General features: G+C 42.9%; 1 long non-coding RNA gene across 1 annotated transcript; it reads right to left on the bottom strand.

Moving 5' to 3' along the window:
* Nucleotides 1-33,474: 33,474 nt before the first annotated feature.
* Nucleotides 33,475-43,588, bottom strand: LOC123394730. The gene is made up of 2 exons (XR_006609476.1): nt 43,514-43,588; nt 33,475-33,971 (listed from the first exon to the last, which is right to left on the bottom strand). It is a non-coding gene; the product is annotated as an uncharacterized LOC123394730 (long non-coding RNA).
* Between the last annotated feature and the right edge of the window lie 28,501 nt (nt 43,589-72,089).

Below are 72,089 nucleotides of genomic sequence, written 5' to 3'. Positions count from 1 at the left end.
GACAAATCTTAGAACAAGTAAACTGTGGTACTAGAATAATTAAGAAAGGTCGAACACTTGGATCAACAAAATAAGTGATTATTGCTTACCATGTGCACCCAACTATATTAAGTCTTAGAACAAGAGACATTATCATCTTGATGCCTCGCAGCTGTTAGACCCAAGGTACAGAGGGCAGTAGCCAACGACCAGCAGGCCCCAAGTGCCATGTGCAGACTCTAAGAGCAACTGCCTTTGAGAGAGGAAACGGTTGAGAGTGGGCTTTCTGAGGTAGAGAATTATTAGCTGGGAACATAGGAAAATTGAGACAGAATCGGAATCGATTGCCCCTACATGACAGAGAGTTGGTGAAACTTCCCTTCTCAGAGATCTTGAGGCTCCTCAGAAATGTATTTTTCATTTTGGATGGAACATTCAGGATAAATATGATCTGTTTGAGTTCCCGGTTCTCTCATCAGGACAGTTTCTTCGGCTTCACTGGCACAAGAAAAGGGTTTGATAGTCCAGGGTAAATCCTGACAAAAGCAAAGCACGGTATCTATGAAAAACTAACCACTCAGTAAGAGAACAAGAGATAAAAGGCCAGGCCGACCTGACCCTGCAGGAGAGGTAAGGTTGGTCTGGCAACAGGGGTAGAGGGGAAGTGCCCATCTCCTGCTAGAAGAGCTAGAGAAGACCCCTTCCCGAGAGACCACCAGGAGAGGAGAGCAGTAGGTGCTGATGATGAAGAATATTTTAATCAGCAGACAAGGTCAAAATGACAAAGTTCCAGGATCAGAGTAAACCTATGGGATTAAAAAATAAAAAATAAATAAAAGATTTTTTTGAAAGGACTTTTTTTTAAAAGGAATTTAAACAAAAGTCCTTTTTAAGAGACAGTTGGCTGTTTAAACCAAAAGGACAACTCACTGAGAGAATCGCCGCATTATTTATTGTGGTAGAAAGACCTGGAATGTAGAAACACCCATTCTATAGAGGACAAAATAGAATCACTAACAGGCCTCATGCCTTGCACAGCCAGTGGCTAGAATCCCTGCCTCATGAGACCCCGTGCTAGCACGCCGCTAGAACCATCTCAACTATGTTAGTCTATCTTGGAAGCCAACAAGTTTTGCCCAGTTAAGAGCACGGTAACAATCAGTCACGTTATGTTATAATGACTGTCGATATCTTTAAAAGTCTTGTCAAGTTCCTTTTTGAGTAACCCTCACCGCACCCTTAGAGAAATTTATCTGTGGTTCACCTCTTTGAAATACCTCACTGTTGTTCCACATTTACCATAGACAAAAAAAAAAAAAAAAAAAAAAAAAGAAAAGAAAAAAAGAAAAACCTTTTTATTAACAAAATGTTCAGAAGGGGGCGCCACTGTAAACAATGAGAGTTTTCGCTGCTGGGACAACTTTGTTGCGGAAACAGCTGAAAGCAATCAGGTCAGACTGAGCCAAGGGCTGGAGGGGTTTTTAAAATTACAGAAACTGAACCAAATTAAACCAAAACAAAAATCATAACCAATGGCCAAGATTTCAAGTTTGCTACCAAAGGTATGACATTCTCCTAAGACTTGCGTGTGACTTAACCAATATATTTATATATTTATATTTGAAGAAGGAACTATTTGATGCAGCAAATCCACGTTGATTAAAAATTACCAGATATGGGGCTCCTGGGTGGCTCAGTGGTTTAGGCCTGTGCCTTCGGCTCAGGTCATGATTTCACGGTCCTGGGATGGAGCCCCACATCAGGCTCTCTGCTCAGCGGGGAGCCTGCTTCCCCCTCTCTCTCTGACTGCCTCTCTACCTCCTTGTGATCTGTCTGTCAAATGGGTAAATAAGATCTTTAACAAAAGAATTACTAGGTGTGAACTACATCGAGGGTATGGGAAGGAAAATGATTTCACCTGATCTGACTAGGAAGTGGTTGAAGCCTGAATTAAAGTGCTATAAAAAGAGTAAAGACCTGGGAAATATATGGGGAAAAAATGCCTAGAAAAACAGCAATAATAACTGGCTGCTCTTTAATGATGCAGATCCTGCGGTAGGCAAAGAAGAGCTGGTTTTAGCCAGAGGATGATCTCCGTTTGTCTTCATGATCTGGCATTTCCTGCAAGCCAGGCATGGGGCTCTGCACTAGAGCTGCAAATGCTGGGGGGCCCTCACTGTCCCTTTTCTCTTCTCAGGGGGACAACCGGCATGTCCGTGGTGCAGTGTGACAGGCTTTACCACACGAGAGAAAAGACTGCCAAGGGTCGGTTGGAGCTGGGAAAAGCCACTTAGGAACAGATTTTCAGGGGAGGTGATAGACAAGGGCAAAGAATGAAGAATGAGGATGAGTGTGTCAAGATTCAAAGTGACCGGAGGCAGCACAGTGCATTCAGGAAACTACAGCAAGTTCATGATAACCGACAGCTGATCTGGCAGCATCACCTGGGGATGGAGGCTGAGCCCCAGGGTTAACACTGGGGTGAGATGGTTTGTATACTATGCCGAGGAGGTGAGGTACTACACTGTGGGGGCACAGGGAGCTACCGGAGGATTTCACATATCAGAATCGTAACCATAATAGAGTATTTAATTGCATCCTAGCTTTCATCAAGGGTAAGGTGCACTATAGTTTATGTTCAACTAAGAAAGAGAAATGCTGTCAGTTAAACTAGGATATGTCCTCAAGTGCAAGGTGAGTGCCACCTTAAGAGATATTAAAATGGGGGCGGGGAGGACAAATCTTAGAACAAGTAAACTGTGGTACTAGAATAATTAAGAAAGGTCGAACACTTGGATCAACAAAATAAGTGATTATTGCTTACCATGTGCACCCAACTATATTAAGTCTTAGAACAAGAGACATTATCATCTTGATGCCTCGCAGCTGTTAGACCCAAGGTACAGAGGGCAGTAGCCAACGACCAGCAGGCCCCAAGTGCCATGTGCAGACTCTAAGAGCAACTGCCTTTGAGAGAGGAAACGGTTGAGAGTGGGCTTTCTGAGGTAGAGAATTATTAGCTGGGAACATAGGAAAATTGAGACAGAATCGGAATCGATGCCCCTACATGACAGAGTTGGTGAAACTTCCCTTCTCAGAGATCTTGAGGCTCCTCAGAAATGTATTTTTCATTTTGGATGGAACATTCAGGATAAATATGATCTGTTTGAGTTCCCGGTTCTCTCATCAGGACAGTTTCTTCGGCTTCACTGGCACAAGAAAAGGGTTTTGATAGTCCAGGGTAAATCCTGACAAAAGCAAAGCACGGTATCTATGAAAAACTAACCACTCAGTAGAGAACAAGAGATAAAAGGCCAGGCCGACCTGACCCTGCAGGAGAGGTAAGGTTGGTCTGGCAACAGGGGTAGAGGGGAAGTGCCCATCTCCTGCTAGAAGAGCTAGAGAAGACCCCTTCCCGAGAGACCACCAGGAGAGGAGAGCAGTAGGTGCTGATGATGAAGAATATTTTAATCAGCAGACAAGGTCAAAATGACAAAGTTCCAGGATCAGAGTAAACCTATGGGATTAAAAAATAAAAAATAAATAAAAGATTTTTTTGAAAGGACTTTTTTTTTAAAGGAATTTAAACAAAAGTCCTTTTTAAGAGACAGTTGGCTGTTTAAACCAAAAGTACAACTCACTGAGAGAATCGCCGCATTATTTATTGGGGTAGAAAGGACCTGGAATGTAGAAAGACCCATTCTGTAGAGGACAAAATAGAATCACTAACAGGCCTCATGCCTTGCACAGCCAGTGGCTAGAATCCCTGCCTCATGAGACCCTGTGCTAGCATGCCGCTAGAACCATCTCAACTATGTTAGTCTATCTTGGAAGCCAACAAGTGTTTGCCCAGTTAAGAGCACGGTAACAATCAGTCACGTTATGTTATAATGACTGTCTATATCTTTAAAAGTCTTGTCAAGTTCCTTTTTGAGTAACCCTCACCGCATCCTTAGAGAAATTTATCTGTGGTTCACCTCTTTGAAATACCTCACTGTTGTTCCACATTTACCATAGACAAAAAAAAAAAAAAAAAAAAAAAAAAAAGAAAGAAAGAAAAGAAAAACCTTTTTATTAACAAAATGTTCAGAAGGGGGCGCCACTGTAAACAATGAGAGTTTTCGCTGCTGGGACAACTTTGTTGCGGAAACAGCTGAAAGCAATCAGGTCAGACTGAGCCAAGGGCTGGAGGGGTTTTTAAAATTACAGAAACTGAACCAAATTAAACCAAAACAAAAATCATAACCAATGGCCAAGATTTCAAGTTTGCTACCAAAGGTATGACATTCTCCTAAGACTTGCGTGTGACTTAACCAATATATTTATATATTTATATATTTATATTTGAAGAAGGAACTATTTGATGCAGCAAATCCACGTTGATTAAAAATTACCAGATATGGGGCTCCTGGGTGGCTCAGTGGTTTAGGCCTGTGCCTTCGGCTCAGGTCATGATTTCACGGTCCTGGGATGGAGCCCCACATCAGGCTCTCTGCTCAGCGGGGAGCCTGCTTCCCCCTCTCTCTCTGCCTGCCTCTCTACCTCCTTGTGATCTGTCTGTCAAATGGGTAAATTAGATCTTTAACAAAAGGATTACTAGGTGTGAACTACATCGAGGTATGGGAACGAAAATGATTTCACCTGATCTGACTAGAAAGTGGTTGAAGCCTGAATTAAAGTGCTATAAAAAGAGTAAAGACCTGGGAAATATATGGGGAAAAAATGCCTAGAAAAACAGCAATAATAACTGGCTGCTCTTTAATGATCCAGATCCTGCGGTAGGCAAAGAAGAGCTGGTTTTAGCCAGAGGATGATCTCCATTTGTCTTCATGATCTGGCATTTCCTGCAAGCCAGGCATGGGGCTCTGCACTAGAGCTGCAAATGCTGGGGGGCCCTCACTGTCCCTTTTCTCTTCTCAGGGGGACAACCGGCATGTCCGTGGTGCAGTGTGACAGGCTTTACCACACGAGAGAAAAGACTGCCAAGGGTCGGTTGGAGCTGGGAAAAGCCACTTAGGAACAGATTTTCAGGGGAGGTGATAGACAAGGGCAAAGCGAAGAATGAGGATGAGTGTGTCAAGATTCAAAGTGACCGGAGGCAGCACAGTGCATTCAGGAAACTACAGCAAGTTCATGATAACCGACAGCTGGTCTTGCAGCATCACCTGGGGATGGAGGCTGAGCCCCAGGGTTAACACTGGGGTGAGATGGTTTGTATACTATGCCAAGGAGGTGAGGTACTACACTGTGGGGGCACAGGGAGCTACCGGAGGATTTCACATATCAGAATTGTAACCATAATAGAGTATTTAATTGCATCCTAGCTTTCATCAAGGGTAAGGTGCACTATAGTTTATGTTCGACTAAGAAAGAGAAATGCTGTCAGTTAAACTAGGATATGTCCTCAAGTGCAAGGTGAGTGCCACCTTAAGAGATATTAAAATGGGGGCGGGGAGGACAAATCTTAGAACAAGTAAACTGTGGTACTAGAATAATAAAGAAAGGTCGAACACTTGGATCAACAAAATAAGTGATTATTGCTTACCATGTGCACCCAACTATATTAAGTCTTAGAACAAGAGACATTCTCATCTTGATGCCCCGCAGCTGTTAGACCCAAAGTACAGAGGGCAGTAGCCAAGGACCAGCAGGCCCCAAGTGCCATGTGCAGACTCTAAGAGCAACTGCCGTTGAGAGTGGGCTTTCTGAGGTAGAGAATTATTAGCTGGGAACGTAGGAAAATTGACACAGAATCAGAATTGATGCCCCTACATGACAGAGTTGGTGAAACTTCCCTTCTCAGAGATCTTGAGGCTCCTCAGAAATGTATTTTTCATTTTGGATGGAACATTCAGGATAAATATGATCTGTTCGAGTTCCCGGTTCTCTCATCAGGACAGTTTCTTCGGCTTCACTGGCACAAGAAAAGGGTTTTGATAGTCCAGGGTAAATCCTGACAAAAGCAAAGCACGGTATCTATGAAAAACTAACCACTCAGTAGAGAACAAGAGATAAAAGGCCAGGCCGACCTGACCCTGCAGGAGAGGTAAGGTTGGTCTGGCAACAGGGGTAGAGGGGAAGTGCCCATCTCCTGCTAGAAGAGCTAGAGAAGACCCCTTCCCGAGAGACCACCAGGAGAGGAGAGCAGTAGGTGCTGATGATGAAGAATATTTTAATCAGCAGACAAGGTCAAAATGACAAAGTTCCAGGATCAGAGTAAACCTATGGGATTAAAAAATAAAAAATAAATAAAAGATTTTTTTGAAAGGACTTTTTTTTTAAAGGAATTTAAAACAAAAGTCCTTTTTAAGAGACAGTTGGCTGTTTAAAACCAAAAGGACAACTCACTGAGAGAATCGCCGCATTATTTATTGGGGTAGAAGGACCTGGAATGTAGAAAGACCCATTCTGTAGAGGACAAAATAGAATCACTAACAGGCCTCATGCATTGCACAGCCAGTGGCTAGAATCCCTGCCTCATGAGACCATTTTAAAATCTGTACTCATAATGGAAAGGAACGTGTCATTTCCCTATAATTATATATATGTCATTAATTTTCTGCAAAGCCCAGTAGCACTGGAGCAGAAACTGGGACCTAAGAGTGAGCACCCTGTTTGACAAGCTGGATTAGCCACCTCTTCTTCAGATGCAGGGGGAGCCCTGGCATGCTGACTCCTCCCTTCTTCCTTTCCCCTTTCCTCCCTCCCTCCCTCTTCCCTTCTCATTTCTCCCATCCCTCGTGGTGCCCTTTCCCGATGCCCACTTCATCCCTTTTTTTTCTTACATGCCTGTCTTCTAGAGTTTCTTCTCTCCTCCCAATTAGTTCCCTTCGTCTGAATCTCCTCTTTGGTCCCTTTCTCCCTGCTCTCGGCTCCTCCTCCCCTTCCCTGGCCCCTGTTCAGCTCCATCCAGACTGCAGGCAGAGCTGGACTAACATGCTCCCTCACTAGCTCAGCCACCCTCCAGAGAAGTCACTCTTCGGTGGCCACCTTCCTGACCCCCTGGTCCTTTCTCCACTTATTCAGCTATTGCTCTGAAGTCTGAGGAGGACAGAGCGGGGCTGCCGCAGAATCAGGCCAGAGGAGAAAACCAAACCAAACATGTGTCCACACTGTCCCCCAGTACTGCTGCTCTGAGAGCTTTCGGAGTCCTCAATAGGGTTAGGATTTTAGGGGCTTCTTCAGAACCGGGAGTGAAAACAGCCATAGGTCAAAAGAAAAGCTATGGCCCCCACACAAAAATAATAATCACAAATGAAAACTAAGTTAGCTCTGAAGTCCCAATGTCAAAGAATTGCCTTGAATCTGTCACTAGAAAGCACCCAAGGCCTCACTCTCTGGGTTCTGGGTGCCCTGGGAATGGCAGGAGTCTCTGACCCCCTTCCCTCTTCATTCACTCCCAAAGAACGTTCTCTGAGGTGGTCTTCAAACTTCCTCAGAGAAACTGTCTCTGGGAACTGTAGGCCTTTGGCTGCTGGGATAAATGAGGGTGATGTCAGGACCTGATGGGAAGCTTTACCAGGAGACTGTGGCTTCTGGATGCAGTCCTCAGGTCCCATGGTCTGGGTGAGATCTAGGTCTTTGAGTGAAGGAGGACAGATGAGATTTCAGATTTTGAGTTGATTCTGGGATGATTAGTGCTTTGGAGGGCATTGGGTGAAGGTATTTTGCACACGGGAAGGACACGAATTTGGGGAGCCAGAGAGTGGACTGTTAAGAGCTGACCTGCATTACCCCCAGAAACCTTGCTGCTGTCCTTATCTCTGGTACCACAGAACGTGACCTTATTTGGAACTAGAGTCCTTACAAATGCAATCACATTACAGTGAGGTCGTTAGAGTGAGCCCTAATCTCCTGTAACTGACCTCCTTATGTAAAGGGAAAATCTGGACAGAGAGATGCCCCTACTGTCAGTGGTGGGCAGTGCATGAACTTCTAGAACCCTGACAGTAGTGGAAAACAGACTCAGGCTGGGCACTAGGTAAATGGGAGCTCTAGTGGAATTTCAGATGAAGATGCTGTGGACCTCGGCTTCCCAGGTCATAGTGACGTTAGGATTTCAAATTCAAGTCAGAGATGAAAGAAACATCTGGACTCGGACCTCAGGTACACGCAGTATTCTGAACTGAGGCTAGCACCAGGGACCATTCTAATGAAAGGCCCCCAAAGGTGGGCTCTCACAGGTGGGCTCTGACTCAGTTTCCTGTATATTCATTCATGAAATCGCTCTGCGGGTCAACACGCAGAACAAAACCATTTAATAAAAGTGACAATGAGGAGAAGAAATGGAGGCCAGAAGGCATGTGAATGTGGAGAGAGGAAGAGCCAGGGCGGGGCGGAAAAACCGAGAATCCCTCCCTGTGCTCCTTGCTGCCAGGGAGGTCTGAGGGACTAGTTTCCACCTGGGATCCCAAGTCCAGAACAAAAGTGGCGGGCCACGCCTCGAGATGAGGGAAGGGGGTCCTCGGCACCCACGTGTGGGGGTGCCAATCGATGGGGGCTATTGCGCTCGCTGGCGCGGGGGGGGGCACCTCGCATGGCTCTGTCCCGGGCCCACCCGTGGGGTCCCGGGTGCGGCGTGTCGTCCGGAGTGCACCCGCTTCCCCGGGGGTCGCAGGAGGCTGGGTCCCGACACCCCCGCGAGCTCGCGGCCCTGTGCTTTCTGCTCCAGATGACGACGAGGCTCGGTTACACTTTACCTGCTCCCAGAGGGTCCTCCGGAGAAGCCATGGGGCGGGGCGGGACAGCGCGGCCTCAGGGGCTGGGCTGGAGCGCGGGAGTGCAGGGGCAGCGAGGCAGGGGCCCCGACAGGTCCTCAGCACAGCACCGTGGCCCTGCGCGCCCCTCCCCCGCCAGCCCCTCCACCTCCTCTCAAACTCTCCAGGGCGACCTCCGCGAGCTCACTTCCCACTTCTGCAATTAGCAAAGCCCCTTCTCCGGGCCGCCCCCGCCCCCTCCCCCTCCGTCCTGAAGCGCGGGCCCGGGGCACGGGCGCCAGCCAAGCCCCAGGGGCCTGCCAGCGTGGCCAGCGCCAGCGCTCAGCGGCCTCCTAGCCTGGCTCCCCAAGCGGGTATCCGCGTGCTGCCTGGCTGTGAAAAGATCATCAGCCCTAAACCCGGCTGCACTCTCGGGTCACTTCGCTGGCTTCCTGATTGTGCCCAAAGCCGGGAACCAGCTTCCCAAGCACAGGCCTGGGCTGAGATGCCTGCCCGCGATCTCTTTGAGCAGTATCCTAGTCTCAGGCAGGGTCCGCCATTGCATGATGGCACGCGCAAATCACTTCGACCTGGATGTTTGGGTTTTTTGTTTGTTTTTTGGTTATTGGTTATTACATGACCTCCATGGTAGGTGCTCCACAAAGGGAGTGAAAAGAGGACGCCTGATACATACGCATATGGCCATTCTAGAAAAAGAGCTTGGGGTTCTCTCGGAAGCGCGGCATTGGTCCTTGCACAATGTTTTAATAGAAATGGGATTATGCACCAACTTACTTAAATGAGCATAGTTTGAAATCGTTTACGAAGAATAAATATTTAAAACAGTTATATTTTAACTAAATCTATCATCAATCATAAATCTATTACACGAAGGTTACAGGCAATTTAAATGCAATAGCACTGTCTTCAGGGTTTTAAATAATCCGTGTCTGCCTTGGCACATGAGATTGCAAAGATAGGAAATGGTTTGTAAAAGATCATATAATAGCTTTTACTATACGGTATCAGCAATTTATCCTAAAGGAGCTGCCACCAGCTAAAAACTCAGCTTTGAAAAATGCAGAAAAGCAGCAAACGTTTACATACCCTCTTGGTGACCAGAGGCGTGCTTTGTGCCCCTCATCATGTCTTTCGTGGTTCTGAGGCCCTTGGCGCTCAGTAGTTTAGTGTCTTATTCTCTGCAATAGGCCATTGAAGAAATACCAGGCCCAGAGAAGAAGGTCCTGCTGGGTGTCTGAAGAAAGTACAACCTTTTAGATGAAGCTTTCTGGGGAATTTGTTAGTGGTTTGGTCTGCTTCTGATAGGAAGGGAAATTTTCTTTTTAAAGATTTTATTTATTTATTTGATAGAGATCACAAGTAGGAAGAGAGGCAGGCAGAGAGAGAGGAAGAAAACAGGCTCCCTGCTGAGGAGTGAGCCTGATGTGGGGCTCGATCCCAGGACCCTGGAATCATGACCTGAGCCGAAGGCAGAGGCTTTAACTCACTCTGCCACCCAGGTGCCCAAGGGAAATATTTTTTTAAAGCTTTTATTTATTTATTTGACAGACAGAGATCACAAGTAGGCAGAGAGCAGGCAGAGAGAGAAGTGGAAGCAGGCTCCCTGCTGAGCAGAGAGCCAGACATGGGGCTCAATCCCAGGACCCTAGGATCATGACCTGAGCCGAACGCAAAGGCCCAGTGAGCCAAAGACACTGAGCCACTCGGGTGCCCCAGGAAGGGAAATTTTTTTAAGAGTATTTTCTTTGAATCTATTTTGAGGTTTGGTTTGTGGTTCTTTCTGACTTCTCATGAAGATGGAATTTCTTCTGAGGTTGGTTGTCAGGAACCGCATATCAAATAGAGCTATCTTGCTAGCAATAAATAAATAAATAAATAAATAAATAAATGCTCAAGTGTTTGTATAAAGCTATTATGCTTTTCAAAATCCCGAACTATAATTCATGTATCTTGGTCATTCTTTATCAGATCAAACAGGAGAGAGGTGGCAGAAACGCACTTTCAGGTTGATTTTTTTACAAGGAAGATGGACTTATGAACCTACTTTGTTATTCCCTTTCATTCAATTTCCCTGTACCTCCTTTTCTATGAATTGTAACGGTAAACCATCATTATTTTTATTGTTGGCCCGTGAGAATTAGAGATCAATGCCCAAGTGAAAGCAGAAGGCAGGTTTATTAAAGCAAGAGCACACTATCTAAGGGAGAGCAGGTGGTATTCCATGAGTTGGAGCTGGCCCTTACTTTGTTTTGGGATTGGATATTTCTTGGTCTTTTTGAAGTGGGAGGACCTTCAACATGCAGTGGATTGATCTCTAATGGAGGCTGCTTCCAATCATTTGGGGGACTCCTACCACATGTTGGGAAAAGGACTTGTTGTCATTTTTTTTTTTTTTTCAGGGTTCCAAAATTCACTGTTTATGCACCACACCCAGTGCTCCATGCAATATGTGCCCTCCATAACTCCCATTAACAGGCTTACCCAACCCTCTCTGCCCCCTCCCCTCAAAACTCTCAGTTTGTTTTTCTCAGAGTCTCTCATGGTTTGTCCCCCCCTCCAATTTCCCCCCACTCACTTCTCCTCTTGATCACCCAGTGTCTTCTGTGTTATTCTTTATGCTCCACAATTAAGTGAAACCATATGAAAATTGACAATCTCTGCTTGAATTATTCCACTCAGGATTATCTCCTCCAGTCCCGTCCATGTTGATACAAAAGTTGGGTATCCTTCCTTTCAGAAGGAAGCATAATACTCCATTGTAAAAATGGATCATATCTTCTTTTATCCGTTCATCCATTGAAGGTCATCTTGGTTCTTTCCAAAGTTTAATGACTGTGGCCATTGCTGCTATAAACATTAGGGTACAGATGTCCCTTCTTTTCACTGCATCTGTATCTTAGGGGTAAATACTCAGTAGTGCAATTGCAGGGTCATAGGGTAGCTCTAATTTTAATTTCTTAAGGAGTCTCCACACTGTATCCCAAAGTAGCTGCACCAACTGGCATTCTCACCAATAGAGTAAGAGGGTTCCCCATTCTCCACATGCTCTCCAACACTTGTTGTTTATTGCCTTGTTAATTTTGGCCCTTCTAACTGTGTAAGGTGGTATCCCAAAGTGCTTTTGATTTGAATCTCCCTGGTGGCTAATGATGATGAACATTTTCTCATGCATCTGTTTGCCATTTGTATGTCTTCTTTGGAGAAGTGTCTGTTCATGTCTTCTGCCCATTTTTTGACATGATTATCTGTTTTGTGTGTGTGTTGAGTTTGAGGAGTTCTTTATAGATCTTGGATATCAGCCCTTTATCTGTAATGTCATTTGTGAAAATCTTCTCCCATTCCGTGGGTTGTCTCTTCATTTTGTTGACGGTTTCCTTTGCTGTGCAGAGACTTTTGATCTTGATGAAGTCCCAAAAGTTCACTTTTGCTTTTGTTTCCTTTGTCTTTGGGGACATGTCTTGAAAGAATTTGCTGTGGCCAGTGTCCAAGAGGTTACTGCCTATGTTCTCCTCTAGGATTTTGATAGATTCCTGCCTCACGTTGAGGACGTTTTTCCATTTCAAATTTATCTTTATGTATGGTATAAGCGAATGGTTGAGTGTCATTCTTCCATACATAGCTGTCCAATTTTTCCAGCACCAGTGATTGAAGAGGCTGTCTTTTTCCACTGTGTAATTTGTTCTGCTTTGTCAAAGATTTTTTGCACATAGAGTTGATGGTCCATATCTGGGCACTCTACTCTAATCCACTGGTCTACATGTCTTCTTAACCCACTGAGCCACCCAGGTGCCCCTTTTAAGCTATTATTTAAAAGTAGAGTCATTCTTTTTTTTTAAGATTTTATTTATTATTTATTTGACAGAGAGAGATCACAAGTGGACGGAGGACAGGCAGAGGGTTAGGGTTTGACGTCGTTGGGGTCAGGGTTAGCGTAAGGCTTAGGGTAGGTGTCAGGGTTAGGGTTAGGTTCATGGTTAGGTTTAGGGTCAGGCTCACAGTAGGGTCAGGGTTAGCATTATGCTCAGAGTCAGGGTCAGGGTCAGTGTTAGGGTGACAGTTAGGTTTAGGGTCAGGTTCAGGGTCATGGTCAGATTTAAGGTCAGGTTCAAGTTTTGGTTTTGGGGCAAGGTTCATGTCAGGGTCAGGGTTAGGTTTGGGACAGGTTTAGTGTCAGGGTTAGGGTTAGGTCAGCTTTATGTTTAGGTTCTGTTTTGTGAGTAGGTTGAGGATCTGGGTTAGATTTAGGGTTACGATTCTGTTCAGAATCACGGATTGGGTCAGAGTTGGGTTTACAGACACTGTTAGGGTCAGTCTCAAGGTCTAGGCCAGGGTGAGGTTTAAGGTTAAGTTCTGACATAGGCAAAGTTCAGAGTTAGAGTTATGATCACGGTCAGGGAGAGGGTCAGGTTAATTGTTAAAGTGGGATTAGGGTTAGGGTTAGAGGTAGGTTGAGGGTTACGGTTAGACTGGGTTAGGGTCAGTGTCAGGGATAATGTTAGGGGTTAGTTTTAGGGTTAGGTTCAGCGATAGGTTTCGGGTCAGGGCCCGTGTTAGTGTCAGGGACAGGGTTACATTTAGGGTTTGAGTTAGGGTCAGGCTCACAGTCAGGGTCAGGATTAGTGTTCAGGTCAGTGTCGGGGTCACTGTTACGGTCAGTGTTAGGTTTATGGTCATGGTCTGGGTTTAGGGTCAGGGTGAATTTAGCAACAGTGTCATGTTTAGGGTCAGGTTCAGGTATTGGTTTAAAGTCCACATTCGGGTCAGGGACAGGGTTATGTAGTGGTCAGTGTTAGTGTCATGGTTAGGATTAGGGTAGGATCAGGGTCAGGGTCAGTGAAGGTCAGGGCCAGGGTCAGGTTTAGGGTCAGGCTTTGGTTTAGGTCAATGGTCGTTTCAGTGTCACAGTTAAGTATTGGTGGTAGGGTTTGGGATAGGGGTTAGGATTAGAGTTACAAGTAGGGTTATAGTTAGGGTTAGGGAAGACAGCGTAAGGTCCGGGTTAGGGTTTGGTTTAGGGTAGGGGTTAGTGTTAGGGTCGGGTCAGCATTAGGTTTAGGTTCAGGGTCCGTAGAGGTTCATGATTTGAGTTACCTTTAGGTTTAGGGTTAGCGTCAGGCTCACAGTCACGGTCAGGGGTAGGGTTAGGGTCAAGTTTAGGTCAGTGTCAGGGTTAGGAATAGGGTCAGGGTCAGTGTCATGGTTAGGTATGAGTATGGTTATGGTAATGTCAGAGTTAGGTTTAGGTTCAGGGTCCACATCAGTGTCAGTTTCAGGCTTAGGTTTAGGTTTAGGGTTCAGATCAGCATCACAGACAGGGTCAGGGTCAGGGTCAGGGCTGGGTTTGGGTTTGGGGCAGGCTCACAGTCAGTGTCAGGATCAGGGTTAGTGGTTACTGTTAGGGTTAGCCCCTCTTCTGGGTCATGAACCCATCCATTCAGGGTCTGAGGATAAACCCTGGGCAGAAGGGTGTAGACTCTACACCTGATCCCATTTAACCAGCCTTAAACTGGGGGTGTGGACATGACTTGCCCACCAGACATCTAACCCCTCATCAGCCTGATCCTGCTTGGGGCATCTCCACCCATGATGGCATGGCCAGGTCCTCTTTACACACAGACACACAGACACACAGAGGCACACACACACACACACACACACACACACACACACACAAAGTGATATGCGGAGGAGACCTAAGGCTACACTGGTAGTTCATAAGGTGTGGGCCTCTCTGACTCTGAGCCCCCTGGTGTGACCTTTTGATTTTATTAGCCAAAGGGCCTGAGGCGTTGGGGAATCCTGATATGACCTGTCAGGGAGGGGACGTGTCTGAGGGGCCAGCTCTCTTCTCCCTGCCTCCTCTTGGCTTCAGTACAGCAGAAGAACATGTTGCTTCCTTTAGGAGTGCCTAGAAATGAGCTGGGCAGGGGGGTTTTCTCTGTATTGGGGTGCCTTGGTACGTGGGTTCCAATTCCGTTGGGCTCTGTCTCCTGGGCAGTGAGGTACCACTGCCTGGGGGCTCCTTACCAAACTTCCTGCTGCACCAGAGATCCCTGAGCCGCCGGTCCCCAAGCTGCTCAGGGCTCACAATCCACTCAATGCAGTTCCCTTCCAATGACACCCATACAGCCTCCCAACTGCCCCTAGGAGGCCTGGGTGCAGCTGTTATCCCCGCTGGAGGGAACAGAGCTGGGATTAGACTACGTTAGTGTTAGGGTTAGGGTTAAGAAATACTTAGGGTCAGGGTTAGGGTTAGGGTTAGTGTTAGGTTAGGGTTAAGAAATACATAGGGTCAGGGTTAGGGTCAGACGTTAATGGCATCAGGGTTAGCGGATGGCTTAGGGTAGGGGTCAGGGTTAGGGTTAGTTTCATGGTTAGGTTTAGGGTCAGGCTCACAGTAGGGTCAGTTTTAGCGTTACGGTCAGAGTCAGGGACAGGATAAGTGTTAGGTGACGGTTAGGTTTAGGGTCAGGTTTAGGGTCATGGTCTGAGTTAGGATCAGGTAGAAGTTTTGGTTTGGGGGCAAGGTTCATGTCAGGGTCAGGGTTAGGTTTGGGATAGGTTTAGTGTCAGTGTTAGGGTCAGGTTCATGATTATGGTAAGGTCAGCTTTTGTAGGTTCTGTTTTATGAGTAGTTTCAGGATCAGGGTTAGCTTTAGGATTGCGCTTCTGTTCAGGCTCACGGATTGGGTCAGATTTATGTTTAAAGTCAGGGTTAGGGTCAGTGTTAAGGTCAAGGCCAGGATCAGGTTTAAGTTTAGCGTCTGATATAGGCAAAATTCAGAGTTCGGGTTATGATTTGGGTAAGGGAGAGGGTCAGGATTATTGTTAAGTGGGGTTAGGGTTAGGGTTAGAGGTAGGTTGAAGGTGTGGGTTAGACCGGGTTAGGGTCAGTGTCAGGGAAAATGTTAGGTGTTAGTTTTAGGGTTAGGTTCAGCGTTAGGTTTCGGGTCAGGGCCCGTGTTAGTTTCAGCATCAGGGTTACTTTTAGGGTTAGAGTTAGGGTCAGGCTTACATTCAGTGTCAGGGTTAGTGTTAGGGTCAGGGTCCGGGTCACTGTTAGGGACAGGGTTAGGTTTATGGACTTTATCTGGGTCAGGGTCAGGTGAAGTCTAGGGCCAGTGTCAGGTTTACGGTCAATATCAGGTATTGGTTTAAAGTCCAGATTCGGGTAAGGGACAGGCTTATATAGTGGTCAATGTTAGGGTCAAGGTTAGGTTTAGGGTCAGGTTCAGGGTCATGGTCAAATTTAGGGTCAGGTTCAAGTTTTGGTTTGGGGGCAAGGTTCATGTCAGGGTCAGGGTTCGGTTTGGGACAGGTTTAGTGTCAGGGTTCAGGTCAGGTTCATGATTATGGTAAGGTCAGCTTTTGTAGGTTCTGTTTTATGAGTAGGTTCAGGATCAGGGTTAGCTTTAGGATTACGATTCTGTTCAGGCTCACGGATTGGGTCAGATTTAGGTTTACAGTCAGGGTTAGGGTCAGCGTTAAGGTCAAGGCCAGGGTCAGGTTTAAGTTTGGGTCTGATATAGGCAATGTTCAGAGTTCGGGTTATGATTTGGGTCAGGGAGAGGGTCAGGATTATTGTTACGTGGGGTTAGGCTTAGGGTTAGAGGTAGGTTGAAGGTGAAGGTTAGACCGGGTCAGGGTCAGTGTCAGGGATAACGTTAGGGGTTAGTTTTAGGGTTAGGTTCAGCGTTAAGTTTCGGGTCAGGGCCCGTGTTAGTGTCAGGGTCAGGGTTACGTTTAGGTTTAGAGTTAGGGTCAGGCTCCCATTCAGTGTCAGGATTAGTGTTAGGGTCAGGGTCCGGGTCACTGTTAGGGTCATGGTTAGGTTTATGGACTTTATCTGGGTCAGGGTCAGGGTGAAGTCTAGGGCCAGTGTCAGGTTTACGGTCAATATCAGGTATTGGTTTAAAGTCCAGATTCGGGTAAGGGACAGGCTTATATAGTGGTCATTGTTAGGGTCAAGGTTAGGTTTAGGGTCAGGGCCAGGGTCAGGTTTAGGGTCTCGGTCTGGTATAGGCAAAGCTCAGGGCCCGGATTAGGATCAGCGTCTGGTATAGGCAAAGATCAGGGTTAGGGTTCTGATCTTAGTCAGGTATAGGGTCAGGGTTATTGTTAAAGTTTAGGGTTAGTTTTACGTTTAGCTTTAGGTTGACGGTTAGGGTTAGAACTTGTAAGGGTCAGGGTCCGTGGTAGGGCTAGGGGTTAGTGTTAGGGTTAGGTTCAGAGATAGGATTCGGGGGTGGGCCAATGTTAGTGTCCGGGTCAGGGTTTCATTTAGGGTTTGAGTAGGGTTCAGTCTCACAGTCAGGGTCAGGTTTAGTGTTCAATTGATTGTCGGGGTCACTGTAAGGGTCAGGGTTTGGATATCATCATGGTCTGGGTCAGGGTCAGGGTGAAGTTTAGCTCCAGTGTCCGGTTTAGGGTCAGGTTCAGGTATTGGTTTAAAGTCCACATTCGGGTCTGGGACAGGGTTAGGTAGTTGTCAGTGTTAGTGTCATGGTTAGGATTAAGTCAGGGTCAGGGTCCGGTGAAGGTCAGGGCCAGGGTCAGGTTTAGGGTCAGGCTTTGGTATAGGGTCAATGTTCGGTTCAGTGTCACAGTTAGGTTTTGGCGGTAGGGTTTGGGATTGGGGTTAGGGTTAGATTTAGAAGTAGGGTTATGGTTACGTTAGGGATAGACAGAGGAGGTCAGGGTTAGGGTTTGGTTTAGGTTAGGGGTTAGTGTTAAGTTCAGGGTCAGCATGATGTGTAGGTTCAGGGTCCTTATTGGTGTCATGGTTAGAGTTACCATTAGGTTTAGTGTTAGGGGCAAGCACACTGTCACGGTCAGGGGTAGGGTTAGTGTCCGGTTTAGGTCAGCATCAGGTTTAGGATTAGGGTCAGGGTCAGGGTCCTGGTTAGGTTTGAGTCATGGTTACGGTAATGTCAGAGTTTGGTTTAGGTTCAGGGTCCACATCAGGGTCATTGTCAGGCTTAGGTTTAGGTTTAGGGTTCAGGTCAGCATCACAGCCAGGGTCAGGGTCAGGGTCAGGGTCAGGGCTGGGTTTTGGGGCAGGCTCACAGTCAGTGTCAGGATCAGGGTTAGTGGTTACTGTTAGGGTTACCCCTCTTCTTGGTCATGGACCCATCCCTTCAGGGTCTGAGGTTAAACCCTGGGCAGAAGGGTGTAGACCCTACACCTGATCCCATTTAACCAGCCTTAAAAAATGGGGTGTGAACATGACTTGCCGACCAGATATCTAACCCCTCATCAGCCTGATCCTGCTTGGGGCATCTCCACCCATGATGGCATGGCCAGGTCCTCTTTACACACAGACACACAGACACCCAGAGGCACACACACACACACACACACACACACACACACACACAAAGAGATATGCGGAGGAGACCTAGGGCTACACTGGTAGTTCATAAGGTGTGGGCCTCTCTGACTCTGAGCCCCCTGGTGTGACCTTTTGATTTTATTAGCCAAAGGGCCTGAGGCATTGGGGAATCCTGATATGACCTGCCAGGGAGGGGACGTGTCTGACGGGCCAGCTCTCTTCTCCCTGCTCCTCTTGGCTTCAGTACAGCAGAAGAACATGTTGCTTCCTTTAGGATGTGCCTAGAAATGAGCTGGGCAGGGGGGTTTTCTCTGTATTGGGGTGCCTGGATACATGGGTTCCAATTCCGTTGGGTTCTGTCATCTGGGAAGTGAGGTCACCACTGCCTGGGGGCTCCTTACCAAACTTCCTGCTGCACCAGCGCTCCCTGAGCCGCTGGTCCCCAAGCTGCTCAGGGCTCACAATCCACTCAGTGCAGTGCCCCTCCAATGACACCCATACAGCCTCCCACCTGCCCCTAGGAGGCCTGGGTGCAGCTGTTATCCCCGCTGGAGGGAACAGAGCTGGGATTAGATTACGTTAGTGTTAGGGTTAGGGTTAAGAAATACTTTGGGTCAGGGTTAGCGTTAGGGTTAGGTTAGGGTTAAGTAATTCTTAGGGTCAGGGTTAGGGTTAGACGTCGTTTGCATCAGGGTTAACGGATGACTTAGGGTAGGGGTCAGGGTTAGGGTTAGTTTCATGGTTAAGTTTAGGGTCAGGCTCACAGTAGGGTCAGGGTTAGCATTACGGTCAGAGTCAGGGTCAGGGTCAGTGTTAGGTTGACGGTTAGGTTTAGGGTCAGGTTCAGGGTCATGGTCAGATTTAGGGTCAGGTTCAAGTTTTGGTTTGGGGGCAAGCTTCATGTCAGGAACAGGGTTAGTTTTGGGACAGGTTTAGTGTCAGGATTAGGGTTAGGGTCAGGGTTAGGTTCATGATTATGGTAAGTTCAGCTTTTGTAGGTTCTGTTTTATAAGTTGGTTCAGGATCAGGGTTAGCTTTAGGGTTCCGATTCTGTTCAGGCTCACGGATTGGGTCAGATTTAGGTTTACATTCAGGATTAGGGACAGTGTTAAGGTCAAGGCCAGGGTCAGGTTTACGTTTAGGGTCTGATATAGGCAAAGTTCAGAGTTCAGGTTTTGATTTGGGTCAGGGAGAGGGTCAGGATTATTGTCACGGGGGGTTAGGGTTAGGGTTAGAGGTAGGTTGAAGGTGAGGTTTAGACCAGGTTAGGGTCAGTGTCAGGGATAATGTTAGGGGTTAGTTTTAGGGTTAGGTTCAATGTTAGGTTTTGTGTCAGAGCCCGTGTTAGTGTCAGGGTCAGGGTTACGTTTAGGGTTAGAGTTAGGGTCAGGCTCCCATTCAGTGTCAGGGTTAGTGTTAGGGTCAGGGTCCGGGTCACTGTTATGGTCAGGGTTAGGTTTATGGACTTTATCTGGGTCAGGGTCAGCGTGACGTCTAGGGCCAGTGTCAGGTTTACGGTCAATATAAGGTATTGGTTTAAAGTCCAGATTCGGGTAAAGGACAGGCTTTTATAGTGGTCATTGTTAGGGTCATGGTTAGGTTTAGGGTCAGGGCCAGGGTCAGGTTTAGGGTCTCGGCCTGCTATAGGCACAGCTCAGGGCACGGATTTGGATCTGCGTCTGGTATAGGTAAAGATCATGGTTAGGGTTATGATATAGTCAGGAATAGGGTCAGGGTTATTGTTAAAGTTTAGGGTTAGTTTTACGTTTAGCGTTAGGTTGACGGTTAGGGTTAGAACTTGTTAGGGTCAGGGTCCGTGGTAGGGCTAGTGGTTAGTGTTAGGGTTAGGTTCAGAGATAGGATTCGGGGGTGGGCAAATGTTAGTGTCTGAATCAGGGTTACATTTAGGGTTTGAGTAGGGTTCAGTCTCACAGTCCGGGTCAGGTTTAGTGTTCAATTGATTGTCCGGGTCACTGTGAGGGTCAGGGTTAGGTTATCGTCATGGTCTGGGTCAGGGTCAGGGTGAAGTTTAGCGCCAGTGTCCGCTTTAGGTTTAGGTTCAGGTATTGGTTTAAAGTCCACATTCGGGTCAGGGACAGGGTTATGTAGTGGTCAGGGTTAGTGTCAAGTTTGGATTAGGGTCAGAGTCAGGGTCAGGTAAAGGTCAGGTCCAGGGTCAGTTTGAGGGTCAGGCTTTGGTATAGGGTCAATGTTTGGTTGAGTGTCACAGTTAGGTTTGGCAGTAGGGTTTGGGATTGGGGTTAGTGTTAGAGTTAGAAGTAGGGTTATGTTTACGTTAGGGATAGACAGAGGAGGTCAGGTTTAGGGTTTGGTTTAAGTTAGGGGTTAGTGTTAAGTTCAGGGTCAGCATGATGTGTAGGTTCAGGGTCCTTATTAGGGTCATGGTTAGAGTTACCATTAGGTTTAGGGTTAGGGTCAAGCACACTGTCACGGTCAGGGGTAGGGATAGTGTCCGGTTTAGGTCAGCATCAGGTTTAGGATTAGGGTCAGGGTCAGGGTCCTGGTTAGGTTTGAGTCATGGTTACGGTAATGTCAGAGTTTGGTTTACGTTCAGGATACACATCAGGGTCAGTGTCAGCCTTCAGTTTAGGTTTAGGGTTCAGGTCAGCATCACAGCCAGGGTCAGGGTCAGGGTCAGGGCTGGGTTTGGGTTTGGGGCAGGCTCACAGTCAGTGTCAGGATCAGGGTTAGTGTTTAATGTTAGGGTTAGCCCCTCTTCTTGGTCATGGACCCATCCCTTCAGGGTCTCAGGATAAACCCTGGGCAGAAGGGTGTAAACCCTACACTTGATCCCATTTAACCAGCCTTAAACTGGGGTGTGAACATGACTTGCCCACCAGACATCTAACCCCTCATCAGCCTGATCCTGCTTGGGGCACCTCCACCCATGATGGCTTGGCCAGGTCCTATTCACACACAGACACACAGACACCCAGAGCCACACACAAACACAGAGGCACACACACACACACACACACACACACAAAGAGATATGCGGAGGAGACCTAGGGCTACACTGGTAGTTCATAAGGTGTGTGCCTCTTTGACTCTGAGCCCTCTGGTGTGACCTTTTGATTTTATTAGCCAAAGGGCCTGAGGCGTTGGGGAAACCTGATATGACCTTCTAGGGAGGGGACGTGTCTGACGGGCCACACTCTTCTCCCTGCTTCCTCTTGGTTTCAGTACAGCAGAAGAAAATGTTGCTTCCTTTAGGATGTGCCTAGAAATGAGCTGGGCAGGGGGGTTTTCTCTGTATTGGGATGCCTGGATACGTGTGTTCCAATTCCGTTGGGCTCTGTCATCTGGGAAGTGAGGTCACCACTGCCTCGGTGCTCCTTACCAAACTTGCTGCTGCAGCAGTGCTCCCTGAGCCGCTGGTCCCCAAGCTGCTCAGGGCTCACATTCCACTCAATGCAGTGCCCCTCCAATGACACCCATACAGCCTCCCACCTGCCCCTAGGAGGCCTGGGTGCAGCTGTTATACCCGCTGGAGGGAGCAGAGCCGGGATTAGACGACGTTAGTGTTAGGGTTATGGTTAAGAAATACTTAGGGTCAGGGTTAGGTTAGACGTTGTTGGCGTTAGGGTTACTGGATGGCTTAGGGTAGGAGTCAGGGTTAGGGTTAGTTTCCTGGTTAGGTTTAGGGTCAGGCTCACAGTAGGGTCAGGATTAGCGTTACGGTCAGAGTCAGGGTCAGGGTCAGTGTTAGGATGTCGGTTAGGTTTAGGGTCCGGTTCAGGGTCATGGTCTGATTTAGGTCAGGTTCAAGTTTTGGTTTGGGGGCAAAGTTCATGTCAGGGTCAGGGTTAGGTTTGGGACAATTTTATTGTCAGGGTTAGGGTCAGGTTCATGATTATGGTAAGGTCAGCTTTTGTAGGTTCTGTTTTATGAGTAGGTTCAGGATCAGGGTTAGCTTTAGGTTTAGGATTCTGTTCAGACTCACGGATTGGGTCAGATTTAGGTTTATAGCCAGGGTTAGGGTCAGTGTTAATGTCAAGACCAGGGTCAGGTTTAAGTTTAGGGTTTGATATAGGCTAAGTTCAGAATTCGGGTAAAGATTGGGGTAAGTGAGAAGGTCAGGATTATTGTTAAGTGGGGTTAGGGTTAGGGTTAGAGGTAGGTTGAAGGTGATGTTTAGACCGGATTAGGGTCAGTGTCAGGGATAATGTTAGGGGTTAGTTTTAGGGTTAGGTTCAGCATTAGGTTTCGGGTCAGGGCCCGTATTAGTGTCCGGGTCAGGTTTACATTTAGGGTTAGAGTTAGGGTCAGGCTCCCATTCAGTGTCAGGGTTAATGTTAGGGTCAGGATCCGGGTCACTGTTAGGGTCAGGGTTAAGTTTATGGACTTCATCTGGGTCAGGGTCAGGGTGAAGTCTAGGGCCAGTGTCAGGTTTACGGTCAATATCAGGTATTGGTTTAAAGTGCAGATTCGGGTAAGGGACAGGCTTATATAGTGGTCATTTTTAGGGTCAAGGTTAGGTATAGGGTCAGGGCCAGGGTCAGGTTTAGGGTCTCGGTCTGTTATAGGCAAAGCTCAGGGCCCGGATTCGGGTCAGCGTCTGGTAAAGGAAAAGATCAGGGTTAGGGTTATGATCTTAGTCATGTATAGGATCAGGGTTATTGTTAAAGTTTAGGGTTAGTTTTACGTTTAGCGTTAGGTTGTCGGTTAGTGTTAGAACTTGTTAGGGTCAGGGTCCGTGGTAGGGCTAGGGGTTAGTGTTAGGGTTAGGTTCAGAGATAGGATTCAGGGGTGGGCCAATGTTAGTGTCTGAGTCAGGGTTATATTTAGGGTTTGAGTAGGGTTCAGTCCACAGTCAGATCAGGTTTAGTGTTCAATTGATTGTCGGGGTCACTGTAAGGGTCAGGGTTAGGGTATAGTCATGGTCTGGGTCAGGGTCAGGGTGAAGTTTAGTGCCAGTGTCTGGTTTAGGGTCAGGTTCAGGTGTTGGTTTAAAGTCCACATTCGGGACAGGGACAGGGTTATGTAGTGGTCAGGGTTAGTGTCAAGGTTAGGATTAGGGTCAGAGTCAGGGTCAGGTAAAGGTCAGGCCCAGGGTCAGGTTGAGGGTCAGGCTTTGGTTTAGTGTCAATGTTCGGTTTATTGTCACAGTTAGGTTTTGGCGGTAGGGTTTGTGATTGGGGTTAGTGTTAGAGTTAGAAGTAGGGTTATGTTTACTTTAGGGATAGACAGAGGAGGTCAGGTTTAGGGTTTGGTTTAAGTTAGGGGTTAGTGTTAAGTTCAGGGTCAGCATGATGTGTAGGTTCAGGGTCCTTATTAGGGTCATGGTTAGAGTTACCATTAGGTTTAGGGTTAGGGTCAGCACACTGTCACGGTCAGGGGTAGGGTTAGTGTCCGGTTTAGGTCAGCATCAGGTTTAGGATTAGGGTCAGGGTCTGGGTCCTGGTTAGGTTTGAGTCATGGTTACGGTAATGTCAGAGATTGGTTTACGTTCAGGATCCACATCAGGGTCAGTGTCAGCCTTCAGTTTAGGTTTAGGGTTCAGGTCAGCATCACAGCCAGGGTCAGGGTCAGGGTCAGGGCTGGGTTTGGGTTGGGGCAGGCTCACAGTCAGTGTCATGATCAGGGTTAGTGGTTACTGTTAGGGTTAGCCCCTCTTCTTGGTCATGGACCCATCCCTTTAGGGTCTCAGGATAAACCCTGGGCAGAAGGGTGTAGACCCTATACCTGATCCCATTTAACCAGCCTTAAACTGGGGTGTGAACATGACTTGCCCACCAGACATCTAACCCCTCATCAGCCTGATCCTGCTTGGGGCATCTCCACCCATGATGGCTTGGCCAGGTCCTCTTCACACACAGACACACAGACACCCAGAGCCACACACAAACCCAGAGGCACACACACACACACACACACACACAAAGAGATATGCGGAGGAGACCTAGGGCTACACTGGTAGTTCATAAGGTGTGGGCCTCTCTGACTCTGAGCCTTCTGGTGTGACCTTTTGATTTTATTAGCCAAAGGGCCTGAGGCGTTGGGGAAACCTGATATGACCTTCCAGGGAGGGGTCGTGTCTGACGGGCCAGCTCTCTTCTCCCTGCTTCCTCTTGGCTTTAGTACAGCAGAAGAACATGTTGCTTCCTTTAGGATGTGCCTAGAAATGAGCTGGGTAGGGCGGTTTTCTCTGTATTGGGGTGCCTGGATACGTGGGTTCCAATTCAGTTGGGCTCTGTCGTCAAGGAAGTGAGGTCACCACTGCATGGGGCTCCTTACCGAACTCCCCCTCCACCAGAGCTCCCTGAGACACCGGTCCCCAATCTGCTCAAGGCTCACACTCCACTCATTGCAGTGCCCATCCAGTGACCCCCATACAGCCTCCTCCCAGACCCTGGGAGGCCAGGGTGCAGCTGTTATCCCGCTGGAGCGAACATAGCTGGGTTAGACCAGTTCCCGTTAGGGTTAGGACTAAGAAAGACGTAGGGTCAGGGTTAGGGTTAGACGTCTTTTCGGTCACGGTTAGTGTAATTCTTAGGGTAGGGGTCAGGGTAAGGGTTAGGTTCATGGATTGGTTTAGGATCAGGATCACAGTAGGGTCAGGGTTAGCGTTACAGTCATAGTCAGGGTCAGGGTCAGTGTTAGGCTTACATTTAGGGTTAGAGATAGAGTCAGGCTCCCATTCAGTGTCAGGGTTAGTTTTAGGTTCAGGGTCAGGATCACTGTTAGGGTCAGGCTTAGGTTTTTGGTCTTTGCCTGGGTCGGGGTCAGGGTGAAGACTAGGGCCAGTGTCAGATTTACGGTCAGGATCAGGTATTGGTTTAAAGTCCACATTCGGGTCAGGAACAGGGTTATGTAGTGGTCATTGTTAGGGTCATGGTTAGGTTAAGGGTCAGGGCCAGTGTCCGGTTTAGTGTCAGGGTCTGGTAGAGGCAAAGTTCAGGGTTAGGGTTATGATCTTAGTCAGGTATAGGGTCAGGGTTATTGTTAATGTTTAGGGTTAGTTTTACGTTTAGTGTTAGGTTGACGGTTAGGGTTAGAACTTGTTAGAGTCGGGGTCCGTTGTAGGGTTAGGGGTTAGTGTTAGGATTAAGTTCAGAGATAGAATTCAGGAGTGGGCCAATGTTACTGTGTGGGTCAGGGTTACATTTAGGGTTTGAGTAGGGTTCAGTCCCACAGTCACGGTCAGGTTTAGTGTTCAATTGATTGTCGAGGTCACTGCAAGGGTCAGGGTTAGGATATCGTCATGGTCTGGGTCAGGGTCAGGGTGAAGTTTAGTGCCAGTGTCCGGTTTAGGGTCAGGTTCTGGTATTGGTTTAAAGTCCACATTCGGGTCAGGGACAGGGTTATGTAGTGGTCAGAGTTAGTGTCAAGGTTAGGATTAGGGTCAGAGTCAGGGTCAGGTAAAGGTCAGGGCCAGGGTCAGGTTGAGGGTCAGGCTTTGGTATAGGGTCAATGTTTGGTTCAGTGTCACAGTTAGGTTTTAGCGGTAGGGTTTGGGATTGGGGTTTGGGTTAGAGTTAGAAGTAGGGGTATGGTTAGGTTAGGGATAGACAGAGGAGGTCAGGGTTAGAGTTTGGTTTAAGTTAGGGGTTAGTGTTAAGTTCAGCGTCAGCATGATGTGAAGGTTCAGGGTCCTTATTAGGGTCATGGTTAGAGTTACCATTAGGTTTAGGGTTAGGGTCAAGCACACTGTCACGGTCAGGGGTAGGGTTAGTGTCCGGTTTAGGTCAGCATCAGGTTTAGGATTAGGGTCAGCGTCAGGGTCCTGTTTAGGTTTGAGTCATGGTTACGGTAATGTCAGAGTTTGTATTAGGTTCAGGTTCCACATCAGGTTCAGTGTCAGACTTAGGTTTCGGTTTAGGGTTCAGGTCAGGATCACAGCCACGGTCAGGGTCAGGGTCAGGGCTGGGTTTGGGTTTGGGGCAGGCTCACAGTCAGTGTCATGATCAGGGTTAGTGGTTAGTGTTAGGGTTAGCCCCTCTTCTGGATCATGGACCCATCCCTTCAGGGTCTCAGGATAAACCCTGGGCAGAAGGGTGTAGACCCTATACCTGATCCCATTTAACTAGCCTTAAACTGGGGGTGTGAGCATGACTTGCCAACCAGACATCTAACCCCTCATCAGCCTGATCCTGCTTGGGGCATCTCTACCCATGATGGCTTGGCCAGGTCCTCTTCACACACAGACACACAGACACCAAGAGCCACACACAAACCCAGAGGCACACACACACACACACACACACACAAAGAGATATGCGGAGGAGACCTAGGGCTACACTGGTAGTTCATAAGGTGTGGGCCTCTCTGACTCTGAGCCTTCTGGTGTGACCTTTTGATTTTATTAGCCAAAGGGCCTGAGGCGTTGGGGAAACCTGTACAGAAGAAGAACATGTTGCTTCCTTTAGGATGTGCCTAGAAATGAGCTGGGTAGGGCGGTTTTCTCTGTATTGGGGTGTCTGGATACGTGGGTTCCAATTTATTTGGGCTCTGTCGTCAAGGAAGTGAGGTCACCACTGCATGGGGGCTCCTTACCGAACTCCCCCTCCACCAGAGCTCCCTGAGACACCGGTCCCCAATCTGCTCAAGGCTCACACTCCACTCATTGCAGTGCCCATCCAGTGACCCCCATACAGCCTCCTCCCAGACCCTGGGAGGCCAGGGTGCAGCTGTTATCCCGCTGGAGCGAACATAGCTGGGTTAGACCAGTTCCCGTTAGGGTTAGGGCTAAGAAAGACGTAGGGTCAGGGTTAGGGTTAGACATCTTTTCGGTCACGGTTAGTGTAATTCTTAGGGTAGGGGTCAGGGTAAGGGTTAGGTTCATGGATTGGTTTAGGATCAGGATCACAGTAGGGTCAGGGTTAGCGTTACAGTCATAGTCAGGGTCAGGGTCAGTGTTAGGCTTACATTTAGGGTTAGGGATAGAGTCAGGCTCCCATTCAGTGTCAGGGTTAGTTTTAGGTTCAGGGTCAGGGTCACTGTTAGGGTCAGGCTTAGGTTTTTGGTCTTTGCCTGGGTCGGGGTCAGGGTGAAGACTAGGGCCAGTGTCAGATTTACGGTCAGGATCAGGTATTGGTTTAAAGTCCACATTCGGGTCAGGAACAGGGTTATGTAGTGGTCATTGTTAGGGTCATGGTTAGGTTAAGGGTCAGGGCCAGTGTCCGGTTTAGTGTCAGGGTCTGGTAGAGGCAAAGTTCAGGGTTAGGGTTATGATCTTAGTCAGGTATAGGGTCAGTGTTATTGTTAATGTTTAGGGTTAGTTTTACGTTTAGTGTTAGGTTGACGGTTAGGGTTAGAACTTGTTAGGGTCGGGGTCCGTGGTAGAGTTAGGGGTTAGTGTTAGGGTTAAGTTCAGAGATAGAATTCGGGAGTGGGCCAATGTTACTGTCTGGGTCAGGGTTACATTTAGGGTTTGAGTAGGGTTCAGTCTCACAGTCACGGTCAGGTTTAGTGTTCAATTGATTGTCGAGGTCACTGTAAGGGTCAGGGTTAGGTTATCGTCATGGTCTGGGTCAGGGTCAGGGTGAAGTTTAGCGCCAGTGTCCGGTTTAGGGTCAGTTTCAGGTATTGGTTTAAAGTCCACATTCGGGTCGGGACAGGGTTATGTAGTGGTCATGTTAGTGTCAAGGTTAGGATTAGGGTCAGAGTCAGGGTCAGGTAAAGGTCAGGGCCAGGGTCAGGTTGAGGGTCAGGCTTTGGTATAGGGTCAATGTTTGGTTCAGTGTCACAGTTAGGTTTTAGCAGTAGGGTTTGGGATTGGGGTTTGGGTTAGAGTTAGAAGTAGGGTTATGATTCGGGTTAGGGATAGACAGAGTAAGGTCAGGGTTACGGTTTGGTTTAGGTTAGGGGTTAGTGTTAAGTTCAGGGTCAGCATGATATGTAGGTTCAGGGTCCTTATTAGGGTCATGGTTGGAGTTACCATTAGGTTTAGGGTTAGGGTCAAGCACACTGTCACGGTCAGGGGTAGGGTTAGTGTCCGGTTTAGGTCAGCATCAGGTTTAGGATGAGGGTCAGGGTCAGGGTCCTGTTTAGGTTTGAGTCATGGTTACGGTAATGTCAGAGTTAGTTTTAGGATCAGTGTCCACATCAGGATCAGTGTCAGGTGAGGTTTAAGTTTAGGGTTCAGGTCTGGATCACAGTCAGGTTCAGGGTCAGGGTAAGTGTCAGGGATTGGGTTAGGGTTTGGGGCAGGCACACAATCACTGTCAGGGTCAGGGTTAGTGTTTACTGTTAGGGTTAGCCCCGCTCTTGGGTCATGGACCCATCCCTTCAGGGTCTCAGGATAAACCCTTGCCGAAGGGTGTACACCCTACATCCGATCCCACTTAACCAGCCTTAAACTGGGGTGTGAACATGACTTGCCCACCAGACATCTACCCCCTCGTCAGCCTGATCCTGCTTGGGGCATCTCCACCCACGATGGCATAGCAAGGTCCTCTTTACACACAGACACACAGACACCCAGAGGCACTCGCACACACACACACACAGCGACAGGGAGGAGACTTAGGGCTACACAATTGGATAAGATGTGTGGGACTCTCGACTCTGAGTCCCCTGGTATCACCTTTTAATTTTATTAGCCACAGGGCCTGAGGCGTTGGGGAAACCTTATATGACATTCCAGTGAGGGGACGTGTCTGGCGGGCGAGCACTCTTTTCCCTGCATCCTCTCGGCTTTAGTACAGCAGAGAACATGTCGCTTCCTTTAGGATGTGCCTAGAAATGAGCTGGGCATGGCGGTTTTCTCTGTAATGGGGTGCCTGGATATTTGGGTTTCAATACCATTGGGCTCTGTCGTCAAGGAAGTGAGGTCACCACTGCCTGGTGGCTCCTTACCGAACTTCCTGCTCCACCAGAGCTCCCTGAGCCGCCGGTCCCCAAGCTGCTTAAGGCTCACACTCCACTCAATGCAGTGCCCATCCAGTGACCCCCATACAGCCTCCCCCCGGCCCTGGGAGGCCTGGGTGCCCTGTTTTCCCCGCAAGGGGAACAGAGCTGGGTTTAGACCAGGTTAGTGTTAGGGTTAGTGTTAAGAATGACTTAGCATCAGGGTTAGGGTTAGACGCCTTTGGGGTCAGGGTCAGTGTAAGGTTTAAGGTAGGGGTCAGGGTTAGGGTTAGGTTCATGGTTAGGTTTAGGGTCAGGATCACAGTAGATTCAGGGTTAGTGTTCCGGTCAGAGTCAGGCTCAGGGTCAGTGTTAGGCTGATGGCTAGGTTTAGGGTCAACTTCAGGGTCATGGTCAGTTTTAGGGTCAGGTTCAAGTTTTGGTTTGGGGGGAAGGTCATGTCAGGTCAGGGTTAGGTTTCGGACCAGTTTAGTGTCAGGGTTAGGGTCAGGGTCAGGGTTAGGTTCATGGTTATGGTAAGGTCAGCTTTATGTTTAGCTTCTGTTTTATGAGTAGGTTCAGGATCTGGGTTAGCTTTAGGGTTATTAATCTGTTCAGGATCATGGATTGGGTCAGATTTAGGTTTACAATCAGGGTTAGGGTCAGTGTTAAGGTCAAGGCCAGGGTCTGTTTTAAGGTTAAGTTCTGACGTAGGCAACGTTCAGAGTTAGGGTTATGATCAGTTTAAGGGAGAGGTTCAGGATAATTGTTAAAGTGGGGTTAGGGTTAGGGTTAGAGGTAGGTTGCCGGTTAGGATTAGACCGGGTTAGGGTCAGTGTCAGAGATAATGTTAGGGGTTAGTTTTAGGGTTAGGTTCAGCGTTAGGTTTCGGGTCAGTGCCCGTGTTAGTGTCCGGGTCAGGGTTAAGTTTAGGTTTAGAGTTACCTTCAGGGTCACTTTCAGTGTCAGGGTTAGTGTTAGGGTCAGGGTTAGATCAGTGTCAGGGTTAGGATTAGGGTCAGGGTCTGGGTCATGGTTACGTATTAGTCATATTTGTGGTAATATCAGAGTTAGGTTTAGGTTCATGGTCCACATCAGGGTCCCTGCCAGGCTTTGGTTTTGTTTTGGGTTCAGGTAAGGATCACAGTCAGGGTCAGAGTCAGGGTCAGTGCTTGGTTTAGGGTTTGGGGCAGGCTCACAGTCAGTGTCAGGGTCAGGGCTAGTGGTTACTGTTAGGGTTAGCCCCGCTCCTGGGTCATGGACCCATCCATTCAGAGTCTCAGGATAAACCCTGGGCAGAAGGATGTAGACCCTACAACCTATCCCAGTTAAGCAGCCTTAAACTGGGGTGTGAACATGACTTACCCACCAGACATCTAACCCCTCATCAGCCTGATCCTGCTTGGGGAATCTCCACCCATGATGGCATGGCCAGGTCCTCTTTACACACAGACACACAGACACCCAGAGGCACACACACACACACACACAGATATATGGAGGAGACCTAGGGTTACACCCATAGATCAGAAGGTGTGGGACTCTCTGACTCTGAGCCCACTGGTGTCACCGTTTGATTTTATTAGCCAAAGGGCCTGGGACGTTGGGGAAACCTTATATGACCTGCCAGGGAGGGGACGTGTCTGGCGGGCGACCTCACTTCTCCCTGTATCCTCTGGGCTTCAGTACAGTAGGAGAACATGTCGCTTCCTTTAGGATATGCCCAGAAGTTATATGCACAGGGGGTTTTCTATGTTATGGGGTGCCGTGATATGTGGGTTCCAATTGCGTTGGGCTCTGTCGTCAGGGAAGTGAGGTCACCACTGCCTGGGGCTCCTTACCGAACTTCCTGTTCCACCAGAGCTCCCTGAGCCTCCGGTCCCCAAGCTGCTCAAGGCTCACACTCCACTCAATGCAGTGCCCATCCAGTGACCCCAGACCCTGGGAGGTCTGTGTGCAGCTGTTGTCCCCGCAGGAGGGAACAGAGCTGGGTTTAGACCAGCTTAGTGTTAGGGTTATGGCTAAGAAAGACGTAGGGTCAGGGTTAGGGTTAGACGTCTTTGGGGTCAGAGTTAGCATAAGGCTTAGGGTAGGGGTCAGGGTTAGGGTTAGGTTCATGGTTAGGTTTAGGGTCCGGATCACAGTAGGGTCACGGTTAGCATTACGCTCAGAGTCAGGGTCAAGTTCAGTGTTAGGTTGACGGTTAGGTTTAGGTCCAGGCAGGGTCATGGTCAGATTTAGGGTCAGGTTCAAGATTTGGTATGGGGGCAAGGTTCATGTCAGGGTCAGGGTTAGGTTTGGGGCAGGTTTAGTGTCAGGGTTAGGGTCAGGGTCAGGGTTAGGTTCATGGTTATGGTAAGGTCAGCTTTATGTTTAGGTTCTGTTTCATGAGTAGGTTCAGGATCAGGATTATCTTTACGGTTACGATTCTGTTCAGAATCACGGATTGGGTAAGAGTTAGGTTTACAGTCAGGGTTAGGGTCAGTGTTAAGGTCAAGGCCAGGGTCAGGTTTAAAGTCAAGGTGTGACATAGGCAAAGTTCAGAGTTAGGGTTATGATCAGGGTCAGGGAGAGGGTCAGGTTTATTTTAAAGTGGGGTTAGGGTTAGGGTTAGAGGTAGGTTGAGGGTGAGGGTTAGACCGGGTTAGGGTCAGTGTCAGGGATAATGTTAGGGGTTAGTTTTAGGGTTAGGTTCAGCGTTAGGTTTCGGGTCAGTGCCCGTGTTAGTGTCAGGGTCAGGGTTACGTTTAGGGTTAGAGTTAGGGTCAGGCTCCCATTCAGTGTCAGGATTATTGTTAGGGTCAGGGTCAGGGTCACTGTTAGGGTCAGGGTTAAGTTTATGGTCTTTGCCTGGGTCAGGGTCAGGGTGAAGTCTAGGCCCAGTGTCAGGTTTACGGTCAGGATCAGGTATTGTTTTAAAGTCCACATTCGGGTCAGGGACAGGGTTATGTAGTGGTCATTGTTAGGGTCATGGTTAGGTTTAGGGTCAGGGCCAGTGTCAGGTTTAGTGTCAGGGTCTGGTATAGGCAAAGTTCAGGTTTAGGGTTATGATCATAGTCAGGTATAGGGTCAGGGTTATTGTTATTGTTTAGGGTTAGTTCTACGTTTAGCGGTAGGTTGAGTGTTAGGGTTAGACCTCGTAGAGTCAGGGTCCGTGGTAGGGTTAGGGATTAGTGTTAGGGTTAGCTTCAGAGATAGGATTCGGGGGAGGTACCATGTTAGTGTCAGGGTCAGGGTTACATTTTGGGTCAGAGTTAGGTTCAGTGTCACAGTCAGGGTCAGGTTTAGTGTTCAGTTGATTGTCGGGGTCACTGTAAAGGTCAGGGTTAGGTTATCGTCATGTTCTGGGTCATGGTCAGGGTGAAGGTTAGCACCCGTGTCCTTTTAGGTTCAGGTTCAGGGTTTAAAGTCCACATTCCGGTCAGGGATAGGGCTACGTAGTGGTCAGGGTTAGTGTCAAGTATAGGATTAGGTTCAGAGTCAGGGTCAGGTACAGGTCAGTGCCAGGGTCAGGTTGAGGGTCAGGCTTTGGTATAGGGTCAATGTTTGGTTCAGTGTCACAGTTAGGTTTTGGCAGTAGGGTTTGGGATTGGGGTTAGGGTTAGAGTTAGAAGTAGGGTTATGGTTAGGGTTAGGGTTAGACAGCGTAAGCTCAGGGTTAGGGTTTGGTTTATGGTAGGGTTTAGTTTTAGGGTCAGGGTCAGCTTGAGGTGTAGGTTCCGGGTCCTTATTAGGGTCATGGTTAGAGTTACCATTAGGTTTAGGGTTAGGGTCAAGCACACAGTCACGGTCAGGGTTAGGGTTAGGGACCGGTTTAGGTCAGCGTCAGGGTTAGGATTAGGGTCAGGGTTGGGTCCTGGTTAGGTTTGAGTCATGGTTATGGTAATGTCAGAGTTAGGTTTAGGTTCAGGGTCCACATCAGGGACAGTGTCAGCCTTAGGTTTAGGTTTAGGGTTCAGGTCTGGATCACAGTCAGGGACAGGGTCAGGGTCATGGTCAGGCTTGGGTTAGGGTTTGGGGCAGGCTCACACTCAGTATCAGGGTCAGGGTTAGTGGTAACTGTTAGGGTTAGCCCGGCTTCTGGGTCATGGACCCATCCCTTCACGGTCTCAGGATAAACCCTTGGCAGAAGGGTCTAGACCCCCTACACCCGATCCCACTTAACCAGCCTCATACTGGGGTGTGAACATGACTTGCCCACCAGACATCTAACCCCTCATCAGCCTGATCCTGCTTGGGGCATCTCCCCCCACGATGGCATGGCCAGATCCTCAGGGTGGAACACCGCCCCTTCACAGAAGCTGGGCAGCGGGGGATACCTCGCTTGCTCATGGCGGAATGCAGCCCCCTCACAGAAGCTGCGCTGGCTGGAAGCCTGGCCGGCCCAGGGCGGAATGCCGCCTGCTTCAGGAAAGCGGAGCACCCGGGAACGCCAGGTTAGCTCAGGGTGGAATGAAAACCGCCTGCCTCCCTTATCCGCCATTGAGCCTTTCTCTTCCCAGAAGTGCCCGTTGTTAGTTAGAAGAGTTCTTTCAATGTGCTTGTTTAACTATAAACTTTATCCTCCTTCTTGCTTGTCAGCAAGATGGGATTAACATTTGACCTTCCTCAATCCTTCTATTGGCTATTGTTTTCTATCCAATAAAAGTGAGACACTGGAGTTGCTCCTGGCAGCCGTCCTTTTCGACTGTTGTCCCCTGCTCCCAGTCTTTTGCAGCTGACTGGTTCATGCCTAATTCTTCTCTCGTCGCCGACTCGAAGCGGCACCCAAGCTTTCTTGGGCTTCCTGTTTTTGGTGTTCTGTTTCACTCATCTCTGCCACCGCCCCCAGGTCCTCAAAATGGTTTTCTATTGTATCTTCCAGAAAACTTCTGATGTCCTCTTTAGTATGTAGGCTACATCAGTAGGGAATAGCGTTAAAACCTCTTCTGTTCCATGTGGATATTCACGTCGTTGAGCACCGCTTGGTCAAAGTCTGCCCTTTTCTGTTGGTCTGTTTTCTCTGGTCATTTCAGGAGTCCTTTTGTAAGAAATCCTATCCCATCAGATGCTCCTCTCACTCTCTTTCTCCCTTACTCTTGCTCTGGCTTCTTTCTTCAGATTTGCCGGGGAATGATGAGTCCTTTTCATTCCTATGAAAATAGAAGAATTGGCTGATCCACAGATACCATTTTTAGTGATATACAAGTGTATATATAATAACTGATATGGAGATGTACATGTGCACCTACATATATATTCTTTAATCTATAAAGTATGGAGGTTGGATTAAGTCTGAAGTCTCTCGTACAGCTTGATAACCTGTGACTCTTTGATCGATAACTTCCATTTTCCCACAGGTCAGAGAAACGGGATAAAATGCACATATGAACATATGTAGCACGTTAAAACATGATCACAAATCCTATGACTCCCTATTCCCTTTGATTCACATGGGCTATGTGACTGTTAAACAGTGAAAGAAACGTGTCAGTTTCAGGCCCAAGTCCAAAAGGAACCCCTCTCTTGGAACATTTGCTATTGGAGCTCTGAGTGGACAGGAAAGAAGTCCAACAACCTTGTTACAAAGACTGCACGGAAGTGGAGGGCCATGTGAGCCTCATCTCCCAACTGTACCCATCAAAGTGACAGGCATGTGCATGAAGTCATCCTAAATCCTCTAGACCAAGCAGCCACCTGCTGAAGGCCACCACCCACTGACCTCAGTTAATGCCGTATTAAGCATAAAAATTGCCCCATGAGATCCTGCCCTAATTTCTGACCCCCAAAACATATGTAATATGACAAAAGGGTTGTTTTAAGCCCCCAAATTTTGAAGTCATTACATAACTAATTGGGTAACATGGCAAATAAGTATCCAAAATAATGTAAATCAAGGAATATGTTTAAAGGCACCAAGTTATCTTAAAAAGTTCTCTGAACACACAGAAAAACAGAAAGAGACCCATAACTACAGAGAACAAATTGATCGTTTCCAAAGAGGAGGCAGCGGGTGGACAGGCAAAATGTGTGAAATACAGTGGGAGATAACAGGCTTCCAGTTACAAAATTAATAAGTTGCAGGACGAAAGGCACAGCTTAGGGAATATGGTTGGTAGTACAGTATGGCGAGCGCAGCATAACATACAGACTTGTCAAATCTTGTTGTTTTATATCTGAAACTAATGCAACATTGTGGGTCAGCTATACTTCAATTAAAAAATCAAAGGAAGTTTAAAAAAATTAAAAGTGAGCTCTGTTATCCAAATAGGACATACGAGATAGATTTCCCATCATACCATAAATTGAAAACGACTTCTCTTGATAGAACAATGCTTTCCTTAGTCTTAGTCCCTACTCCCTCCACAAAAAAAAAAAAAAAAAAAAAAAACTACTTTCGAAAAACATCTTGGTATTTTGAAAATTATAACTGCAGTGAGTGATGAGAGTGAAAACAAACTGATAATCCACGTTTCCTCATTTCTTATCCCTTTTATGAAGATGAACAGTAAAATCATATGTAAGAATTAACCAGAGAGAGGTCTATTTTCCACTCACTATAATCAAGCTGGAATTCTCAACTATTATTTAGTATTAGTTGATTCTGGTGGCAAACGCAAATATGGTTTCACTTCTTGGGCACATGAGGAAGATTTGGTCGGTGAAACAGACATACCAGGTTGGCCCAGGCCTGCACTTCCAGGGTTCGGAAAATTGCAAGATACAACCTGACACTTAAAACTTCCCATCAACAACTACCGCTGTCCCCCAACATCTTGTTTCTTCCCACAGACAGCTTATACTGAGACCTGTCCACTGTCAGGGTCAAACTAAAGGGGGATGCCCACAAACTAGGTGGGAAATGAGAGGATGCAACTGCAGCTCTGTGGGGATGCCTAAGGCCACTGAATGCCCCGTCATGATTCTCCAGCACAGATGGGGGCAGCCTGCACCACGTGGGTAGAGCTCTAGGACACAGAATGTACTGGAGTGGCAGTCAACAAACAAATGTGTTTGTGTAATATATATACCCCATAGGGTTGTCAATTTGTGGGATTCACTTTTTCTAACTGTTCACACCGTGACATACAATTTCAGGAAACCCAGAGCCCATGGATTATTGTTAAGGGCACATTCGGACTCAATCAAAGTGTAACTAAGCGTAATCATACACATAAATACAAATATCATTAAAAAAATCAATACCACCTCAAACGTTCTTTTTATTTCCCAATGAACTTTTATGGGTTTTAATATCAATTAATGTGCTTATAGATCTGGTTAAAAAAAACCGTCACTGATGAAATTTTAAAATTACCACTCTGCTTTCCCTAATTCCTGTTGATGTACTTTTATCTCACACAAAAATGAATTACTAAGGAATAAATCACACTTCACTGAACACATTTCAGCTGAAATGATGCACCAAGATGTACAGCTTTGGTCAGGCTTATACTGCTGTTGCCAACATAGTATATGGGGTGTAAGAGCTACTGTCTTTTCCTTCTCCCATGAATATTAGTCCTAACAGACTCTTCACGTGGAAAGAAAACTTAGTCTAGAAGGTACACTAATTCCTCTCCTCCCTGGTGAAAAATACTGTTAGAGGTATTAGTTTTAGACAGAGAAGCAAGTTCACTTTGGAAAAAAGCACACACACACACACACACAAAACCCTCCAACATGACCTTTAATACAGTGATAAGGGTGAAAGTGTAAACTTCATTTGGAAACAGCACTCAAAATACTGTTTTGAAGGGCCTTTACAACTGCGGTATACTCTTTGAAAAGATTTTTCAGATCCACTGATTGAATCATATTTAATTTACCTAGGGACAATTAGATAAATTTTAAAATTCCAAACAAAAACTTTTAGGACACAAATAAAATTATATGTGCTTTTATTCCCGCAACTATCTCCAAAATCTAATATTCAATGGTTTAAATTGCTGCATTTCTCATTTGCAATGCAGACACAGGTGAGATGAGGTGTGAGGCATAAAAGGGAGTACAGGAGGCAACTGATCAGCTGAATAGCGACTGCCCCAAAGATGACCATATCCTGAGCCCAAGAAGCTCTGAGTACTTCACCTTACCTGGCAAATGGGATTTAGCAAGCATGATTAAATTAAGGTGTGAGGGGGGAGAGTTTATCCTGGATTACCTCGGTGGTCCCAATGTAATCATGAGAATCCATAAGGAGACAGGAGGATCAGAATCAGAAGGCAATGTGAAGTTGGAAACAGAGGGATAAAAGGTGGTGCAATGAAGGGCCACAAGTCAGGGAATGCAGGTAGCTTTAGAAGCAGGACAAGGCAAGAAAGTGGATTCTCCTCTAGAGCCTACAGAAGGAACACAGGCTGTTAACACCCTGATTTTACCACACTGAGACTGATTTTTGAACTTCTGACCTCCAGAACTGCAAGATAATCAATTTGTGTTGTTTCAAGCCACTGAGAATTTGTCATTTGCTACAGTGGCACTCAAAAACTACTAGAACTCACTGAGACATATTGAGTCTGTACAATGGCAGGGACCATTTCTAGGTAGGACTATCTTCAGGGTGTGGTAGTACTGGGTCTGGAGAGTTGACTGCCAGCATCCTTCCTCCCTCCCCCTTCCTGAACCCCAGTGCACTGTGTGCCTCCTCCACTGCAGCCCAGGTGACTCACAGGAAGCTGGCCCCATCCACACTACAGGGAAGGGTTCTGTCATGGAAGCCAGTCATGTTCCTCCTGGGCCATTCACACAACCAGCTGCACGACAGTCAGTGCCTTGTTACTGTTCTACGAGAGACAGTAACCTAGGATGTCCCACACACACAAACGGGAAGGGCTTTACAGAAATATCTGGGTTGTCTCTGAATGTGAACAAGGAAAGCAGTGCCCCCACTGCGGGCAGCCATCACACAGTCAGCAGGGGGTGGAAGACAAACTGGCCAGAGGGAAAGGGCAGAGTAGGGAAAAAGGGAGAAAATCATGGAGACAGTGTGAATAAAACACATTCTCTGCAAGCCCTGCCATGAGCTGCTTCTTCATGAGATTGAAGGGGTTTTTTTTTGTTGTTGTTTTGTTTTTGTTTTTATTTTTTTTTTTTTTTATTTTTATTTTTTTTTTTTTTATTATTTTTTTTATTTTTTATAATTTTTTATTTTTATAAACATATATTTTTATCCCCAGGGGTACAGGTCTGTGAATCACCAGGTTTACACACTTCACAGCACTCACCAAATCACATACCCTCCCCAATGTCCATAATCCCACCCCCTTCTCCCAAACCCCCTCCCCCCGGCAACCCTCAGTTTGTTTTGTGAGATTAAGAGTCACTTATGGTTTGTCTCCCTCCCAATCCCATCTTGTTTCATTTATTCTTCTTCTACCCACTTAAGCCTCCATGTTGCATCACCACTTCCTCATATCAGGGAGATCATATGATAGTTGTCTTTCTCTGCTTGACTTATTTCGCTAAGCATGATACGCTCTAGTTCCATCCATGTTGTTGCAAATGGCAAGATTTCATTTCTTTTGATGGCTGCATAGTATTCCATTGTGTATATATACCACATCTTCTTGATCCATTCATCTGTTGATGGACATCTAGGTTCTTTCCATAGTTTGGCTATTGTGGGACATTGCTGCTATAAAACATTCGGGTGCAAGTGTCCCTTTGGATCACTACATTTGTATCTTTAGGGTAAAATACCCAATAGTGCAATTGCTGGGTCATAGGGCAGTTCTATTTTCAACATTTTGAGGAACCTCCATGCTGTTTTCCAGAGTGGCTGCACCAGCTTGCATTCCCACCAACAGTGTAGGAGGGTTCCCCTTTCTCCGCATCCTCGCCAGCATCTGTCATTTCCTGACTTGTTGATTTTAGCCATTCTGACTGGTGTGAGGTGATATCTCATTGTGGTTTTTGATTTGTATTTCCCTGATGCCGAGTGATATGGAGCACTTTTTCATGTGTCTGTTGGCCATCTGGATGTCTTCTTTGCAGAAATGTCTGTTCATGTCTTCTGCCCATTTCTTGATTGGATTATTTGTTCTTTGGGTGTTGAGTTTGCTAAGTTCTTTATAGATTCTGGACACTAGTCCTTTATCTGATATGTCGTTTGCAAATATCTTCTCCCATTCTGTCAGTTGTCTTTTGATTTTGTTAACTGTTTCCTTTGCTGTGCAAAAGCTTTTGATCTTGATGAAATCCCAGTAGTTCATTTTTTCCCTTGCTTCCCTTGCCTTTTTGCGTTGTTCCTAGGAAGATGTTGCTGCGGCAGAGGTCGAAGAGGTTGCTGCCCGTGTTCTCCTCAAGGATTTTGATGGATTCCTTTCGTACATTGAGGTCCTTCATCCATTTTGAGTCTATTTTTGTGTGTGGTGTAAGGAAATGGTCCAATTTCATTTTTCTGCATGTGGCTGTCCAATTTTCCCAGCACCATTTATTGAAAAGGCTGTCTTTTTTCCATTGGACATTCTTTCCTGCTTTGTCGAAGATTAGTTGACCATAGATTTGAGGGTCTATTTCTGGGCTCTCTATTCTGTTCCATTGATCTATGTGTCTGTTTTTGTGCCAGTACCATGCTGTCTTGATGATGACAGCTTTGTAATAGAGCTTGAAGTCCGGAATTGTGATGCCACCAACGTTGGCTTTCTTTTTCAATATCCCTTTGGCTATTCGAGGTCTTTTCTGGTTCCATATAAATTTTAGAATTATTTGTTCCATTTCTTTGAAAAAGATGGATGGTACTTTGATAGGAATTGCATTAAATGTGTAGATTGCTTTAGGTAGCATAGACATTTTCACAATATTTATTCTTCCAATCCAGGAGCATGGAACATTTTTCCATTTCTTTGTGTCTTCCTCAATTTCTTTCATGAGTACTTTATAGTTTTCTGAGTATAGATTCTGTGTCTCTTTGGTTAGGTTTATTCCTAGGTATCTTATGGTTTTGGATGCAATTGTAAATGGGATTGACTCCTTAATATCTCTTTCTTCTGTCTTGCTGTTGGTGTAGAGAAATGCAACTGATTTCTGTGCATTGATTTTATATCCTGACACTTTACTGAATTCCTGTATAAGTTCTAGCAGTTTTGGAGTGCATTCTTTTGGGTTTTCCACATATAGTATCATATCATCTGCGAAGAGTGATAATTTGACTTCTTCTTTGCCGATTTGGATGCCTTTAATTTCCTTTTGTTGTCTGATTGCTGAGGCTAGGACCTCTAGTACGATGTTGAATAGCAGTGGTGATAATGGACATCCCTGCCGTGTTCCTGACCTTAGCGGAAAAGCTTTTCAGTTTTTCTCCATTGAGAATGATATTTGCGGTGGGTTTTTTCATAGATGGCTTTGATGATATTGAGGTATGTGCCCTCTATCCCTACACTTTGAAGAGTTTTGATCAGGAAGGGATGTTTGTACTTTGTCAAATGCTTTTTTCAGCATCTATTGAGAGTATCATATGGTTCTTGTTCTTACTTTTATTGATGTGTTGTATCACATTGACTGATTTGCGGATGTTGAACCAACCTTGCAGCCCTGGAATAAATCCCACTTGGTCGTGGTGAATAATCTTTTTAATGTACTGTTGAATCCTATTGGCTAGTATTTTGTTGAGTATTTTCGCATCTGTGTTCATCAAGGATATCGGTCTATAGCTCTCTTTTTTGGTGGGATCCTTGTCTGGTTTTGGGATCAAGGTGATGCTGGCCTCATAAAATGAGTTTGGAAGTTTTCCTTCCATTTCTATTTTTTTGGAACAGTTTCAGGAGAATAGGAATTAGTTCTTCTTTAAATGTTTGGTAGAATTCCCCCGGGAAGCCGTCTGGCCCTGGGCTTTTGTTTGTTTGGAGATTTTTTAATGACTGTTTCAATCTCCTTACTGGTTATGGGTCTGTTCAGGCTTTCTATTTCTTCCTGGTTCAGTTGTGGTAGTTTATATGTTTCTAGGAATGCATCCATTTCTTCCAGATTGTCAAATTTATTGCCATAGAGTTGCTCATAGTATGTTCTTATAATAGTTTGTATTTCTTTGGTGTTAGTTGTGATCTCTCCTCTTTCATTCATGATTTTATTTATTTTTGGGTCCTTTCTCTTTTCTTTTTGATAAGTCAGGCCAGGGGTTTATCAATTTTATTAATTCTTTCAAAGAACCAGCTCCTACTTTCGTTGATTTGTTCTATTGTTTTTTTTGGTTTCTATTTCATTGATTTCTGCTCTGATTTTATGATTTCTCTTCTCCTGCTGGGCTTAGGGTTTCTTTCTTGTTCTTTCTCCAGATCCTTTAGGTGTAGTGTTAGGTTTTGTACCTGAGACCTTTCTTGTTTCTTGAGAAAGGCTTTTACCGCTATATATTTTCCTCTCAGGACTGCCTTTGTTGTGTCCCACAGATTTTGAACCGTTGTATTTTCATTATCATTTGTTTCCATGATTTTTTTCAATTCTTCTTTAATTTCCCGGTTGACCCATTCATTCTTTAGAAGGATGCTGTTTAGTCTCCATGTATTTGGGTTCTTTTCAAACTTCATTTTGTGGTTGAGTTCTAGCTTTGAGCATTGTGGTCTGAAAATATGCAGGGAATGATCCCAATCTTTTGATACTGGTTGAGTCCTGATTTAGGACCGAGGATGTGATCTATTCTGGAGAATAAAATAAAATAAAGCGGCATTTAATTTCTTCTATGATCTGTGGGTCTTATTTCTACCTAAGGTAGTCTACCACTTCCCAAATTATTACATGCCCCTAGATTGTCTCCAAATTCTTTATCATTTTGTTTGTAGAGTTAGAACTTAAACCAATTCACAAGGTTAATCAATCTGACATCTGCTTACATATGTGATAGGAAGCAAGAGTTCTAAGAAAGAGAGTTCTTTCAGCTCTGAGGGATAGAGCTTAAAGTCAATATTCAATGATACTCTGTCTCGTTTTCTAGAAGGAACTGGTGGTTTCTGTTTGGAACTCTGACAATTTTTTCTTAGTCCCTGAAAGTCAAATAGGTTTATGTCTGTTTTGGTTTGAGTCTGTTCAGCTAATTCTCCCTGGGGCTTGAAGGCTTTATGAACTGAAGGCATGACTGTTTTTCAGCTCAAGTAAATGCTGCATTAGTTCAGTTATAACTTCTGTTATATTCTCCTTTTGTCCTCAGGGTACTTGCAAGGTAGATTTGGACCTGACCTCAGATCCTACTTTTCATTTCTCATTTCCATCTCTTTGAAATTTTCGTCAGTGTTCTGGGATATTCCTTTGGAAAATCAATTTTGTGGGGCACCTGGGTGGCTCAGTGGGTTAAGCCACTGCCTTCAGCTCAGGTCATGATCTCAGGGTCCTGGGATCGAGTCCTGCATTGGGCTCACTGCTCGGTGGGGAGCCTGCTTCCTCCTCTCTCTCTGCTTGCCTTTCTGCCTACTTGGGATCTCTCTCTGCCAAATAAATAAAATCTTAAAAAAAATCAATTTTGTTCTCAGCAGTGATTATTACTGTTTACAGGGTTCCTATTACATGTTACAACTAGTGAATTTAAGTTTCAAATCTTTCTTGTATTTTTTGTTTTAAAAGATTTATAAAATTTATTTGACACAGAGAGACAGAGAGAAAGTGAGCACAGACAGGAAGAGTGGCAGAGGGAAAAGGAGAGGGAGAAGCAGACTCCCCACTTAGCAGGGACTCCCCACCCCCCACCACAGGGTTTGATCTCTGGCAGACATTTAACCAACTGAGCCATCCACGCACCCCAAAGCTCCCTTTCAAAATCTTCAGTAAGTATTTTGCTGCTCTTTACTGTAACTGTATCCCCCTCAGACTTCTTGACAGTAAGTTTCTCTAGCTCTGTAGTCAGTTCTTAATCAATGAGGACACATGCTCTGGACCTCAGTTTGGTGCTCCTCCACCAAGATGCTACCTGCCACTCAGGTGTGTGAACTCTTGCAGCTCAGGCCTAGTCACACTTTGGGGAACTCTGGGGCATCAGCGAACCTGCTCTAAGGGGACCATGCTTTGTGCATAAAAGCAGGCCCCTGTCATGAAGCAGCCCCTCTCAAACCTCCCCAAGTTGTCCTTCCCTACACAGCACAAAGTCTCTAAGCAACTCAACCTGCTGGGAAAGCCCATTTCTCTATGACCAAGGACCACAAGAGAGGGAAGTTATACCATGGGCCCCACACAGAAAGAGGTCTTCACTGAAAGCCTTCGAAAGAGAGTCTGCCTTTTCTTCCAGGCATTCCATCATGGCACCTCAAAATCCTGAGATGCTCTTCCACTGCTCCCCCCCTGAGATGCCAAAAACGCACTTGGCAGTCGAATAGGTCATTCCCACAGCCCACCTACATGATTCTTGAGGGCCTGCCTGGTGCTGGGGATGGGTGAAGGCAACACAGGCCCCTGGTCTTGAGCTCTGATGTCACTGGCACTTGAGCAAAGGAAGGAAAATGAGAGGGTCCAGGAGACTGCACACAACACCATGTTCTCAGAACATCTCCCCATGGCCCCAAGATCACCTTGTCATGGCAATGTCAGCAGAGCATGGCAAGTGCTACCTCAGAAGTCCCTCTGACACCTCAGCAACAGAGAGAGAGCCCACCCATAAACATAATCCCTAGAACCAGCATCCTTTAGGAACCAAAACCCCTATGAGTCAATTACTTTGGTATGTGTTAGTGTATTTTTACCTATGTAAAATATAAGAAAAAGAGGAATGACATACCTGTATGATTTGGGGCAGTACAGCAACTCGATTTTGAGTGTTTGGGATTATAGATAGATACTTTTTTCCAAAAAGAAAATTTATAATCCATTTAATAAAAACAATGTGAATTGCCATGTATGCATTCCAGCAAGTTCTTTTTTTTTTTAATATTAACAAACTTATTTTAAAGTTTATATGGAGAGGCAAAGACTCACAATAGTCAACATAGTGTTGAAGGAGAACAAAGACTGAGGACTGTCTTCAAAGTTTACCATAACAATGGGGCGCCTGGGATGCTCAGTGGGTTAAGCCTCTACCTTCAGCTCAGGTCATGATCCCAGTGTCCTGGGATCATGTCCCGCATAGGGCTCTCTGCTCAGCAGGGAGCCTGCTTCTCCTCATCTCTCTCTGTCTGTCTCTCTGCCTATTTGTGATCTCTCTCTCTGTCAAATAAATAAATAAAATCTTTTAAAAAAAGTTTACCATAACGATAATTGTAAGAAAGATATTATAATACCACAGAAAGACTAGATTAAAGGAACAGAATATATATTATCAATTATATTTTATATTTAATATAAAAGCAAAAGCAATACAAGAGAGCAAAATACAATCTTTTAAACATATGGTTCTGAGTAATGGTGAAGCTAAATGTAAAAATATAAAATAAAAATAAAATAATAAAATAAAATAAATCCAGGAAGATATCATACACTCTTCATAAAAATTAACTCAGATTGGATTATAAACCTAAACATGAAACATGTAGAAGGTAATATAGAAGAAAATTTAAATGACCTTGGTTTTGGAAATAACTTTAGCTACAAAAGCACAAGCACTGAATTTAAAAATGTCTACTCTGTGAAACACAATGCCAAGAGAATGAAAAGGCAAAGCACAGACTATGAGAAAAAATTTGCAAAATACACATCTGGCAATGGACTGTTAATCAAAAATACACAAAGACCCCTTAAAACTCAACAATGGGGGAAAAACCTGATTAAAAATGAGCCAAAGACCTTAGCAGATACCTCACAAAAGAAAATATTACAGATGGCAAATAAGCATATAAAAAGATGCTTCACATCATATGTCATCAGGAAAATGCAAATTAAAACAAAAAAGAGACACCAGTACATAACCAGAATCCAGAACACTGACAACAGAACACGAAATGTTGGTTAGGATGTGGAGCAACAGGAATGTTCTTCCAAGTCTATTGAGAATAAAAAACGGAAAACTACTTGGCAGTTTCTTACAAAACTAAACATATTCTTGCCAGTTGATTCAGCAGTAGCAGTTCTTGGTATTTATCCAAAGAAGATGAAATCTATACCCACAAAGATGTCTATAGTAGTTTTATTCATTACTGACAGAAGCTTGGAAGCAACCAAGATATCCTTCCATAGGTGAAAGGTCAAATAAAGTGTAGTACATGCAAACAATGGAATATTATTTAATGCTAGAGAAATGAATTACCACGCCATGAAAAGATATGGATATAAATATTTAATAAATATTTGATTTTTGGCTTCTACCAGTCTATCAATAGTATTAGTATATTTTAACAATGAATGCTCAGCATTCACGAATTTACCTAATAAAATGTTTTGGGTTCAATATTTTAAATACTTCAACCTCTATGATTATATTCCTAATAATTTTGAATTGGGGTAAATAAACCTTAATTTTTTGTAACTTGTTTCTTATTGCAAAAGAGCTCAATGAAATTTTAGAAAATAAAAATTTACAAAAAAAGTTTAGTTTACTATTGCCAAATAATTTAAAACTTTACCTTATATTCAAATACATATATTTTTCTAAATTGATTTATATGCTACTAAAACCAAAAACTTTTAGTTATACTAGATTTCATATCATGCAATCAATGCCAGAAAGCCATCTGGCGATGACTTGTCTTAAATAGAGTTAAGATGGGTGTTATTACAATGCAAGATGGAAACAAAGATAGTATAACAATTGAGTGTTACATAACTTTTCTGTTTTGATCAAGTGACTAATCTACAAAAGGCTTTTATCGGTGACAGACTTGGGAATTTAACAAAACTTTTTAAACTAGCATGTGCGACTCATTCCTAGAAAACAACACAATCAATAACACTTTATTTAGATTAAATCATGACTATTTCTCCATTTGAATAAAAAAGGTAGCAACCCCAATAAAATTATTGAACAGGAAAAGTTGAAATGCTATAATGCTCCTAAGGAATTAAATGATCCAGTCATGAATTACAAAAAAAGGATATAAATTACCAAAGTGTTTGTATAATTGGAATGTACAACTGCCCATTATCGTTCATAGTGTCAGCTTGTACAAGAACTCTATAAAAGAACTCCACTTCTAAACCGTGGAAAATAGGTTCCCTTTCCCCCTATATACAACTATTAAGCCATTCATTTAGCTTTTAAGATATATCCACTTAATACAGGCTTTTTACTCATTTTAACAGGCAGCAGAGCTCTATTCTTATTGCTTACATCTGAAGGATAGACTTCTAGCGTAAGAGGTAAAGCCCATAAAGGAGCCCAATAATAACAACAAAATACAGTTTAGTGAGCCCTTACAATCTGCCAGCTACCTTTCTGAGAATACTTCAATTAATAAAACATATAAAATACCTGACCACAAAGAGCTTACATTCTTTAAAATATAATAGTTAAATAAACCAATAATAGAGGGGCACCTCGGTGGCTCAGTCCATTGAGTGACTGCGTTTGGCTTGGGTCATGATCTCAGGGTCCTGGGATGTAACTCCCCAGCAGGCTTTCTAGGCAGTGGGGTGTTTTCTTCTTCCTCTGCGCCCCTCCCAATTCTCTCTCTCTCTGTCTCCAATAAGAAAATAAACCAGTAATAGAATAATGATTGATGGTTGATGGTGATAAGTGTTACAAAGAAATACAAGAAAGGTAAAAGCCATTGGAGAATGCTGGGAGGAAAGTTAATTTTATTTTGTGTTGGGTGGTTATATCTCATTTATGAGATGTTATTTGCACAAAGACGCAGGAAGTGAAGGAGGGTGTTATACACATATTAAAGGAAAAGATTGCTCTAGGCAGAGCAAGTAAGTATATAGACTTTGTGTGAACAGCTGGTCTGTTACTTTTGAGGAAAAACAAGGAGGCCAATGAGGAGTTCATAGTGGTGGAGAGAGGAAGAACGTATAGATGCATGACCTTCTAGTACATTGAAACGCCTTCAGTTTTTATTTACTATGAAAGGGGAAGATACCAAAAGACTTTCAACAGCAGAATAAAATCATCTGACTTGATTTTAGGTTAATTTGCTGTACCAAAATAAATTTGCAGGGAGAAAGGAGTGCAGTATGTGTGGAAGTGGGGTTATCAATCAAGTCAATAATTCAGGAACATATGATGGTGTTTTTAGCATGCTGGGTGGTAATAGAAGTGGTGAGGTATTGTTTTTATTTTGTATATATTTGGATGGTGAATATTCTGGTGAACAGGATGGAGTATGTGCAGGACAGACAATATCAACATTTTTTTACCTGCACAAACAGAAGGGTGGAGTCTTCATTCCCTTATATGGAGAGAACTCTGAGTCAAAAGTTCTTTCTGATTAAATGGCATAGTGATGATGAGGATTTAGTCAGACAGTGAAGAGAGCAGTAAGCATAGTGTTAAGCGGTAAGACATTATAATACATTTGAACATCAAAAAAAACGTTGTGTTGGATCATCTGTTTTATGTGAGTAAATCAATAAATAAAGCTTCCTGGGGTTCTGATAGAGTTAAAGAAGACTACTATATGATTCAAAGGGGCACGTGCCCCAAATGTTTATAGCAGCAATATCCACAATAGCCAAACTATGGAAAGAACCTAGATGTCCATCAACAAATGAAATATATATATATATATGATGGAATACTATGCAGCCATCAAAAGAAATGAAATCTTGCCATTTGCGATGACATGGATGGAACTAGAGGGTATTATGCTTAGCAAAATAAGTCAACCAGAGAAAGACACTATCATATGATCTCCCTGATATGAGGAAATGGAGGTGCAATATGGGGGACAGGAAAAGAGTAAATGAAACAAGATGGGATCGGGAGGGAGACAAACCATAAGAGACTCTTAATCTCACAAAACAAACTGAGAGTTGCCGGGGGGTGGGGGAGGGTAGGGAGAGGGTGGTGGGGTTATGAACATTGGGGAGGGTATGTGCTGTGGTGAGTGCTGTGAAGTGTGTAAACCTGGCGATTCACAGACCTGTACCCCTGGGGCTCATAATACATTATATGTTAATTAAAATAAAAGAAGAAGAAGAAGACTACTACTAAAAATCAATGCTATGGTTTTCAGCAAAGAGTGTCTAATCAGGCATATTTTATTAAAGTAACCATGTAAAATGATGGTCGAAAATTGGAAAAACAGAAAACATAAAAATCAGAGATTTTAAAAAGAGATATGGGACAGTGTAGAGAATATAGTCAATGATATTATAATAGTGTTATATGGTGACAGATGGTGGCTATATTTGTAGTGATCATAGAATAATGTATGGAGATTTTGAACCCCTGAAACCAATGTAACACTGAATATCAACTATACTCAAATAAAAGAATAGTAAAAATAAAACATTTTAATTTAAAAAGATAAAAAGAGGGACAAGAATTTGAAAAGAGAATTTCAAAAAGAGTAAAGATGAGGCCAAGACATACTCTGAACCTTGAGGAAAACACCATTTTGAAAATTCTTCCCATTTTGAGAATACCCAAATGAACCAATACCATAAAAGAACCCATTTTAACTGAGAGATGTAATGAATGCTCAAGAAATAATTTTATGACAGGATAATTCTTCCCTATGAAAGAGCATACAGAAACCAGGGGAAACACCTGGAAGCAAAATAAACTATACAGAAAATAAGAATTGGAAAAAGATAAATGATGAAAGATAAGAAAATTAGACTTGCGACAGAGACCTAGTGAAGAGAACTTTTAGCTTGTGGTTTAATGTTTTTTGAGGATAATCTAGAGTTCATAACTGCCTTGAGACTGGTTGGTTGTAGGCAGTTTAGGCAGACCCCTAAGACAGGCCTACTTTGGGCAGGTGGTGTTGGAGGAGGCCATTGGGCTGGACAAAGACAAATCCAACCATTTGACTAAAGTGTCTGGGAAGATGTTGAAGTCAGATGCAACAGAGAAAGACCTGTCAAACCTAATCTCAGAAATGGAGATGATGAAGATGATTGGACAGCACAAGGACACCATCCACCTGCTGGGTCCTGCACACAGGATGGTCCTTCGTACACTCACGGAATATGCCTCCAAAGACAACATACAGGATTACCTGCAGGCCCAGAGGCCTCCTGACCTGGAGTACTGTTACAATATCAGCCACAATGCAGCAGAGCAACTCTCCTCCAAGGACCTGGTATCCTGTGCCTATCAGGTAGCCTGAGGCATGGAGTACCTTGCCTCCAAGAAGTACATACACCAAGACCTGGCCACCAGGGAAGTGCTGGTGACAAAGGACAACATGATGAAGATCTCAGACTTCAGCCTTGCCAGAGATATCACCACATCAGTTATTATAAAAAGACAACCAACAGTGGACTGCCTGTGAAGTGGATGGTCCCTAAGGCCATGTTTGACCAGATCTACATCCACCAGAGTTACTTCTGGTCTTTTGGGGTGATCCTGTGCAAAATCTTCACTCTGGAATCCTCCCATATCCTGGAGTGCCTGTGGAGGTGGTTTTCAAGCTGCTGAAGGAGTCATTTGATGGATAAGCCAATAAGTGCACCAGAGAGTTATACACAATAATGAGGGGTGGCTGGCATGTGGTACCTTCAACTAGGAGTACCCGGACCTGTCCTTGGCCCTGGAACAATACTGTCTATGCTTTCCCAACACCCAAAGCTCCACCTGCTCCTCAGAGAAGAATTCCACCTTCTCTCATGTGCCGTTGCCCAGGGAGGCCTATCTGCCCTGACACCCAGCCCAGTTTGCCAATGGTGGACTCAAATGACTAGTATCCCTATTACTCCTGTCCATATTCCGTCATAAGCTGTAACCCTTACCCCCCACCCTCCCTGCAAGTCTCACTGCCTTCTCCTTTGTCCCTTTCCTACTGGCAGGAGCCAGCTGCCTACCTGAGGCCTTCACCCCTTGAAGTTCACCTCTCTTCCCCTTCCTCTTCCTCCTCCTTACAACCTGCTCATGAAAGAAAGGCACAGAGAGGCAGGTACTTGCTCGTGGCTGTTTCCTTCCCTCCCATATGTTGGACCAAGACCCCTCCCTGGCATCTGGTACTGACTGGACGTCAAGGGAGTGGGAGATGAGGCATGCCAGTGAAAGGTGTGGGAGCTTTCCTGTTTTGGTTTTGTCTGCTTAGCATAACATGTAAGACTGAGTTCTGGTGGCAGGGACCTAGTCCTTGGGGCTATAGCACTAGCGAGGGGAGGTCAACTGCTCTGGGCCTTGGCTAAGATCAACCCCTGCTCCAGAGATATGGTGCCAAGGGCTTATTAATTTTGATATTAATTTGCTTTGCTGACCAAATACCTGGTATCAAAATATGGGAAGGCAAAGACTGAGGGCAGTGTTGTGACCATGGGGTCCAGCCCCAAACTATGAAGAAAACACAAAGTGTATAAATCTGAGTAAGTATATATTTACACACCTTTTTAAATAGGTTGTTATCAAAGCTTTAATCAATGGGTAATATGCTCCTCGTGGCTGGGAAGCATCAGTTGCCATATATTAAAAACAAAGAAAAGAGGTGTCTGGGTGGCTTCCTCCATAAGTGTCCCTTCCTTTCAGATCATGATCCCAGGGTCCTGGGATGGAGCCCCACATCAGGCTCTCTGCTCAGTGGGAAACATGCTTCTCCTTTTCCCTCTGCCCTGCTTATAGTTCCTCTTCCTGTCTCTCTGTCTGTCAAATAAATAAAATATTAAAAAAAAAGAATCAAACAAAATGTTTTTAAAAGTTCTTTTTTTTTTTAATTTTCTAGGGGTGCCTGGATGACTCAGTTGTTTAGGCAGATGTTTGCATTTGGCTGAGGTCATGATTCCAGTGTACAGGGATCCATCCCTGCATGGGACTACTTGCACACCAAGAAACTTGCTTCTTCCTCTCCCTTTGCACGTGATTACCACCACTTGTGCGCTTCCTCTCTCTCTCTCTCTCTCGCTGTCAATAAACAAAATAAAATCTCTTACTAAATAAATAAATAAATAAATAAATTTCTAAACCTACTTTCAGTTTAGGTCCCTTAACAAAAATTGCTACTGATTCATTAAAAAAAAAAAGTAAAGATAATTTAGAAAGATGCTTCCAGAGCTAAAACGCTGTTTTTTTTTTCAGGATTAAATATAGAAGTGCTTTATAAAGTAAAAGAATAAATATGCTATATTAACACTAATCACACTATAACTTTGGTGGTTATATCAAGATAATGAAAAGTGATTTTAAAGAAAATTTCATTATCAGACATAAAGATCAAGTCAAAATTACAGAAGAGTAAAAGGATGAATTCATCAGGGAGTATAATAATTCTTGACTTTTAATACTTAATAACAGACTTGGGGATATATAGGGAAAAACTAAGAACAAAAATCATAACTTCTACCTTAGAAGAGAAATGGAAAAAAAATTTCAACACCTTTATTTTAAGATTATATAGACAAATGGTCATCAAATTGGTAAGATATGTAAGACTTGAACAAAATTATCAACTAACTAGATATGCTTGATATTACAGAACACTCCCAACAACCGCAGACTACATATATCTTAAGCCATGATTTTCTTTGCAAAGGTCAACATTGATAATGTTCTAGTCATACCTCCGTGTACCAGGAAAGAAGTAGCATATTTCTTGAAAGACACAGCTATCAAATCTCCATTGAGAAACCTTAAAGATGGAGAAGGGATTTGCAAATTATATATCTGATAATGGACATCAACTCTGATTATTAAAAAATGAATAAAAATAAAAAACCTTACTAATAACAAAACAGAGTAACCAATTTTACATGTGAAGAAAATTATTGAAGAGACATGTCACCAAAAGGATATGGATGGCTTATAAGCACATGACAAATTTCTCAACATTTAGACATTAAAGAAATACAAATTAAAATCATAATGAGACATGCTTACATATCTATTAGAATGGCTAAAATTATAAAGGCTAATTGTACTTCGTCTGAGCTAGATTGAGAAGCAACAAAAAATCTAAACTGTTGTTGGCATATATCATGATACCACCACTTTGGAAAATAGTTTGCAAATTTTTTAAATGCAAAATATGTTGCAGTTCCACGAATAGCCATTTTACTTCTAGGCATTTAACCAAGAGAAACAAACCCTATGTTGGTACAAGGACTTGTATATGAATTTCATAGCAGCTTTATTTTTAAGAATTGAAAACAGTGGAAATGTTCATTAATGTCCATCAATAGAGCAAAGACAAATGATGATCTATTCATTAAAGAGATTACTATTCAACATCAAAATGAACTATTTACAATTGGAGATTCTCAAAGTAATGGTGCTGAGAAAAGAAAAGCCAGGCAATGAATAGTATATACTGTGTGATTCCATGACTATAAAAAATCTAGAAAATACAAATTTATGTATAGTCACAGTCATCAAATATATTGGTGAGATTTTAGTGCCTTCTTCTGTGCTCCCATAGCTTCCTACACTTGGATCTCCGAGCATTTGTTACACCATGTGAAAATATGAACTCTTTTTCTGTATTCTGTCTTACTAGAATAAGAATCCTTGAAGTTTTATGGACATTTGAACTCTCAGTTATTAGCAGAAATTCTATCACACAGTAAGTTTCCAAATATAAAAGCCAGAGTTTTACAATGACTTCTAAGCTTTTACATGATCTAGGCACTCATTTAACCTCTGTGACCTCTTTCCCTGCTACTCTTCAGTCCCTCACAGTGGCCTCCTTGCTATTCCTCAGATATGCCAGGCACGATCCAACCTTATGGCCTTCAAGATAGACAATTCCTTTGTCTGGAGTGACCTTATTGCTGATAGTTCTGGGCAAATTCATCACCTTTCCATACCTTTGTTCAATTGTCAGCTTCATTGTAACTACCCTGATCTTCCTATTAAAATTTTTAACTCCCCATTCCCTGCCTAGCAACCTTGATTTTTCTCACCCTGATTTAATTTTTCTTTTTCCCCATTGTACTCATCATTTTTGAATGCACTATGCAATTTTTATTAAGGTTTATAGCTTTTAATTGTCTCACCCATTAAAATAAAAGTTCTACAAAGCCAAGTATTTCATTTACCAGTGTAGTCTGAAGTAATATCTGCCATATAATAGACAGTAGACACTTGGTATATTTCAGAATAAATTAGTGTTGAGATTATACTGAATTTCATAAGTCATTTCAATATATTTTTTCCAAAAAATAAACTATGTAAAACATACCTTAAATTTACTTTCAAAATATTTTATAGCATATAATGGACAAAATAAGACAAAAAAAAAAAAAATAAATAACAAAAGCTCTTAAAAAAACAATCATATGAATAACCATTTCAAACCCACTTAAAAATTGCATAATACCACACTCCTAGATCATCTCTGAATGAATGCTCTAAAATGACCCTTCAAAAGAAATACATTTTTTAAAATAACAGATTTTTTGGCAAATAATTTAATAAAATAAAAGTTTCATTCATCTATGTAGATCATAATAAATGTTTTTAATAAGCATGAAATTATAACTCTGAAGTGTGCTAAAATGAAACCACCTGCTAAGGGTGAGAGAACAAAAATAAACATCATTTTTCCAAATAAGAGGAATTTATTACCTTTGAATCAAAGCATGTGGATTTGTTCAAACTGGCAATAAAGGAATATGGAAACACAAACCATAGAAAGTCATATTTTAGATTTCTAATGACTTCATAGTGAAGAGTATACATTTTTTAAATGCTACATAATGCTACATAATGACAAGATGACAGGGTGTGACAAATAGCATTTTAAAAGCTCTACTCATAATGGAACGGAAGGTGTCATTTCCCTATAATTTTATATATGTCATTAATTTACTATATCTGGATACAACACATTACCAGACAGATGTTCATCAAAGACTAAATCATTTTTAATGGGAACTCGAACAGATCATATTTATCCTGAATGTTCCATCCAAAATGAAAAATACATTTCTGAGGAGCCTCAAGATCTCTGAGAAGGGAAGTTTCACCAACTCTGTCATGTAGGGGCATCAATTCCGATTCTGTGTCAATTTTCCTACGTTCCCAGCTAATAATTCTCTACCTAAGAAAGCCCACTCTCAACCGTTTCCTCTCTCAAAGGCAGTTGCTCTTAGAGTCTGCACATGGCACTTGGGGCCTGCTGGTCCTTGGCTACTGCCCTCTGTACCTTGGGTCTAACAGCTGCGAGGCATCAAGATGAGAATGTCTCTTGTTCTAAGACTTAATATAGTTGGGTGCACATGGTAAGCAATAATCACTTATTTTGTTGATCCAAGTGTTCAACCTTTCTTAATTATTCTAGTACCACAGTTCACTTGTTCTAAGATTTGTCCTCCCCCCATTTTAATATCTCTAAGGTGGCACTCACCTTGCACTTGAGGACATATCCTAGTTTAACTGACAGCATTTCTCTTTGTTAGTCGAACATAAACTATAGTGCACCTTACCCTTGATGAAAGCTAGGATGCTATTAAATACTCTATTATGGTTACGATTCTGATATTTGAAATCCTCCGGTAGCTCCCTGTGCCCCCACAGTGTAGTACCTCACCTCCTTGGCATAGTATACAAACCATCTCACCCCAGTGTTAACCCTGGGGCTCAGCCTCCATCCCCAGGTGATGCTGCCAGAACAGCTGTCGGTTATCATGAACTTGCTGTAGTTTCCTGAATGCACTGTGCTGCCTCCGGTCACTTTGAATCTTGACACACTCATCCTCATACTTCGCTTTGCCCTTGTCTATCACCTCCCCTGAAAATCTGTTCCTAAGTGGCTTTTCCCAGCTCCAACCGACCCTTGGCAGTCTTTTCTCTCGTGTGGTAAAGCCTGTCACACTGCACCACGGTCATGCCGGTTGTCCCCCTGAGAAGAGAAAAGGGACAGTGAGGGCCCCCCAGCATTTGCAGCTCTAGTGCAGAGCCCCATGCCTGGCTTGCAGGAAATGCCAGATCATGAAGACAAACGGAGATCATCCTCTGGCTAAAACCAGCTCTTCTTTGCCTACCGCAGGATCTGGATCATTAAAGAGCAGCCCGTTATTATTGCTGTTTTTCTAGGGATTTTTTCCCCATATATTTCCCAGGTCTTTACTCTTTTTATAGCACTTTAATTCAGGCTTCAACCACTTCCTAGTCACATCAGGTGAAATCCTTTTCCTTCCCATACCCTCGATGTAGTTCACACCTAGTAATTCTTTTTTTAAAGATCTTATTTACCCATTTGACAGACAGATCACAAGTAGGTAGAGAGGCAGGCAGAGAGAGACGGGGAAGCAGGCTCCCCACTGAGCAGAGAGCCTGATGTGGGGCTCCATCGCAGGACCCTGAAATCATGAGCTGTGCCGAAGGCAGAGGCCTAAACCACTGAGCCACCCAGGAGCCCCTTATCTGGTAATTTTTAATCAACGTGGATTTGCTGCATCAAATAGTTCCTTCTTCTTCAAATATAAATATATAAATATATTGATCAAGTCACACGCATATCTTAGGAGAATGTCATACCTTTAGTAGCAAACTTGAAATCTTGGCCATTGGTTATGATTTTTGTTTTGGTTTGATTTGGTTTGGTTTTTGTAATTTTAAAAAACCCTCCAGCCCTTGGCTCTGTCTGACCTGATTGTTTTCAGCTGTTTCTGCAACAAAGTTGTCCCAGCAGGGAAAACTCTCATTGTTTACAGTGGCGCCCCCTTCTGAACACTTTGTTAATAAAAAGCTTTTTCTTTTTTTTCTTTTTTTTTTTTTTTATCTATGGTATATGTGGAACAACAGTGAGGTATTTCAAAGAGGTGAACCACAGATAAATTTCTCTAAGGGTGGTGTGAGGGTTTTTCAAAAAGGAACTTGACAAGGCTTTTAAAGATATCGACAATCATTATAACATAATGTGACTGATTGATACCGTGCTCTTAACTGGGCAAACACTTGTTGGCTTCCAAGATAGACTAACATAGTTGAGAAGGTTCTAGCGGCCTGCTAGCACAGGGTCTCATGAGGCAGGGATTCTAGCCACTGGCTGTGCAGGGCATGAGGCCTGTTAGTGATTCTATTTTTTCCTCTACAGAATTTGTCTTTCTACATTCCAGGTCCTTTCTACCCCAATAAATAATGCGGCGATTCTCTCAGTGAGTTGTACTTTTGGTTTTTAAACAGCCAACTGTCTCTATTTGCTCTTTTTTGGGTGAGTACCAAGGAGCACGATTGCTGGATCTTAGGTAAGAATATGTTTAGTTTTGTAAGAAACTGCCCAAACTGTCTTCCAAAGTGGTAGCACCATTTTGGTGTTCTCACCAGAATGAATGAGAGTTTCTCTTGTTCCTCATTGTCAAAAGCATTTTATGTTGTCAGTATTTTGGATTTTAGCCATTCTAATAGATGCGTAGTGATATATCATTGTTTTATTTATTTATTTATTTTTTAAAAAGATTTTATTTATTTATTTGACTAAGAGAGATCACAGGAAGTCAGAGAGGCAGTCAGAGAGAGAGAAAAAGGGAAGCAGGCTCCTGCTGAGCAGAGAGCCCAACGTGGAACTCTATCCCAGGACCCTGAGATCATGACCTGAGCCAAATGTAGCGGCTTAATCCACTGAGCCATCCAGGTGCCCCTCATTGTTCTTTTAATTTACAATTCCTTAATTAGACATGCTGTGGATCATCACAGCATCGTTTCATATCATTATTGCCATCTCAGTATCTTCTTAAGTGAGTTGTCTGTTCCAGTCCTTGCCAATTTTTCAATCAGGTCATTTATTTTCTTGTGTTTGAGTTAATAAATGAATAAATAATAATAATAAATAATAAATAAATAATAAATGAATGAATGAATTTATTATATATATTATATATGTTATATATTATATATATATATTCTATATTAAATAATAATTTTATTAAAAATAAATGACTTATGAGGCCAAGAATTCAGAATCACACATACTTCAGAACTAATAATAGCTGCCTTCACTTGATGTTATTCTATAAGATAAATCCTACGATCAAGTTTCAATTTTAAATTCTTAAAATTTTAAATTCTTAAATCCTTATGAAGAAGCATCATTTGGAGGGAGCAGTTTTCATAATTTAGCATCCATCAGCCTTTTTTTTTAAGATTTTATTTATTTTTGGACACAGAGAGAGAGAGAGATCACAAGTAAGCAGAGAGGCAGGCAAGCAGGGAGGGAAGCAGGCTTCCTTTTGAGCAGAGCCTGATGTGGGGCTGGATCCCAGGACCCAGAGACCATGACTTGAGATGAAGGCAGAGGCTTAGCCCACCACCCACGTGATGAGAGAGCCCCTCAGGTGCCCCTCATCCATCAGTCTTAATTGTTTGGAGGAAAATGTGTGGATGAATAATGCCTTAGGGAGCTGATCTCTCTAAAGAATTTTCAAGTCTTTACCCCTTCAAGGTTTTTGTACAGTTCTGATAGCCTCTAAACATCCAGCTGATTTCTACAGTGACAGGCCTATTAAAACCTGTCCTCAAACCAGGAATAGAGCTTGAAACATACCAGTCAAGAGCAACTTTCAGTCTTTTAAGGAATTTATCATCATTTCTTTGTTTTTGGTACATATCCGAAATAGTTCTGTATTACACTTGCATAATTTCTCCAGAGCTGACTTTGAAGGAGGCATTCAGTTCCAGCTAGTTCCATATTTTGGCAAGAACTATAATTCTATATAAAAAAAGAACATGTTTTAGGGTTCCTGGGTTGCTCAGTGGGTTAAAATCTCTGCCTTCGGCTCAGGTCATGATTCCAGGTTCCTGGGATTGAGTCCCACAGTGGGCTCTCTTCTCAGCAGGGAGCCTGCTTCCATTCCTCTCTCTCTGCCTGCCTCTCTGCCTTCCTGTGATTTCTGTCAAGTAAATAAATAAAATTTAAAAAAAACTTATTTTATACCAGTTATTCATGTTTATTAACTAAGATATCACAATACAAATAATACAAACAGTTGCTCTTTATTAATACCTTCAACCAAGATAAAAAAAATATGTGATATTTTCTCCAAAAATTTTATATCATCGGATAGGTCAGATATATATAAAATTACATTTAAAGTTTTAAAAATATTAGCAAATATTTTCATTTAAATGCAAATTTCAAAGAAAATCTACTTTTCCAAACACATTTTATGCTATTTTTTTTTAATTTTGTCGACAACTGATGAATTGTTTAGCGAGACTATAAATGTTAGATCGAAAAATATGATTAATAGATGTCGGTTCAAATTACTATGTTCCATTAAAAATGATTTAGTCTTTGATGAACATCTGTTTGGTAATGTGTTGTATCCAGATATAGTAAATTAATGACATATATAAAATTATAGGGAAATGACACCTTCCGTTCCATTATGAGTAGAGCTTTTAAAATGCTATTTGTCCACCCCTGTCATCTTGTCATTATGTAGCATTATGTAGCATTTAAAAAATGTATACTCTTCACTATGAAGTCATTAGAAATCTAAAATATGACTTTCTATGGTTTGTGTTTCCATATTCCTTTATTGCCAGTTTGAACAAATCCACATGCTTTGATTCAAAGGTAATAAATTCCTCTTATTTGGAAAAATGATGTTTATTTTTGTTCTCTCACCCTTAGCAGGTGGTTTCATTTTAGCACACTTCAGAGTTATAATTTCATGCTTATTAAAAACATTTATTATGATCTACATAGATGAATGAAACTTTTATTTTATTAAATTATTTGCCAAAAAATCTGTTATTTTAAAAAATGTATTTCTTTTGAAGGGTCATTTTAGAGCATTCAGAGATGATCTAGGAGTGTGGTATTATGCAATTTTTAAGTGGGTTTGAAATGGTTATTCATATGATTGTTTTTTTAAGGCTTTTGTCTTATTTTTTTTTTTTTTGGTCTTCTTTTGTCCATTATATGCTATAAAATATTTTGAAAGTAAATTTAAGGTATGTTTTACATAGTTTATTTTTTGGAAAAATATATTGAAATGACTTATGAAATTCAGTATAATCTCAACACTAATTTATTCTGAAATATACCAAGTGTCTACTGTCTATTATATGGCAGATATTACTTCAGACTACACTGGTAAATGAAATACTTGGCTTTGTAGAACTTTTATTTTAATGGGTGAGACAATTAAAAGCTATAAACCTTAATAAAAATTGCATAGTGCATTCAAAAATGATGAGTACAATGGGGAAAAAGAAAAATTAAATCAGGGTGAGAAAAATCAAGGTTGCTAGGCAGGGAATGGGGAGTTAAAAATTTTAATAGGAAGATCAGGGTAGTTACAATGAAGCTGACAATTGAACAAAGGTATGGAAAGGTGATGAATTTGCCCAGAACTATCAGCAATAAGGTCACTCCAGACAAAGGAATTGGCTATCTATCTTGAAGGCCATAAGGTTGGATCGTGCCTGGCATATCTGAGGAATAGCAAGGAGGCCACTGTGAGGGACTGAAGAGTAGCAGGGAAAGAGGTCACAGAGGTTAAATGAGTGCCTAGATCATGTAAAAGCTTAGAAGTCATTGTAAAACTCTGGCTTTTATATTTGGAAACTTACTGTGTGATAGAATTTCTGCTAATAACTGAGAGTTCAAATGTCCATAAAACTTCAAGGATTCTTATTCTAGTAAGACAGAATACAGAAAAAGAGTTCATATTTTCACATGGTGTAACAAATGCTCGGAGATCCAAGTGTAGGAAGCTATGGGAGCACAGAAGAAGGCACTAAAATAGAGCACTAAAATCACACCAATATATTTGATGACTGTGACTATATATAAATTTGTATTTTCTAGATTTTTTTATATAGTCATGGAATCACACAGTATATACTATTCATTGCCTGGCTTTTCTTTTCTCAGCACCATTACTTTGAGAATCTCCAATTGTAAATAGTTCATTTTGATGTTGAATAGTAATCTCTTTAATGAATAGATCATCATTTGTCTTTGCTCTATTGATGGACATTAATGAACATTTCCACTGTTTTCAATTCTTAAAAATAAAGCTGCTATGAAATTCATATACAAGTCCTTGTACGAACATAGGGTTTGTTTCTCTTGGTTAAATGCCTAGAAGTAAAATGGCTATTCGTGGAACTGCAACATATTTTGCATTTAAAAAATTTCCAAACTATTTTCCAAAGTGGTGGTATCATGATATATGCCAACAACAGTTTAGATTTTTTGTTGCTTCTCAATCTAGCTCAGACGAAGTACAATTAGCCTTTATAATTTTAGCCATTCTAATAGATATGTAAGCATGTCTCATTATGATTTTAATTTGTATTTCTTTAATGTCTAAATGTTGAGAAATTTGTCATGTGCTTATAAGCCATCCATATCCTTTTGGTGACATGTCTCTTCAATAATTTTCTTCACATGTAAAATTGGTTACTCTGTTTTGTTATTAGTAAGGTTTTTTATTTTTATTCATTTTTTAATAATCAGAGTTGATGTCCATTATCAGATATATAATTTGCAAATCCCTTCTCCATCTTTAAGGTTTCTCAATGGAGATTTGATAGCTGTGTCTTTCAAGAAATATGCTACTTTCTTTCCTGGTACACGGAGGTATGACTAGAACATTATCAATGTTGACCTTTGCAAAGAAAATCATGGCTTAAGATATATGTAGTCTGCGGTTGTTGGGAGTGTTCTGTAATATCAAGCATATCTAGTTAGTTGATAATTTTGTTCAAGTCTTACATATCTTACCAATTTGATGACCATTTGTCTATATAATCTTAAAATAAAGGTGTTGAAATTTTTTTTCCATTTCTCTTCTAAGGTAGAAGTTATGATTTTTGTTCTTAGTTTTTCCCTATATATCCCCAAGTCTGTTATTAAGTATTAAAAGTCAAGAATTATTATACTCCCTGATGAATTCATCCTTTTACTCTTCTGTAATTTTGACTTGATCTTTATGTCTGATAATGAAATTTTCTTTAAAAATCACTTTTCATTATCTTGATATAACCACCAAAGTTATAGTGTGATTAGTGTTAATATAGCATATTTATTCTTTTACTTTATAAAGCACTTCTATATTTAATCCTGAAAAAAAAAAAACAGCGTTTTTTAGCTCTGGAAGCATCTTTCTAAATTATCTTTTCTTTTTTTTTTTTTAATGAATCAGTAGCAATTTTTGTTAAGGGACCTAAACTGAAAGTAGGTTTAGAAATTTATTTATTTATTTATTTATTTAGTAAGAGATTTTATTTTGTTTATTGACAGCGAGAGAGAGAGAGAGAGAGAGAGAGAGAGAAAGCGCACAAGTGGTGGTAATCACGTGCAAAGGGAGAGAAGAAGAAGCAAGTTTCTTGGTGTGCAAGTAGTCCCATGCAGGGATGGATCCCTGTACACTGGAATCATGACCTCAGCCAAATGCAAACATCTGCCTAAACAACTGAGTCATCCAGGCACCCCTAGAAAATTAAAAAAAAAAAAAAAGACCTTTTAAAAACATTTTGTTTGATTCTTTTTTTTTAATATTTTATTTATTTGACAGACAGAGAGACAGGAAGAGGAACTATAAGCAGGGCAGAGGGAAAAGGAGAAGCATGTTTCCCACTGAGCAGAGAGCCTGATGTGGGGCTCCATCCCAGGACCCTGGGATCATGACCTGAAAGGAAGGGACACTTATGGAGGAAGCCACCCAGACACCTCTTTTCTTTGTTTTTAATATATGGCAACTGATGCTTCCCAGCCACGAGGAGCATATTACCCATTGATTAAATCTTTGATAACAACCTATTTAAAAAGGTGTGTAAATATATACTTACTCAGATTTATACACTTTGTGTTTTCTTCATAGTTTTGGGGCTGGACCCCATGGTCACAACACTGCTTCCAGTCTTTGCCTTCCCATATTTTGATACCAGGTATTTGGTCAGCAAAGCAAATTAATATCAAAATTAATAAGCCCTTGGCACCATATCTCTGGAGCAGGGGTTGATCTTAGCCAAGGCCCAGAGCAGTTGACCTCCCCTCGCTAGTGCTATAGCCCCAAGGACTAGGTCCCTGCCACCAGAACTCAGTCTTACATGTTATGCTAAGCAGACAAAACCAAAACAGGAAAGCTCCCACACCTTTCACTGGCATGCCTCATCTCCCACTCCCTCGACGTCCAGTCAGTACCAGATGCCAGGGAGGGGTCTTGGTCCAACATATGGGAGGGAAGGAAGCAGCCACGAGCAAGTACCTGCCTCTCTGTGCCTTTCTTTCATGAGCAGGTTGTAAGGAGGAGGAAGAGGAAGGGGAAGAGAGGTGAACTTCAAGGGGTGAAGGCCTCAGGTAGGCAGCTGGCTCCTGCCAGTAGGAAAGGGACAAAGGAGAAGGCAGTGAGACTTGCAGGGAGGGTGGGGGGTAAGGGTTACAGCTTATGACGGAATATGGACAGGAGTAATAGGGATACTAGTCATTTGAGTCCACCATTGGCAAACTGGGCTGGGTGTCAGGGCAGATAGGCCTCCCTGGGCAACGGCACATGAGAGAAGGTGGACTTCTTCTCTGAGGAGCAGGTGGAGCTTTGGGTGTTGGGAAAGCATAGACAGTATTGTTCCAGGGCCAAGGACAGGTCCGGGTACTCCTAGTTGTAGGACAAGGCCACAGTATGATCCAGGTCTTCTACCAGCAGCTTGAAGGTACCACATGCCAGCCACCCCTCATTATTGTGTATAACTCTCTGGTGCACTTATTGGCTTATCCATCAAATGACTCCTTCAGCAGCTTGAAAACCACCTCCACAGGCACTCCAGGATATGGGAGGATTCCAGAGTGAAGATTTTGCACAGGATCACCCCAAAAGACCAGAAGTAACTCTGGTGGATGTAGATCTGGTCAAACATGGCCTTAGGGACCATCCACTTCACAGGCAGTCCACTGTTGGTTGTCTTTTTATAGTAACTGATGTGGTGATATCTCTGGCAAGGCTGAAGTCTGAGATCTTCATCATGTTGTCCTTTGTCACCAGCACTTCCCTGGTGGCCAGGTCTTGGTGTATGTACTTCTTGGAGGCAAGGTACTCCATGCCTCAGGCTACCTGATAGGCACAGGATACCAGGTCCTTGGAGGAGAGTTGCTCTGCTGCATTGTGGCTGATATTGTAACAGTACTCCAGGTCAGGAGGCCTCTGGGCCTGCAGGTAATCCTGTATGTTGTCTTTGGAGGCATATTCCGTGAGTGTACGAAGGACCATCCTGTGTGCAGGACCCAGCAGGTTGATGGTGTCCTTGTGCTGTCCAATCATCTTCATCATCTCCATTTCTGAGATTAGGTTTGACAGGTCTTTCTCTGTTGCATCTGACTTCAACATCTTCCCAGACACTTTAGTCAAATGGTTGGATTTGTCTTTGTCCAGCCCAATGGCCTCCTCCAACACCACCTGCCCAAAGTAGGCCTGTCTTAGGGGTCTGCCTAAACTGCCTACAACCAACCAGTCTCAAGGCAGTTATGAACTCTAGATTATCCTCAAAAACATTAAACCACAAGCTAAAAGTTCTCTTCACTAGGTCTCTGTCGCAAGTCTAATTTTCTTATCTTTCATCATTTATCTTTTTCCAATTCTTATTTTCTGTATAGTTTATTTTGCTTCCAGGTGTTTCCCCTGGTTTCTGTATGCTGTTTCATAGGGAAGAATTATCCTGTCATAAAATTATTTCTTGAGCATTCATTACATCTCTCAGTTAAAATGGGTTCTTTTATGGTATTGGTTCATTTGGGTTTTCTCAAAATGGGAAGAATTTTCAAAATGGTGTTTTCCTCAAGGTTCAGAGTATGTCTTGGCCTCATCTTTACTCTTTTTGAAATTCTCTTTTCAAATTCTTGTCCCTCTTTTTATCTTTTTAAATTAAAATGTTTTATTTTTACTACTATTCTTTTATTTGAGTATAGTTGATATTCAGTGTTACATTGGTTTCAGGGGTTCAAAATCTCCATACATTATTCTATGATCACTACAAATATAGCCACCATCTGTCACCATATAACACTATTATAATATCATTGACTATATTCTCTACACTGTCCCATATCTCTTTTTAAAATCTCTGATTTTTATGTTTTCTGTTTTTCCAATTTTCGACCATCATTTTAATTGGTTACTTTAATAAAATATGCCTGATTACACACTCTTTGCTGAAAACCATAGCATTTGATTTATAGTAGTCTTCTTCTTCTTCTTTTATTTTAATTAACATATAATGTATTATTAGCCCCAGGGGTACAGGTCTGTGAATCGCCAGGTTTACACACTTCACAGCACTCACCACAGCACATACCCTCCCCAATGTTCATAACCCCACCACCCTCTCCCTACCCTCCCCACCCCCCGGCAACTCTCAGTTTGTTTTGTGAGATTAACAGTCTCTTATGGTTTGTCTCCCTCCCGATCCCATCTTGTTTCATTTACTCTTTTCCTGTCCCCCATATTGCACCTCCATTTCCTCATATCAGGGAGATCATATGATAGTGTCTTTCTCTGGTTGACTTATTTTGCTAAGCATAATACCCTCTAGTTCCATCCATGTCATCGCAAATGGCAAGATTTCATTTCTTTTGATGGCTGCATAGTATTCCATCATATATATATATATATATATATATATATATATATATATATATTTCATTTGTTGATGGACATCTAGGTTCTTTCCATAGTTTGGCTATTGTGGATATTGCTGCTATAAACATTTGGTGCACGTGCCCCTTTGAATCATATAGTAGTCTTCTTTAACTCTATCAGAACCCCAGGAAGCTTTATTTATTGATTTACTCACATAAACAGATGATCCAACACAACGTTTTTTTTGATGTTCAAATGTATTATAATGTCTTACCGCTTAACACTATGCTTACTGCTCTCTTCACTGTCTGACTAAATCCTCATCATCACTATGCCATTTAATCAGAAAGAACTTTTGACTCAGAGTTCTCTCCATATAAGGGAATGAAGACTCCACCCTTCTGTTTGTGCAGGTAAAAAAATGTTGATATTGTCTGTCCTGCACATACTCCATCCTGTTCACCAGAATATTCACCATCCAAATATATACAAAATAAAAACCATACCTCACCACTTCTATTACCACCCAGCATGCTAAAAAACACCATCATATGTTCCTGAATTATTGACTTGATTGATAACCCCACTTCCACACATACTGCACTCCTTTCTCCCTGCAAATTTATTTTGGTACAGCAAATTAACCTAAAATCAAGTCAGATGATTTTATTCTGCTGTTGAAAGTCTTTTGGTATCTTCCCCTTTCATAGTAAATAAAAACTGAAGGTGTTTCAATGTACTAGAAGGTCATGCATCAATACGTTCTTCCTCTCTCCACCACTATGAACTCCTCATTGGCCTCCTTGTTTTTCCTCAAAAGTAACAGACCAGCTGTTCACACAAAGTCTATATACTTACTTGCTCTGCCTAGAGCAATCTTTTCCTTTAATATGTGTATAACACCCTCCTTCACTTCCTGCGTCTTTGTGCAAATAACATCTCATAAATGAGATATAACCACCCAACACAAAATAAAATTAACTTTCCTCCCAGCATTCTCCAATGGCTTTTACCTTTCTTGTATTTCTTTGTAACACTTATCACCATCAACCATCAATCATTATTCTATTACTGGTTTATTTTCTTATTGGAGACAGAGAGAGAGAGAGAATTGGGAGGGGGTGCAGAGGAAGAAGAAAACACCCCACTGCCTAGAAAGCCTGCTGGGGAGTTACATCCCAGGACCCTGAGATCATGACCCAAGCCAAACGCAGTCACTCAATGGACTGAGCCACCGAGGTGCCCCTCTATTATTGGTTTATTTAACTATTACATTTTAAAGAATGTAAGCTCTTTGTGGTCAGGTATTTTATATGTTTTATTAATTGAAGTATTGTCAGAAAGGTAGCTGGCAGATTGTAAGGGCTCACTAAACTGTATTTTGTTGTTATTATTGGGCTCCTTTATGGGCTTTACCTCTTACGCTAGAAGTCTATCCTTCAGATGTAAGCAATAAGAATAGAGCTCTGCTGCCTGTTAAAATGAGTAAAAAGCCTGTATTAAGTGGATATATTAAAAGCTAAATGAATGGCTTAATAGTTGTATATAGGGGGAAAGGGAACCTATTTTCCACGGTTTAGAAGTGGAGTTCTTTTATAGAGTTCTTGTACAAGCTGACACTATGAACGATAATGGGCAGTTGTACATTCCAATTATACAAACACTTTGGTAATTTATATCCTTTTTTTGTAATTCATGACTGGATCATTTAATTCCTTAGGAGCATTATAGCATTTCAACTTTTCCTGTTCAATAAATTTATTGGGGTTGCTACCTTTTTTATTCAAATGGAGAAATAGTCATGATTTAATCTAAATAAAGTGTTATTGATTGTGTTGTTTTCTAGGAATGAGTCGCACATGCTAGTTTAAAAGTTTTGTTAAATTCCCAAGTCTGTCACCGATAAAAGCCTTTTGTAGATTAGTCACTTGATCAAAACAGAAAAGTTATGTAACACTCAATTGTTATACTATCTTTGTTTCCATCTTGCATTGTAATAAAACCCATCTTAACTCTATTTAAGACAAGTCATCGCCAGATGGCTTTCTGGCATTGATTGCATGATATGAAATCTAGTATAACTAAAAGTTTTTGGTTTTAGTAGCATATAAATCAATTTAGAAAAATATATGTATTTGAATATAAGGTAAAGTTTTAAATTATTTGGCAATAGTAAACTAAACTTTTTTTTGTAAATTTTTATTTTCTAAAATTTCATTGAGCTCTTTTGCAATAAGAAACAAAAGTTACAAAAAATTAAGGTTTATTTACCCCAATTCAAAATTATTAGGAATATAATCATAGAGGTTGAAGTATTTAAAATATTGAACCCAAAACATTTTATTAGGTAAATTCGTGAATGCTGAGCATTCATTGTTAAAATATACTAATACTATTGATAGACTGGTAGAAGCCAAAAATCAAATATTTATTAAATATTTATATCCATATCTTTTCATGGCGTGGTAATTCATTTCTCTAGCATTAAATAATATTCCATTGTTTGCATGTACTACACTTTATTTGACCTTTCACCTATGGAAGGATATCTTGGTTGCTTCCAAGCTTCTGTCAGTAATGAATAAAACTACTATAGACATCTTTGTGGGTATAGATTTCATCTTCTTTGGATAAATACCAAGAACTGCTACTGCTGAATCATCTGGCAAGAATATGTTTAGTTTTGTAAGAAACTGCCAAGTAGTTTTCCGTTCTTTATTCTCAATAGACTTGGAAGAACATTCCTGTTGCTCCACATCCTCACCAACATTTCGTGTTCTGTTGTCAGTGTTCTGGATTCTGGGTATGTACTGGTGTCTCTTTTTTGTTTTAATTTGCATTTTCCTGATGACATATGATGTGAACCATCTTTTTATATGCTTATTTGCCATCTGTAATATTTTCTTTTGTGAGGTATCTGCTAAGGTCTTTGGCTCATTTTTAATCAGGTTTTTCCCCCATTGTTGAGTTTTAAGTGGTCTTTGTGTATTTTTTTGATTAACAGTCCTTTGCCAGATGTGTATTTTGCAAATTTTTTCTCATAGTCTGTGCTTTGCCTTTTCATTCTCTTGGCATTGTGTTTCACAGAGTAGACATTTTTAAATTCAGTGCTTGTGCTTTTGTAGCTAAAGTTATTTCCAAAACCAAGGTCATTTAAATTTTCTTCTATATTACCTTCTACATGTTTCATGTTTAGGTTTATAATCCAATCTGAGTTAATTTTTGTGAAGAGTGTATGATATCTTCCTGGATTTATTTTATTTTATTATTTTATTTTTATTTTATATTTTTACATTTAGCTTCACCATTACTCCAGAACCATATGTTTAAAAGATTGTATTTTGCTCTCTTGTATTGCTTTTGCTTTTATATTAAATATAAAATATAATTGATAATATATATTCTGTTCCTTTAATCTAGTCTTTCTGTGGTATTATAATATCTTTCTTACAATTATCGTTATGGTAAACTTTTTTTTTAAAGATTTTATTTATTTATTTGACAGAGAGAGAGATCACAAATAGGCAGAGAGACAGACAGAGAGAGAGATGAGGAGAAGCAGGCTCCCTGCTGAGCAGAGAGCCCTATGCGGGACATGATCCCAGGACACTGGGATCATGACCTGAGCTGAAGGTAGAGGCTTAACCCACTGAGCATCCCAGGCGCCCCATTGTTATGGTAAACTTTGAAGGCAGTCCTCAGTCTTTGTTCTCCTTCAACACTATGTTGACTATTGTGAGTCTTTGCCTCTCCATATAAACTTTAAAATAAGTTTGTTAATATTAAAAAAAAAAAAGAACTTGCTGGAATGCATACATGGCAATTCACATTGTTTTTATTAAATGGATTATAAATTTCTTTTTGGAAAAAAAGTATCTATCTATAATCCCAAACACTCAAAATCGAGTTGCTGTACTGCCCCAAATCATACAGGTATGTCATTCCTCTTTTTCTTATATTTTACATAGGTAAAAATACACTAACACATACCAAAGTAATTGACTCATAGGGGTTTTGGTTCCTAAAGGATGCTGGTTCTAGGGATTATGTTTATGGGTGGGCTCTCTCTCTGTTGCTGAGGTGTCAGAGGGACTTCTGAGGTAGCACTTGCCATGCTCTGCTGACATTGCCATGACAAGGTGATCTTGGGGGCCAGGGAGATGTTCTGAGAACATGGTGTTGTGTGCAGTCTCCTGGACCCTCTCATTTTCCTTCCTTTGCTCAAGAGCCAGTGACATCAGAGCTCAAGACCAGGGGCCTGTGTTGCCTTCACCCATCCCCAGCACCAGGCAGGCCCTCAAGAATCATGTAGGTGGGCTGTGGGAATGACCTATTCGACTGCCAAGTGCGTTTTGGCATCTCAGGGGGAGCAGTGGAAGAGCATCTCAGGATTTTGAGGTGCCATGATGGAATGCCTGGAAGAAAAGGCAGACTCTCTTTCGAAGGCTTTCAGTGAAGACCTCTTTCTGTGTGGGGCCCATGGTATAACTTCCCTCTCTTGTGGTCCTTGGTCATAGAGAAATGGGCTTTCCCAGCAGGTTGAGTTGCTTAGAGACTTTGTGCTGTGTAGGGAAGGACAACTTGGGGAGGTTTGAGAGGGGCTGCTTCATGACAGGGGCCTGCTTTTATGCACAAAGCATGGTCCCCTTAGAGCAGGTTCGCTGATGCCCCAGAGTTCCCCAAAGTGTGACTAGGCCTGAGCTGCAAGAGTTCACACACCTGAGTGGCAGGTAGCATCTTGGTGGAGGAGCACCAAACTGAGGTCCAGAGCATGTGTCCTCATTGATTAAGAACTGACTACAGAGCTAGAGAAACTTACTGTCAAGAAGTCTGAGGGGGATACAGTTACAGTAAAGAGCAGCAAAATACTTACTGAAGATTTTGAAAGGGAGCTTTGGGGTGCGTGGATGGCTCAGTTGGTTAAATGTCTGCCAGAGATCAAACCCTGTGGGGGGGGTGGGGAGTCCCTGCTAAGTGGGGAGTCTGCTTCTCCCTCTCCTTTTCCCTCTGCCACTCTTCCTGTCTGTGCTCACTTTCTCTCTGTCTCTCTGTGTCAAATAAATTTTATAAATCTTTTAAAACAAAAAATACAAGAAAGATTTGAAACTTAAATTCACTAGTTGTAACATGTAATAGGAACCCTGTAAACAGTAATAATCACTGCTGAGAACAAAATTGATTTTTTTTAAGATTTTATTTATTTGGCAGAGAGAGATCCCAAGTAGGCAGAAAGGCAAGCAGAGAGAGAGGAGGAAGCAGGCTCCCCACCGAGCAGTGAGCCCAATGCAGGACTCGATCCCAGGACCCTGAGATCATGACCTGAGCTGAAGGCAGTGGCTTAACCCACTGAGCCACCCAGGTACCCCACAAAATTGATTTTCCAAAGGAATATCCCAGAACACTGAGGAAAAATTTCAAAGAGATGGAAATGAGAAATGAAAAAGTAAGATCTGAGGTCAGGTCCAAATCTACCTTGCAAGTACCCTGAGGACAAAAGGAGAATATAACAGAAGTTATAACTGAACTAATGCAGCATTTACTTGAGCTGAAAAACAGTCATGCCTTCAGTTCATAAAGCCTTCAAGTCCCAGGGAGAATTAGCTGAACAGACTCAAACCAAAACAGACATAAACCTATTTGACTTTCAGGGACTAAGAAAAAATTGTCAGGGTTCCAAACAGAAACCACCAGTTCCTTCTAGAAAACGAGACAGAGTATCATTGAATATTGACTTTAAGCTCTATCCCTCAGAGCTGAAAGAACTCTCTTTCTTAGAACTCTTGCTTCCTATCACATATGTAAGCAGATGTCAGATTGATTAACCTTGTGAATTGGTTTAAGTTCTAACTCTACAAACAAAATGATAAAGAATTTGGAGACAATCTAGGGGCATGTAAAAATTTGGGAAGTGGTAGACTACCTTAGGTAGAAATAAGACCCAAGAGACCATAGAAGAAAATGAAATGCCACTTTATTTTAAAAATTTGAAAAAGATTTGTATATCAAAAAAGAGTAAAGCTGCATGTGGGCAACAGGCTGTGAAAAGCATCTGTAACATCAGCTGTTCAAGGAGTTCATGTCTCTGACGTGCCTACAAATTGAGAAGAAGACAAACAGTCCGATTGAAAAACAGACCAAATGAGAGGAAGGAGAAGTTCATGGAAAAGGAAACAGAAATGACCCTGGATTTCCTAGTGAGCCAGGGAACACCATTAGTTCTGGACCATGTTGAGACACCTTTATTCACTCACCCTGTAGACAAAAACTAAAAATCATCAGGTAGACAAAAATTTGCATGAAATCATATATAAGAAACTCAGCCCCACTCTTTGATAAATTTTACAGTCTATCTTGTGTGATTGTTAAGTCAATTCAAAACAATCTGTTTAGAGACTCTGTTCCCTACTTGGTTACAAATTTTCAGGGAACCATCACTGTATTCATTGAGAATAAGTTCCTCATTCTTGAAAAATACATTTGAGTGCTGAAAAATAGCAAGAATAGCGGAATAACCACAAACTCAAGGTTCTAGTTTTCCCCCCGCCCTTAGTTGGAAAGGAAACTTATCACACATGTGAGTCATCTACTTTTATTATCTGGCTTTCTTAGTTTCCGTAAAGTCTGACGTCCTGAATCAGTTTGGATGGTTGTCTCATCCTAACTCAAACTGCATTAAAGATTAAAAAAAATAAAAACAAAAAAAAAAAACAAACAACAAAAAAAAACCCCTTCAATCTCATGAAGAAGCAGCTCATGGCAGGGCTTGCAGAGAATGTGTTTTATTCACACTGTCTCCATGATTTTCTCCCTCCTTTCCCTACTCTGCCCTTTCCCTCTGGCCAGTTTGTCTTCCACCCCCTGCTGACTGTGTGATGGCTGCCCGCAGTGGGGGCACTGCTTTCCTTGTTCACATTCAGAGACAACCCAGATATTTCTGTAAAGCCCTTCCCGTTTGTGTGTGGGGGGGACATCCTAGGTTACTGTCTCTCGTAGAACAGTAACAAGGCACTGACTGTCGTGCAGCTGGTTGTGTGAATGGCCCAGGAGGAACATGACTGGCTTCCATGACAGAACCCTTCCCTGTAGTGTGGATGGGGCCAGCTTCCTGTGAGTCACCTGGGCTGCAGTGGAGGAGGCACACAGTGCACTGGGGTTCAGGAAGGGGGAGGGAGGAAGGATGCTGGCAGTCAACTCTCCAGACCCAGTACTACCACACCCCTGAAGATAGTCCTACCTAGAAATGGTCCCTGCCATTGTACAGACTCAATATGTCTCAGTGAGTTCTAGTAGTTTTTTTGAGTGCCACTGTAGCAAATGACAAATTCTCAGTGGCTTGAAACAACACAAATTGATTATCTTGCAGTTCTGGAGGTCAGAAGTTCAAAAAATCAGTCTCAGTGTGGTAAAATCAGGGTGTTAACAGCCTGTGTTCCTTCTGTAGGCTCTAGAGGAGAATCCACTTTCTTGCCTTGTCCTGCTTCTAAAGCTACCTGCATTCCCTGACTTGTGGCCCTTCATTGCACCACCTTTTATCCCTCTGTTTCCAACTTCACATTGCCTTCTGATTCTGATCCTCCTGTCTCCTTATGGATTCTCATGATTACATTGGGACCACCGAGGTAATCCAGGATAAACTCTCCCCCCTCACACCTTAATTTAATCATGCTTGCTAAATCCCATTTGCCAGGTAAGGTGAAGTACTCAGAGCTTCTTGGGCTCAGGATATGGTCATCTTTGGGGCAGTCGCTATTCAGCTGATCAGTTGCCTCCTGTACTCCCTTTTATGCCTCACA

The sequence above is a fragment of the Mustela putorius genome, unplaced genomic scaffold (genome assembly GCF_011764305.1).
Source record: "Mustela putorius furo isolate JIRA1106 unplaced genomic scaffold, ASM1176430v1.1 tig00000075_pilon_pilon_pilon, whole genome shotgun sequence".
In the NCBI taxonomy this organism is placed as follows: domain Eukaryota; kingdom Metazoa; phylum Chordata; class Mammalia; order Carnivora; family Mustelidae; genus Mustela; species Mustela putorius.
The sequence above is the reverse complement of the archived record's forward strand: the minus strand, read 5'-3'. Positions and strand labels throughout refer to the sequence as shown.